Source organism: Sarcophilus harrisii, chromosome 1 (genome assembly GCF_902635505.1).
Source record: "Sarcophilus harrisii chromosome 1, mSarHar1.11, whole genome shotgun sequence".
NCBI lineage: Eukaryota > Metazoa > Chordata > Mammalia > Dasyuromorphia > Dasyuridae > Sarcophilus > Sarcophilus harrisii.
Window position 1 is genome coordinate 70,612,948 of NC_045426.1, and position 72,089 is coordinate 70,685,036.

A 72,089-nucleotide genomic window follows, 5' to 3' on the forward strand; every position below is an offset into this window, starting at 1 on the left:
TCATGCAAAAGGTCAAGTCTTCCTGAAATGATCCCAAATTCTATTACTTACTACTAGTGTGACCTTGAATATGTAAGGCATTTTGACATCATTGGCCCCCAATTCTTCCCTAAAAGAAAATGAAGGTTTTTCAACTAGACGACCTTAAAAGTGTTTTCCAGCTCTAAGTCCTATGTTCTCAATAAAATCGATGGTCCAATACCCCAAGCTCTGAGCTTACACAGACCAAATTCAGTTTTGATAAACTAGCTGTTCTCCCTTTTTGTTTCATATTTTTTAAATTGCATTCATTTTGTTCTGAACTTAAGAACTAAAACAAGCATTTCCATTGTAGAGTAGAAAGAAAAAAAATATGATTATACAGGAAGCTCCAAATTCATTATGTACAATTTGCTATTCCTTTTAAATATATAATAAAATTATCAAGTAACTTTTTTTCCTTCCCTAGAGATGGCTGCCATTAGACACATACACACATGCATACACATATAATACATATATATGTAAAATCATTTTATACATATTTCTATTTATCAGTTTTTTCTCTATCTAGCAGATAATATCTTCCTTTATATATCCTTTGTAGTTAATTTGGGTATTGATAACAGTCAAAATGATTTTAATTGTTCAAAGTTATTCTTAAGATAATATTACAGTTACTGTGCACAACACTAACCCAAAATGAGGAAAATCTTAGAATACAACTATGTCAAATTCTCCATAAATGTGAGTAAAAGCATTCCCTGAGATTATATAAGGATCAAACTAAAAATTCATATCAAATATAGAAGAACCCTTATTCCATCTCATAGAAAATGTAGAAAATGCATAAAACACTCACACCAATTTATAAAAAATGGATTCAGTGAATCCTACTTTTCCACAATGTCCTATAGCCCTCCTGACTCAGAGCACCACCCTAGCTTTTGGACTTCTCTCAGAAGTACATTTGTGAGTGAAGCAACACCTCTCCAACAGTCTATTGATTCCATTTTTACCCCAAAGATAAATACATACTTCTAGCTTTTTAATAAATAAAAAAGAATTTATTTACCTCTTACCAAGCAACTATGTTAAGTACCTGAAATATAAATTCAAATGGAAAGATAGTTCCTGTCCTTAAGGAATTTATATTCTAATAAAGCCAAAAAGAGTGATAGCCAGGGACATATAATTTGATTGGAAGTTTACAGAAAAAATGACTAGTCACCAAAGCATAGATTGACCTTCCCTTCTCAAGCAATAACAGACAAGATAAAGTCAAGGTAGAATGGTGGGTGACTAGACAAGTAGTGTGGTAAAGTGTAGCTAGAGCCAGGACTAAATGGAATGACTGAGGCAACTCAAGGGGTCCCATGGTGGGATTTTAAAGCACAAATAGGTTAAACCATCTGGGATTTTGTTTAAAGGTATTAGACTCAAACAGAGAGGAAGCCTTTTCAGCCCACTATCCATAGGCAACTCTCTGAAGTCTTAAGGATTCCCATTTTCACCCCAGGAAGTCAGAGTCCATAATGGTACTAGTCAAGACTTAAATTAGTCTCATAGCACCACCCTGTGGTTTAGATTCTCCTTTAAAGAGAAATAATATCTGAGTACTTTCCACTTTCACTCATAGATATGTCTGGTACTACTCTGGGGATATGGGGGGGAGAGAGAGAGAGAGAGAGAGAGAGAGAGAGAGAGAGAGAGAGAGAGAGAGAGATAGTGTGTGTGTGTGTGTGTGTATGTGTGTGAGTTGGGATACTAACATAAAGGTTAGTCCTGTCTTGACTCACATAATAGCACCAATTAGTCTCATAGCACTATCCTGAGGTTAAATTGGTTACTAACCAATTTAACACTTGGTTAAATTTCCCTTCAAGGGAAAAACATTTCAGTGAATCTCACTTTTATTCTTTTACTCCAGAAATGTACAGATATCCAGTCTTCTAATATTATGCTAAGATATTGTCCTAAGGCTTTGAACTCATATCATATGGGAAATTAATTTGGGATTGCTAGAAAGAATATCCCAGATATTCCAGTGAGCCTTAATTTGATTCCAGAAATGCATACATGCTTCTAGCATTATGATATTATCCAGAGAGTTTCAATTCTCCATGAAGGAAAATGAATCTGTTGCAAAAATAAACTGTTTTCTCATCAAACAGACCTGAACTGTCCAAATAACTCATAGAAGTGATGGAGATCAAAAATCCAGATGTTCTGATACTCCATATCACAACATTAGTCCCTTATGTTCTTTTAAATTTGTTACTCTGTAAGAAATTCTCAAGCCCTCAAGGGGTAGAAATGACCCAATAATTCCGACTCCTACTAGAAAGCTATATTTCAGGATTTCCTTCTCTTTCCAAGAACCTGGCAGTACACAAGGAACATTCTACCCTACCTCATCCTCAATAGCAGGTAGGAGTCTGGAACTGAAATTCAGAGTTTCAAGGAGTGCAAGTCCAAAGCAGGCACTAGTCAGGAATATCTTTTGTCTTTCTAGGAGACAACATAAAACACTTCTTCTCAGTCATGTTGTTCATGAAAGATTTTGTGCTTCTGTCACTGCTTCTCAAGAACTGGATTTAATGAGCAGGACCAGGAGATCATTATATACTTCAACAACAATACTATATCATGACAAGTTCTGATGGACCTGGCCATCCTCAGCAAGGAGATCAACTAAATCATTTCCAATGGAGCAGTAATGAACTGAACTAGCTACGCCCGGAGAAAGAACTCTGGGTGATGACTAAAAACCATTACATTGAATTCCCAATCCCTATATTTATGCCCACCTGCATTTTTGATTTCCTTCACAAGCTAATTGTACAATATTTCAGAGTCTGATTCTTTTTGTACAGCAAAATAACGGTTTGGTCATGTATACTTATTGTGTATCTAATTTATATTTTAATATATTTAACATCTACTGGTCATCCTGCCATCTGGGGAAGAGGGTGGGGGGTAAGAGGTGAAAAATTGGAACAAGAGGTTTGGCAATTGTTAATGCTGTAAAGTTACCCATGCATATAAAAGGCTATTAAATAAAAAAAAAAAAGAACTGGATTTAAGACCTCTTTTTTTGAGATAAGTGAGAATACCAAGGCCTAGTCCATAGAGAGGCAATAGTAAAAAGATAAGGGAGGAGGAAGAAGTCTAGAATAAGAAATCCCTTTTATAGCCCTATAGAAGTAGCTGGTTTCTTCTTCCACAATAGTGTAAGCCAACTAAAAAATTACCACTAACTCTACATTGGCTACATGGACTATTTTTGTCCAAATGCATATAGGCAATCCTATTATATACAATATAAAATTCTGAACAAGGGTTCAGAATTTATAAGATCCTTAGTTCATCAAGTGATGGAGAGAGAAGGGAAAAGGAGAGAGGTTTGGCAATCCCCTAATGTTAATTACTAATATACTATCAATACTATATTAATAATTGCATGTTTTGATTATAATTACAAATATTTTTAAAATAAAATTTTAAAATTAATGAACATGAGTCCTTCCAGTGCCCAGTCCCCTGTGCCATTTAGCTATGTGCCCCACAAAAAAATCATACTTCTCTATCTTAAATACAAAATTTTTACTCTAAAACTAATTTACTCTATGAAGTTTTATTTTTTTCTTCCCTCTTCCCACACTTGGTTAAATTTCAAAGTAGAAAATCAAATATGAAGTTATAGACATATTTAAGTTCAAAACTTCTGAAAAACTCATTTTCTTGTTTCCTTTCCAAATGTCAAATAAGACTGTGAAAGCCATCCAGAGGTTTTTTTCCTCCATTGTTTTGAGCAATATAGAATGCAGGCAAAGCAAGTTCAAAATATGCAATAATCCCTGCCTGAGGGTTTATCTTCCTGTTTGGACTTTGTGAGCTTTGGGTTAAATTGACTAAAGCTTAGAGAAAGATTTTCCCCTTCATATTAGACCAAAAAGAAGGGGGTGGGGGAAGTGACAAAGAGAAGAAACACAGGTTACTTTTTGAAGACATTTCTAGAGAATTTTCTTTATAAAAACTACTGCATTTGTCCCTTTTTTCTAAGGTTCATCTGTGAGGCAGAGAAGCTCTATTCTTTGCTTCAAAAACTTCAGAGATTTCTGTTTTCAGATTTCCTTCTCAAATATATATATATATATATATATATATATATATATATATATATATATATATATAAAATGCTTCCAGTTTCAACTGAATGTAACACTAAGAAATGATGGCTAGAGAGGTTACAAGAAAAACCCAGCTACCGTATCTGTGTTGTATATGCAAGAAGGATGCTAGCATCTGTGGAAAAATGTCTGTCTAATTCACTTCAGTTCAGTTCATTTCAATAATTCCACAAACATGCTCTAAGGTCTAAGAGTTCTTAATTGTATATATATATCATGAACCCTTTTTGGTAGTCTTGTGTAATCTATGGGCTTATTCTCAGAATAAAATTCATAAATGCATAAAATACCTGGAATTGCAAAGGAAATTGATCATGTTCAATATAATCATCACAATATATTTTTTTTAATTTACAGGCCAGTGTAAGAACCTCTCCTAACTCATTCTTATTCTCCCAGTTCATCTCCTCTCCTATATCTTCAACTGCTCCAACAACTATACTGTGGTACAACCTAAGAAGCCCTTGAATTCTCTGACTTTCTATAATTGTTTATATTTTAATATTAACCCCTGAGTGACCTCCAATATCTGATTTTCCTTTATCTGATCCAGCATTCTCTATACCTGATCCAGGACCAGGAAAATGCTGGAGAAAACAAGAAGAAATCAACAAACCAAAAAACTCCCCTACTCAAATAGAAATTCTTTGAAAAATTCTGAAGTCAACTGTCTTTTCAAACATACAAGAACAACAACAACAACAAAAAAAAAGCATTTGATTTTTCTCAAGAGCAAAGCCAGGCAGTAGAAAGCCAAAATTAGTTATAAGAAGTGAGTCCTCTCTTCTAAAAGGTCTTCTTGAATGATCTGAGTGAGTCTGCTAGCAAATCTCCCTGGAATACCCAAATTAAGAAAGCATATTCTTTCATTAGGCCAAAAAGGCAATTTGAACTGCCACCAGTTCTATATTCTTTGCTTGATAGAACCTTGCAATTTGTCTTCCTTCTTCAACATGTGATTAAATCCTGAGGCAAAAAAAAAAAAAAAAAAGCTATTTTCAACTACTCATATTGTTGAGTTCAATACTTTTTCCCCCCAGAATCCATTATCTTCACATTTTTCTGCCAATTATAAAGATTGTGAAGACATATTCTGTTATTGTTCAGAGCCATGCTGTTGGCAAGTATAGCTGGTATGACTATTATAAGTTAGTGGCAAGGACAGGACTCTTGACACTGGAAGATAGACAAAGTTGACTAGTCTAATGAAGGGCCCCGGGATCAAACCATGAAAGAATCAGATAAATAAATAGAGGAGGTTTAGCCTGGTGAAGGAAAGATATAAAAATGACATAATAACAGTTTTCAAGTATTTGAAGGGCTATCTATTCAGGGAAAAAATATAAGATTTGCTCTATTTGGCCCAGAAACCAGAAGTAGAAGTAACATATAAAAGTCAAAGAGAGTCAGATTCAATACTAAAGCAGATTCAAATATTAAACTTCCTAACAACTAGAGATATTGAAAAGTGCAATGAATTAAGAGATATTCAGTTCTCTGCCCCTAACCTTTTTAATAGAGATCTTCACTTCAGGGATCAGGTACAGCAGGAGAAAGCTTTTATTAAGTGCCCACTGCATGCCAGGAACTGTACTGTTTTACAAATATTGCCTCATTTGATCACAACAATCCTGTGAAATGAAGATTAGATGGTCACTTTGTCCAGGATTTTGTAGAAAGTATTCTTAGTCAAATAAGATGGCTTCTGAAGACCCTTCTAAACTCTGAGTTTATGTGACCACAACCCAAATCTCTTGACTTCTATTTTCTATTTTATTAATTTATTAATTTATCTATTTTATTATTTCTATTCTTAATTTATTTATTATATTATATTTCATTTCATTTAAATGCTATTTTCACTTCACCTTCAGGATTAAGTAAAAAAATCTTTTGAGTGACATTCAAATACTTTCATAACCTAGCCCTTCCTATACCTTATATCTTATTACCAGTCTTCTCATACCTTACTGCCCTCCATATATTCTGGGATCTATTGACATTAGCCTCCTTGCTTTTCTTCCCACAAGACATTCCAACATTTTCGCTGGTTCTCCTCCATGTCTGAAATTTTCTCCCTTTTCATCTCTATCTCCTACTCTTTTGCTTCCCCTAAATTCCAGTTAAAATCTCATTTTCTGCAAGACTCCTTTCCTTATCTTCTTTAATACTAGTGCCTTTCCTCAGTTGATTATTCCCAGTTTATGCTGTATCCTTGTTTGAACATAGTAGCTTCCCTGTGGTCTTCACATTATCCTCTGAGCTTATTGAGAATAGGGATTTCTTTTGACTTTCTGTCTCCAGAACTTAGTACCTGGCACATAGTGCATGATTAATAAAGAGAGAAAGGCCTCAGAATTGTTTTGATTTGTATTTCTCTAATCAATAGTGATTTAGAGAATTTTTTCCCATATATATAGGTAGGTTTGATTATCTGAAAAATTGATTGGATAATATGACAAAAAAGAAAATATTAAATGTTGGAGGATATGTTGGAGGATATAGTACCTTTGATAAAATTGTGAACTGATCCAACCATTCTGGAAAGCAATTTGGAACTATATCCAAAGGACTACAAGACTGTACATACCCTTTGATCCAGCAATACCTCAGCCAGACCTATATCCCAAAGAATGCAAAAAAGGGGAAAGATCCTATTTGTACAAAAATTCTTATAGCAGCTCTTTTTGTGGTAGCTAAGAATTAGAAATCAAGGGAATGCTCACCAATTGGAGAATGGCTGAATAAACTGGAGCATATAATTGTAATAGAATATTATTATACTAAAAGAAATGACAAGGAGGATGATGATTTCAAAAACATCTAGGAAGACTTATATGAACTGATGCAAAGTGAAGTGAGTAGAACCAGAAGAATGTGGTACTTAATTATAGCAATACTATGTGATGAAGAACTTAGCTATTCTCAGCAATACAATAATCCAAGACAATTCCAAAGGGCTTATGATGAAGCATGCTCTCTTCCTCCAGAAAAAGAATTGAGAATGTCTGAATTCAGACTGAAACATGCCATTTTTCATTTTCTTTCTTATTTTTGAGTCTTCTTGTACAAAATAACTAATATGGAAATGTTTTGCATGATTGTACATGTATAAACTATATTGTATAACTTACAATTTCAAAGAAGAGGAAGAGAAGGAGGGACGGAGAAACAGAATTTGGAATTCAAAACTTTAAAAATATGTTTTTAAATTATTTTTAACATATTATTGGAGAGAAATAAAATATAAAAATAAAGACAGATGGAGGAGAGAGGAAAAGGGAGAAGGGAAGGAGGAGGAGGAAAAAAAGAGGTATGGTATAAAATGTACAAAGAAGTCAGTATAGAAAAACACAGAAACTTTGACTCTGGAGTTAGAGGACCTGCATCCAAACCCTACTTCTCCTACTTCCTCCAACAATTTCAGCTAAGACATTTGTCTTCTTTGGGCCTCAATTTTCCCTGTAAAATGAGGGCGTTAGACCAGATGTTTTCTGTGGTCCACTCAAGATTGATTGATCTTATGATTCTTTACTTTATAAAATGTTGATACTTTTCATTCTTCTATGTGCAATTCTCTTTTTTGAGGTAGTTAAATCATTTTGAACCAAGTTTAAATCCATTGAGGAAAGTCAGTCCTCAAGTGTCTTTGTTAAATATAGAATGAAATCTCTCAGAAAGGCCTGGAGAGACTTACATGAACTGATGCTGAGTGAAATGAGCAGGACCAGGAGATCATTATATACTTCAACAACAATACTATATGATGACCAGTTCTGATGGACCTGGCCATCCTCAGCAACGAGATCAACCAAATCATTTCCAATGGAGCAGTAATGAACTGAACCAGCTACGCCCAGAGAAAGAACTCTGGGAGATGACTAAAAACCATTACATTGAATTCCCAATCCCTATATTTATGCCCACCTGCATTTTTTATTTCCTTTACAAGCTAAGTGTACAATATTTCAGAGTCTGATTCTTTTTATACAGCAAAATAATGTTTTGGTCATGTATAAAAAATAAATAAATAAATATAGAATGAAATCTCAACAAAAATCCCATTCTATTGTAGTGAGAGCCCATAGACTTGTTGGAGGGATTAGTCTTATTTCTATTATAAGTTTCTCTTTCTCATCTGATAAGATGACCTTTAGATAGAAGAAGAACCAGATTTCACTTTTCTGTATGGGAAAAAAAAATAACTCACAGGTGACAATAATACAAACTATATGATATTCTATATCATTCTCCTGACCTTACTTCAAAATTTATCTTTTTCATTCATGGGGTATATTTCTAGGGAACTTCAGAAGATTTTAAGTGTTTCTACCATGGGATGAATAAAGCAAAACATTTTAAAGTAACTACTCCATATCAGATATTATGTAGTAGAGAGATCACCATCATCAGAGATTAGGAAGACCAGAATTCAAATCCAGTCTCTGATATATACAGGTTGTGTGATGTTGGATGAATCGTAACCTCTCAGTGCCCCAAGTAATACAGGGGTTCTCAAACTTTTTAAATAGGGGGCCAGTTCACTGTCCCCTTGACTGTTGGAGGGCCGGACTATAGTAAAAACAAAAACTTTGTTTTGTGGGCCTTTAAATAAAGAAACTTCATAGCTCTGGGTGAGGGGGATAAACGTCTTCAGCAGCTGCATCTGGCCTGCGGGAGTAGTCTGAGGAGCCCTGCCTAAGATCTTACAGAACAGATGATGACCTACAGAAGTAAGAAAAAATCTCCTTATTGTGATTTCCCAGTGCCAGAGAAATCATAGATTTACTCAAAAGGACTTTTTTAAATGTGCGTGGTATTTTCCATGCAAATTAAGTTAAGCAGAGAAAGTATTGAATTCCATTTTTACAATTCAGAAATTTCAGCTCAGAGATTCAGGTATGGTCATACACCTTAAGCAAGCATGAGAGCTCATATTTGAAATCCAGAACTACAGATTCTGAATCCAGTATTACTTTCTCTACAGGTCATATAAGTCATATTTCTGGTAGATTAAACTTTTTCTTCTCCTTTAAAATCATTGAAGATTTGATTTATTTTTGAAGCAGATGACTCAATTCAATTCCTTTTGACAAACATTTATTAAGCAGAAATTTTATGCAAAATTTACACATATATCAAGGGTATGATGAAAATATGAGAAGGAAATAGGCAGGCTTTCACAAAGGATTATCTATAGTTTAGCAAGCCTTCATAGATGTGCAAGTGACTAACAGATGTAAAGAATTCAAGATTTTGCACTATTTATCATTTGTTGAACAAATATGAAAAAATTACCACTATAATTCATAAAACAAAAAGAAAAAACATGACACCAATCAATTGATAAAAATTTATTAAGCAGCTACAATATGCCAGGTATTGCACTAAGTGCCAAGGATACAAAAGAGGCAAAAGATAGTTCTTTTCTCGAAGGAGCTCACAGTCTACCGAGGGCCCCATAAGCAAGCAAATATGTGTGTGTGTGAACAAATAATTCACATTTAGAACAAATGTGAAATAATTAATAGAGGGAAGGCACTAGTGAATATATTCTATAAGATTCTTCAATAAACTTCATGTCAGAGATCACTTTATTGTATTATTCTCTGTACAACAATACAACAATATCCCTATTAAACTTCAGTTTACTTTATTTAGCCTAGTATTCTAGCCTGTTATGTTTTGGTTTGGGGTTTTTTTGTGTTACCGTTTTTCATTTCAGATACTGACATTATGTGTTAGAAATCCCTGTCAGCTTTGTGACTCTACATACATGATAGGCATGTCATCTGCCCTTTTATCTAAGTCATTTATAAAAATGTTAGATACTCTGGTCCAAGTAAAGGTTCCTCTGCATATCTTTTTTTAAATCTAATTAGGTTGTTGGGTTCCTTTTGCATCTATATTGATCCCTTGAGACAATTTCCCTTTTATTCATATCAAAATTAATCCCATTTTTGTCTTCAAATTTCATTCTTAAGATCTTTCTAATCTCCCTGGACTGACAAGGACTTTTCTAATAGAATTTTAAGTCATCGGTGTCTATTTTTTTTTCAAATCTTTTGAAATTCACTTTTCCAAACCTGAGGATTCATGTAAGAGACAGTGAGGTTTTTCATTTGGTTGTTTTTTTTTTTCTTTTTCTACCACACATTTAAAGATATAGCAATCATTTCCCTCAAGGAACAAATCATTTTTAGCTCAGCAATCCAGTTTCCCCTTTTTGGTCAAGATCAAGTCAAAAATAATAATTCACTCATCTCCAACTTTTGAGGGATAATATTTTCAAGACATGTTTTTGCTACTGAACTTTGATCAAAGAAATACTCCTAGCAAGTTGTCTGGATAATTAAAGTCCCCCATTGCCATTGTCATGCTTCTATATACCAGCCTTATGTTTGTTTTCGAAATTCCTCATCTATTTCCTACTTCTGTCCTCATGCTCTATAGCATATTGTACTGTACTAGACTTTCATCGCTATATCACTTTCTCTTTCCCCCTCCATCCATTTTCAGATGCCCTCCACCAATTTTCCCCTTTCTGGTGCCTGCATGAACAAATTATCTTAACACACAAAATTACTCTGCTGCCTTTATCTACTCTGTTTCTCTGGAATAAGATACAACCTTTCAAAACTATATTTTAGTCAATGGTCTCATCCTACCAAGTTTTAGTGGTATCTATGAAGTCACATTGCATTGGGATTTTTAAAGTTTCAATAATGTGTTTCATTTATATGTTACATTTACAGATCACCTCAATTCTGAGCAGTCTCTTGTTACAAAGTAAAACAATTAAGAAAAACTAAAAATACAGTGACTATCTGAAAGTACACACAACATTTCACCAAGACTGTAACTTAAACTACCAAGAGCAGTTACTCTCAGAACTCACAACACAAATTGTAGATAATCATACATAAAAGGCACCAGAATTAATATAGATAAGAAAAGGCTGCTTACTATAGAAAATGGTAAATTTCTGGGACTTGAAGGAAGGCAAAAGACAGATCGGGAAGGAGGAAATCTTAGGTATAGAGGATTAAAATTCTTAGTTAGGATTTAGAAGATGGGAGTTTGAGCCACAAGGAGGGAAGGGAAGAAAATCAACATTTATTAAGTACCAACTTTATGCCAGGCACTGTACTAAGTACATCTTACAAACATTATCTCATTTGATCCTCACAATAACCCTGGGAGGTAGGTGCCATTTATTATCCTCACTTTGCAGTTGAGGAAACTGAGGCAATGGGACATTAATCAATTTTCCCAGTATCACAGACCTAGGAAGTGGCCAAGACTGGATTTGAACTCAGAACTTTCTGACTCCAGACCTCATCCATCTATCCATGGAATCACTTGTCTGCCCCTCAGTTAGCCCTTAAGGGGCAAGTCACACTGGATTTCAGAGTATATGGTAAGGATAAGATGACTGGAAAGACCAGTTCTAGCCTCCAGGAGAGGGGCCAGATTATGAAAGACATAATTTGTATTTAATTTTGGATGATGACATTGATGATGACAGCTAGCATTTATATAGTGTTTTTGCAATGTACAAAATATTTTATAAATATTATCTCATTTTATCCTCACAATAATCTTGGGAGGCAGATGCTATTGTTATCTAAAGATATTCAGTTTCAAGTGTAATCCTCTCCTTTTCTAAAATGTATATGGAAATCCTCTAACAGATATTAGAGAATAGTTATGTATATGGAAAATATGTAATAGATGCTCAGTTTCATGTGTAATCCTCTCTTTTTTCTAAAATGTATGTGGAAATTTTCAATTTATTTAGTGTTTACTAATTTCAATTTTTTTTAAATGAACTGATAGGGTGAGAAGAGTACAAGAATGTCATTAAAACTTATTTGTACTGCTCCAGGGTTGCCTCAGTTATTCATGACCTTGCCAGGCTCAACCTAAGACTATTATTTTCTTTTCTCTATACAAGGGAGTTTTGGGATACATGTAGAAAATGACTAGAGAACTGGATCACACTGAGGAATAGATTCACATTAGAGCTGTCAAGGTACGTGCGTGAAATTCTAAATCTAGGGTAATGCAAGCTTCTGGCATGATTAATTGGGGCCAGAGATAGTGAAGTTCAGCAAAAAATAGGACCAGAGGAGAAATTTGCCAAATTCCTACCATGTTTTCTATAAATCTGAACCTCTTTTGACAATGCACAGACCCCAGGTAATCGCCACAAATTTAGATTTGAATGTGAGCCAGCAGGTTATGACATCCATATGAACAAAAAGTTAGAGGACAGTTCTATTGGAATTTCAAAACTAGAAGAGCTCTCCCGTATGTTGCAAGAATATGATTTTTATCTTGTAGTTCATCCATTTTTTTTTAATTTTTTTAAATGCACATTATTTTTTACAGGAACGAAGTAAAGATAATAGGGTAGTTAGGTGGTGAAATAGATAGGTGCCAGGAAGACTCTTCTTCCTGAGTTCAAATCTGGCTTCAAACACTTACTTACTAGCTGTGTGACTCTAGACAAGACATTTAACCCTGTTTGCTTCAATTCTTCATTCATAAAATGAGTTACAGAAAGAAATGGAAAACCATTCTAGTTATCTTTGCAAAGAAAACCCCAAATGGGTTCATGAAGAATAGGATATAACTGTACAATCAAAACTGTAGGTAGTGACACAATTTTTGTCTAGTTTACGAAAGTTTATGTGATTACAGTTCAATTAAATATTTTTGAATACCTACACCATCCAATGGGGGAGCATGGATCTAGGAGATGGAATAATAGGCTTAAGCAATTCCCAATAGACCAGTGTAATTGTTTCATAAGCCATGTGGAAGAGAACATAATACAAGAAATATAGAAAGGTAAGAAGGGAATTGATTATGAAGATCCTTAAATGTTAATGAGAGGGATTTCTAATTCTTCTAAAAAGAAGGTCATATGGTCAGACTTCCCTTTAGTAAGATCTATTTGACAGTTGAACAGAAGAAAGATTGCAGAGGGGAGAGATGAACTAGGGAGACCAACCAGTAGACTATTGTAGTATTGTTGGTGGAGTTGTGAACGAATCTAACCATTCTGGAGAGTAGTTTGGAACTATGCTCAAAAAGTTATCAAACTGTGCATACCCTTTGATCCAGCAGTGTTACTACTGGGCTTATATCCCAAAGAGATCATAAAGAAGGGAAAGGGGCCTGTATGTGCATGAATGTTTCTGGCAGCCCTCTTTGTAGTGGCTAGAAACTGGAAACTGAGCGGATGTCCATCAGTTGGAGAATGGCTGAATAAATTGTGGCATATGAATATTATGGAATATTATTGTTCTGTAAGAAATGACCAACAGGATGATTTCAGAAAGGCCTGGAGAGACTTACATGAACTGATGCTGAGTGAAATGAGCAGGACCAGGAGATCATTATATACTTCAACAACAATACTAGATGATGACCAGTTCTGATGGACCTGGCCATCCTCAGCAAGGAGATCAACCAAATCATTTCCAATGGAGCTGTAATGAACTGAACAGCTACGCCCAGCGAAAGAACTCTGGGAGATGACTAAGAACCATTACATTGAATTCCCAATCCCTATATTCATGCCACCTGCATTTTTTATTTCCTTCACAAGCTAATTGTACAATATTTCAGAGTCTGATTCTTTTTTGTACAGCAAAATAACAGTTTGGTCATGTATACTTATTGTGTATCTAATTTATATTTTAATATATTTAACATCTACTGGTCATATTGCCATCTGGGGGAGGGGGTGGGGGGTAAGAGGTGAAAAATTGAAACAAGAGGTTTGGCAATTGTTAATGCTGTAAAGTTACCCATACATATAACCTGTAAATAAAAAGCTATTAAATAACAAAAAAGACTATTGCAGTAACCAATCATGAAATGATGAATGACAATTCCAAGGTAGTTGCGGTATCAAAAAAGAGAAAAAGGCAGCTGTGAGAAATATTTTAAAGATAAAATAGCATTGTATATGGAGGTGAGAAAGTAAGAAGTCCAAGATGACACATTGGTTTCATGGATGCTTGGGAGCTTATTGAAAAGAGGGGTATGACATGATTAGAATTATGACCTAGAAAAAATTACTTTTATTCATTCCTATGGAAATCCTTTTCTTCAATATATTTAATATGAATGTACCTGTATAACCTGTAATAGATTGCTTGCTGACTTGGGAAGAGGAGGGAAGAAAAAATTAAAAATCAAAATCTTATAAAAGTAACTGTTGAAAACTATCTTTACGTGTAATTAGAAAAAATAAATGCTATTGGGGGAGGAGGGGAAGAGATCCTTTCCTTCCTCCAACTTTCAATTCAATTCAATACTTCTTGGAGGAGTCTTTCCCTTGCTAAAAATGTTCCATATCTCTTCAAATTTAAATTGAACATTCTGTTGACAAGTCTCCTTTACTACAGTACATTCTACCTAGCCTTATGCTTATGTGTATAAACATCCTATTCCATAGGTAGAATATTAGTTCCTTGAAGGTGGGGATTTTTTTGTTTCTTCATGTTTATATACATAGCAGACTGGACAGTGCTTTGCACATAGTAGGCCAACAAATGGGCATTTGCGGAATTTAATTAGTACTAAAATCCCTTCCAAATCCAATATTCCATGAAGTGAAAATTCCAAATGAAAATAAAAATTGACAATCCATTTCAAACGCTAGTTCTAAAACTAGACACTAGAGGGAGCTAGCAATGAAGTTGATTGGTTTATAGCAGCGGGAGCTTAAAAAGGCATTAAAAACCATCTTGTCTCAATCCCTTATTTTTACAGATAATGAACCAAGACACAAAGGAGTATCTGCTGTGCTTACATTCAAGTAACTAGGTAGGAACAAAGGTTAAATCAAAACATGAGTTGCTTTTTTAAAATTTGAAATCCAGTTACTTTTCATTCCATCAAATTCTAAAAACTCATTATAGTGCCAAGAATTAATCTACAGAAAGAATAATTCCAACAGAAGCATTAGCATTCCTCTCATTAGAATAGAACATGGGACTTTAAGTTACCAAATGTATTACATTTCCCTCTCGTATGCAGTAGTCAGCTGAAATTTTCAATGTTCCAATATGTGAACCATCAGAATTATAACTGGTCCATTTACAGGTATTTATTTAAAATATGACCTAGGGAGCTACATAGATGTAAAACAATAGAGTATCCAGGTTGGATTTGAACTCAGGTCTTAGCTCCACCTACCCAGCCCTCTACTAAGACATACCACTTTACCATTCTAAGTACTCTTTGAAGTCAGTATGGTATATTGACTAGAAAACTAGTCAGGAAGATCTGGGTTCAAGTCTTTATTCTAAAAGATACTAGCTCTGTGACCCTGGGAGAAAAAAATCACCTAACCTCTCAGTGCACTAGGCACTCTCTAAAATTACAAATCACAAAGGAGGTTTTCCCTTCATTGGTAGCAGCAGTTACATGTCCTAGTGAAATTACAGATCCAGCCTCTATCTTATAGGACCATAAATCAAAAGTTGAAAGGAATCATAGACACTGAATCAAATCCTCTCATTTTACAGATTAGGAAACAGCCCCAGAAAATAGAAGTGATTTCTTACTACTCCCAAAGACTTGTCAGAATAGAATGAGGGATGGTCTGGGAGTCAATCAATCTGAGCTCAATGTTTAACTCTTCCTCTTACTGTAATCAGATGGCCATGGGCACATGTCTTCAATTCCTTACCTATAAATTGAAAAGGCTGGATTCCATACCCCGAAAGCTTTCTTTGATTTATAAATCTAGATATTTTCAAGCAATAGAGATAAGCTATAGATATAGAAATTCTATTCCCAAAGCCAATGATTTTTCTATCACATAATATATTTTCTTTTTTTTTTTTGTTACAAATTTTTAAAAATGAACTTTTTATGAAATAGATTTAAATTGGTTGAAGTTAGTCAGGTCCTGTTGATTCTAGTCTATAGTTGTAAGGGAGATTGTCAAATTGCAATCAGAAGCAATATTAAAAAACAGCCAGTTACTGAGATTTCTAAAGGCAAACAGATAACCTGACAATTTGTTAAATGAAAAATTGGAGAAAACATTTTGTCTAAAAAGAAACATCCAACTACAAAGAAATTGGAAATGATTAGAATTGTCTCTTTAAAATTTTTAAGCCTTTTTTACTAAAATTCTTTGAATTTTTTGCCCCTTTTTCTGCTACTGTCTCTATGCAGAAGAAATCTGCATAGGATTGAGAGCCATTTGGCATTTCTATCCATTTCATAGGTTCCTGTAGCCACAAAGAAATTCACCTCCTGATAGCTCACAAGATTTTCATGATCTAGTCAAAGTTCACCCTAGGCAGGAGACACAGTATAGCACTATGCTGAAATTCTTTTCAACTTGGTAGGACCTGCTAGAGATTCTCATTTTATATTTCTTTCCAATTTAAGTTTGTCTATTCTAATAGACAGGTTTTATGCATAAAAAGAATGAAATTCAAGGAAATCACTGATGGAGGAGGCAGGAAACTCAAGAATCACCATCCTGAATCTCAAGAAGAGTATATACTATACACATCCTCACAACTGTGCTACCTAATGGCATTGTATTGAAACTTCCAGGAAAATTATTGAACATACACAAAATAAGGCATACATTATTTTGGACATGGCTACAGTGGAAATGTATTTTGATTGAATATACCTGTATGTATGTATGTATATATAATATATGTGTGTGTGCATGTATGTATGTATGTGTCAAATCCTCCCAATGCCTTCTTTTATAGAGAGCAAAAAATGGACTCTCAGTTCACTCCACTTTGCATTTCCTGGCTTACCTGGTTTCAAATCCAGGGAATAAGATACCTTCTGGCACCCTTCTCCCAATCCCCCAAAGCTACATCCTTCTCAGCTGTCCTTTCTCTTTCTGTATTTTTTTCTCCCACTTAAATTATAAGTTTTTGGAAATTTAGAACTGTCTTTCTTTTTATAAATTGTATCCCCAACACTTACTGTGTCTGGCACAATAGTTGCTTAATAAATTAGATTAGATTGGATTGGAATATATCTATTGTAAAGACTTTGTTTTTCTATATTTTTTTCAATAGTGGTGAAGATAGAATGGAGCGAAAAAAATTACTCATAATTTTTTAAAAAAATAATTAATTAAAAAGGTGCTGAACACAGGACATTGAACTTTTCAAGTTCAAGTTACCTGGTAGGATTGGTGATACCCTATGGGAAGGAATCCAATGAAATTATTAAAACTCAGATTTCAGAAATGAAGGTATGATTTTTTAAAATAAAAGACTAGAAGGATGTTTTAAAAAATCTATTAAAATTTGGAAATACAAGATATGTGTGTGTAGACAGATAGCTAGATATGTGCAGATATATATATTCTTTATTTCTCTATTTATATAGTATGTCCACCTGATAAAATATAAGTTCCCATGGATTATTTCTTTTTTTTTAACTTTGTAACCTTAGGACTAAAAACAGTATAAGGCATTTTGTATGAACTTTTAAATAATGCTATTATGCACCTAAGCAGGCCAATTTGTGTGCATTTATTTGTTCATTCATTCATTTAAAATGATGATCTTCAAGGTTTAAATGGGTTTATTTTCAAAAGAATTTAAAATCTTGGATATCAAGTCCACATGGCACAACTTTATCAAAAAAATTCTCAGGGAATTGAAGACAAAAATATGAATCCCACAGCTAACTCAGGAAGACGAAATTATTATGGTATGTTAGAGAAACAAAAGTTGAGCTGTGAACTCCAGGAAAGAGAAAAGGCAACAAAAAATAAACAAAGAACACATATTTCAAAAATTGAAAGCAAAGAGAAAGAAACCCTCTACCTTCCTATGTCTTATCCCCAATGAAGCTTTTAAAAACTCTAACAGAAACTGATATATTTGGTAGTTTTCAGTGTGATATTTATTATTCTATCTTATTTGATTTCTTGATGCTTAGAATGGGTTTTCACTGTTGCAAATGTGGTCATCTCATGTTTTCTATTTCTAACTACTGATCATATATAAAAGATAAAATGGGAATAGAAAGAAAATGGTTAGGCAATTTATTGAATATATTGGGTGAGTTTAAGTGAAGAGGTAAGAATATCACTGGGATTGTGAACCTGGATGAGGGGAAGAATTCTACTATCCTCCATAGAAATAGAGAAGTTTAGAAGAATAGGCTTATCAGTCAATAAGATTATTAAAAAAAAACAGTAACAAAGCACCTACTATGTGTCAGGGTCTGATATAGGAACAATCAAGATAGAAATAACAATTACGCTCATGGAAGCTATTGAAGTCACATAGAGAACATGGATAAAAGAGGTAGTAGGGTAGACTCCATAGTATACCCACAGGTAGTGAGTATGAACTAGATGGTGGTCCATCAAAGGAGAGTGAGGAATCAGATAGGTAAAAGAATCAGGAGAGAATATTTTCATGAAAATCTCCAGAAATGTGAGTTTTAGAAGAAAAGAGTCAATAGTATCATATGCTACAGAAAAACAAAAGACATTAAGGAAATGATGTCTCAGAAAGGCCATGAGACACTGAAATTAAAAGATAATTGATAGGTTTGGAGAGAGCAGCTTCAATAGAGTTCCCAAGTCAGAATGTAGAAGGCAATAAGCAGGAGGAAAGTGGAAGCAAACAACTTTTTTTCTATAAATATGGGGAGGAAATGGAGGATAAAAATATAGGAAGATAGTTTGAAAGGACAATTGAGTCTAGAAATGGATTTTCTTTGAGCATGCATTAGACATGTTTTAGTCCACAGAGAAGAGAAGTCTTGAAAGATCAGAAACTTGAAATGCTGAGAGATTAACTGGTTACTTGCCAAATTTCCCATGCCAGAGTAAAATCTAAAATTTAAATTTCCTGATTTCCTAGTGGGAGAGAGAAGATTTGGCTCTCTTCCTGCCAACCAAGCTCGATTTTTATCACTGGATATATATCTTTTTAACAGCTTAACAGCAAGGTATTAATACCTAATGATCCTTTTAAGAAGTTTGAACACATTTTTCTGATAAAATTAAAAGAAATCGTGTCAGTGGACAAGAAAAACTGTTCAAGAATTCCAAAGAGTCCAGACTCAGAAAAGTTGTGGAATTTGACCTCTGTATCTACAAAACAAGACAGAAAGATAGGGGAAGAGAGGTTTCTCTCTTCTCCCAACTCCAGAACCTGCAAAGTCTAGAAGCAACACCACTTGACCAATAAAAAAAAAAAAAAAAACTGATCAGTGGCACAGTGGATAGAGCACCAGGTCTAGAATCAGAAAGATCTGATTTTCAAATCTAATTTCAAACATTTACTAGCTGTGTGACCCTGGACAAGTCACTTAACCCCTGTTTCCTCATCTGTATGCTGGGGATAACATGTACATCTTCCTCTGAAAGGTGTTGTAAGGATCAAGTGAAATAATAATTATAAATATAATTAAATATTAACAGTCACATGAATTGTTAAATTGATATAATGATTTTAATTATGTTGATTAAATTAATGCATTAATATAAAATGGGATAATAATTATAAAGCACTTCACATAGTGCCTACCATAGAGTAAATGTTTAATAAATGGTTGGCTTACCACTATTTCTCCAAAAGAATGCAAGCTTAATAAAGGCAGGTACTAAAATAGTGGATCAGGCACTGAATCTGGGATCAAGAAGATCTAGTTCTAATCCCACCTCAGGCACAATAAGTGTTTGACCTTGAATGAGTCATTGAAAATCTTTGTTCTTCTTATCTATAAAATGAGCAGATTTGACTCTATGGGCCTCTAAGATCCCTTCTTGCTTGAAATATATGATTCTTTTACTTTTGTCTTTGTACCTCCAGTGCCCAGAGCATAGTAGGTGCTTGTTGATTAAGCAAAAACTTTGCAAATTTCAAATTTTAACATTTAATGAAACCAAATTGCAATGATACCTATTATGACAATATCTATATAATCAGGTAATATCTTTCCAACAAATTCTAAGTGCTCATTATATGTTTTTTAATGTCCATAAAACATCCCTCAAAAGGAGAATATGAATATGTTAAATGTACACAAACATGTAAAACCAATATAAGAAATAATAAGTAACATACTCAGTCAGGTTCAATCAGTGACTGACTAGAAATAAACCCAGATCTCCTGTGCTAAGCTTTAGTCATAATTATTATTTTCACCTGTGTTTTTGGTATAGCTCTTAAATCACATGCACTCATTCTCTAATAATGAAGAATCCTGGAAGCAAGTTTATATCTTGGTCTCCAAATTTATTCTGCTGCAGTAGTATTAAAATTATCCACAATATAAACCTCCAAATCTTTGCTTCCTAAGTACTTGCTTAAAATAGGCTTCTGATTAAGGCAGGAAGGAGGAGTCACCTCTCAGGAGAGGAAGGTTTCTTTAAGGAAAAGCTAAAGAAGATGAAAACAGGTGTCAGCATTCAGCAGGTTTCATTACTGGGTAAAGAAGATGATGTTATCGACCCACTGTCAAGAAGTCTTCTGCATGGAGTTTTTTTTTCCAATACTGAGGATTAAAAGGGACTTAATTAGAGGCTTAGGGACCCGGGGCAAGGGGGTGAGGACTAGAAAGCTCCCTTTCTTAAATCAGGTCAGACAGACAGGGATCAGTTGAAATGCAGCTTAGAAATTAGGAGGAAGACATTTATATTTCCAAACCAGAAGGGATTTGAGTTGAACTACCCCACAAGAACTGAAGGATAGCCAGGATAAGGCAGAGCATAAACCACATTCAGTTTTCTTCAGCGCTCTAGTTTTTTATTACTTCAAAACAAGCATTGATCAACTCATTGGAAAATATAGTTATACATATATTGGATTACTTGCTGTGTCAGGGAGAGGGAAGAAGAAGGGAGGAAGAAAAATTTGGAACGCAAGGTTTTGCAAATGAGAATATTGAAAAATATTTTGTATTTTGAAAATAAAAAAACAATTATTTTAAAAAATAAGAACACTAAATTTTAAAAAGAATAAAGAGATTATATATATATATATATATATATATATATATATATATATATATACAGTCCAAGAGGGCTGAGACATTTTTTTTTCTCTAAGGGTCTCCAATTCTAGGCTCATGCAGATAAGAATAAATCCTGAGATACCCTGGCCTCCAAAAAAAGAGACAGGTTCTCTTTGTTTCTGACTCTTTTTGACTCTACCCTAAAATAGAACTCTGAGGACAATTTCTCAAAGCTTAGCTTTGGTTCATGTCTAGGCTTTCCCAAAAAGGGAGTAGAAAGGTACTCTATATACAACATAAATCAGGTATAAAACAGTTATTTATTTCATGTGGAAAGAAATAATAAGTATGCATTTAAAAATCTTTAAATTGAAACTCATAATCCTTTTTATATTCTCCCAGGAGGGTGACATTTTATATTTAAACATGAACTATTTTTTGTGGATCTACTGAACAACCATTTCACCTTCATCTTGGCTCTGTACTCTCCAAATAATTTCCTCAAGATTCATATCTCCTAGCAAACTAGGGCATGACTTAAGTTCATCTTCCTGAAGTCAGCTTCCCATAATCTCTAATTTAAAAACCCAGGATGCCACAAACAAGCTATTATAGGAAAGTCCATTTTTCTTGATTGCTGTTTGGTTACTTTCTCTCAGGGAAAGAAACAGAAAGCAGAAGAGGCTGTTACATCAAGATCAGCCTCCTTTATTTCAGCACATATGCTATCACTGCCACTTAAGACCAACTTCCATAGCTTTTGGAAAAAAGGAAAGAATCCAGAAGACCAAAAGTGCCCCAGAGATCCAACATTCTCAGCAGACTGGAGGACTAAAAAAGCCAAAGAGTGGACCACTTTTCTTGGCCCAGTGGCCATTCCTCATTGACATATGTCACACAGAAGGCATACAGAGATACACATAGCCTTTATTTTTTTCTCATCCACAATGGGTCCAAAGAATGGGATTATTTAGGAACTAGGATTCCTAGAAAAATTAAAAACTTAGATTTCTAGTATTAAGGCCATTCCATCACTAAAGTCCTTCTTCAAGGCTCCATTATAGCAAGGCAGTGACCTTGAGTTCTCAAAGGTTATGTCATCAAAGCACAAACCCTCACTGTTCTTCCAAAAGAGTAAAGCTTCTGAGTACTGGCCCAACAACAGGCTGTGTGTCTGCTGAACAAGAGCATAACTAGCCAAGTTTAGAGAGACTCATTATCATAGGATTGCCATTAAGTGATAGATGTCTTGGACTGCAACAACTCATGAAACTATTCAAGTGTGGAGGAGATCACAACCTTTATTGGTGAATAGAGCATCCAAATGGATGAAATCATGGATCCTTGAAGAATAATAGGGACATTAGTCACTGAACCTTGATGGACTGCTGTTTATCTTTTGCAAGAATATCCATTAATATTTCATGTCAGCACATCCCTAGTGTATTAGTTTCTTCTATTTTGGGTGTTCAGGGCCATTCTTTTTTTTACTTCCATGTCTTTTTATATTTTAATAATAGCTTTATATTTTCAAAATATATACAAAGATAGTTTTCAACATTCACCCTTGCAAAACCTTGTCTTTCAAATTTTTCTCCCTTTCTTTCCCCATCCCCTAGAGAGCATGTTCTTTTCACATTTTTCATTTTCATATTCACATTCAATATTTATTAAATATATGTTATTTACATATAACATAATAATATGTTATATATGTGCAATTCTTCTGTACATATCTTTACATTTATCATGCTGCACAAGAAAAATCAGATCACAAAAGGAAAAAATGAGAAATTAAACAAAAAGCAAGCAAACAACAACAAAGGTGAAAATACTATGCTGTGACCTATTTTCAGGGTGCAGATGGCTCTCTTCATTACAAGTCTATTGGAAATGGCCATTCAGAGTCATTCTTGCTGAAGATAGTAGACCACTGTTGAGTGTCTTGGATCAAAGCTGTCCTCCAGAAAATGACTTATGCCAGAAGCATTAACCTTTGCGATCTATTTGTATCATATATGAATTATAATATCAACTAACACCCTTTGCTTTTATTCTGTGAATCTTAAGGGTCATAGAATTACATTTTGCCTAAGTTTTTCTTAGAAAGCAATTTTTGTCTCTGGCTTTATTTTACCTCTACTCCAGAATAGAACTCCAGGGGCAATTTCTCACAAAGATTAGATTTGTTTGTGTCTAGGATCTCCCCAAAAGGGATCAGAAAGATATTTGATATATAACATGGTTTAGGGCTGAGACAGTTATTTATTGCATATTAAAGAAACTGTTCAAACACGAAAGACTTATAAGCATGTATTTACAAAAACTTTAACTCTGAAATAGAAACATCTAACTCTTTGATACCTTATATCAGTAGCCTATTTTCTGATTAAGTTTAAAGAACTATTACTAATTTCCTTCCTCTTTTTTTTTTAATAAATGGGCAACCACCAAGGCAGAAATGCCTTTGAATTATGCTGACCACCACTGAGTTAGAATCATAGATTTACAACTGAAAAGTCAGCTAGTCCAACCCCCTCATTTTAAAGTTAAGAAAATGTTTTAAGTTTTAAGTGACTTGCCTAAGGTGATAGATTGGAAGTGGCAAAACTGAGAGGTGAACACAGGTCCTCTGATTCCCAAGCCTTTGCTTTATACAGAGTTTCTTATAAAATTGCCTGGGAAAATGAGAAGTTGAGTTACTTGCCTAAGTCATACAGTTAGTCTAATGCATTATAGGTTTCATTTAAATCCAGATCTTTTTGATTCCAAAAGAGACTCTCTACCCACTATCCATAACTGTTGCTGTTGTTCAGTCAGGTCTGACTCTTCATAACCCCATTTGGGGTTTCTTGGCAAAGATATTAGCTTGGTCCTTTCCTTTCCAGCTCATCTTATTTGAAATGAGGCAAAAAGGCTCAGACAACTAGGACCTAAGGCTGGCTTTGATGAGTCCTCCTGATCCCAGACTCAGCACTCTATATACACTATGGCAGTTTTCTAATACTGCAAAGTTTTCTAATTTACAATGACAACTTGTACTCATCCTGCTGCTCTTGATTAGAGAAGCTCTGGATTTTTCTCCGCCTGATGAAGCTGTCCTATTCCTGCCAAAACTTCAGAGCTAACCTTAAAAACACCTATGGCAAGAATGACAGCCTTGTTTCAAGCAGCTAATTAGATACTTGAGTTACCTAAGTGAGGGGTTCTCCAATCATTGCAGAGAGGATATTCACACTACAATCTGCTTCTGTCTTTGCAGAGATAGTTAACATCTTTTAAGTGACACTAAATCACAGTAAGAAAAAAAAATGCTTCTTTCATCCCTTAACTTTCTTTTCCAATGAATAGGAATTTGAATAGGAACCAGTTACCTGACTCGTATTATAAACAGTTCATTCTGTCTCAATTCACCATCTCTTCTCCCCCTTCTACCTCTATGTTTAGTTTTTCCATACAATGGAAGAAGTTAAATACTGACCTCTGCTGCCAGATAAAATCCACCACCTTTTTGAAGAGTTACACTATACAGTTTTCTTATCAAAATGTTAAATCTCTGATAAATTAGGAGGGCTTTTGTACCAATTCAAAAGCTATGCTGGCAAAGAACATGTCATAAGCAAATGAATATAATAGTAATAATAAAAGGTGCTTTTATATACATTATCTCATTTGATCCTAAGAATGCTGATTAAATTACTATAGCTTTTATTTTCTCCATTTTACAAATAAGAAAAATGAGGATAAGAGGGGAAATGACTTCCCTACACAGTTAAAGTGAGATGAAATTCAAATCCAAGTCTCTTAATACCTTCTCCACTGAGAACAATGGCAAGATAGATAAGGTCATTTCTATGAAGAAAATGGAAGGGTACAATGGTAGCCCTCTCTTTCTTTCAAAACCTGGTGAGACTGATAAGATTGACTACACCTGCCTGGACATAAAACACAGATAAGAAAACAAATCAACTAAATGCAGCAAACCAAGATTAATCTTTATGTAGCACAATGCTCTCTTGCTTGCTCAAGCCCTCCACGTTGACTTTCTCTAGCCAACTCCCAGATTTTGTTACAGGTCATCTTCTTGACCCTCCTCTTCAGACACTTCCTTTCCTACCAACACACACACACACACACACACACACACACACACACACACACACACACCTCTACCTTACCAGGACCCTTTTAGATCCATGTCTTGTTTGCCTGCATCTTGATTTTAGCAATTTGGCACATAATTCTGACTCCTATTTTAATGTTTGCATGTTTTGGAATTACTTGTTCTACTATCAGCTTGCTGAGGTCTCCTCCTGTAATCATTTCATCTCCCCTAGCCTCCTGGATTCATTGGTTACATCTTCCATTGGGTGTATACCAACTTTCTAGCTATTTGTGTACTTACCAATGTCTGGCACATAATGTTTGTCAATTAATTAAGGACTCTAGATAAACTCCTAATTGGTTCCATACTTCAACAATTCCAAATTACAAAAGGAAAGTGATCAATCTCTTTACGGAACTCATTACCCAAAGAAGTGATGTTGTCTAAAAGTATAAAATAGTTTGGAAAATAGTTGACATTCACTCATGGATCATCTATCCTTAATAGGTTATTAAAAAAGAAAACTGATATTTGGAGATAAATCCCTAATTTCATGACTTTGAACTAATGGATGATGTTCATGATCTCTGAGCAAACATCCTTTAGCAATAACATCAGAGATAGGATATGATACTGAATGACCACATCTCTAATAGCTTCATCATTTCTTGATGTCCACCATGGGAGATTCTTCCTCTAGAGATGGATGCCTGCAATTAGTCATGAGAGATTAGAGACATGACTCCATGTTAAACTTTAGAAAATACTCTCTCTCACCACCACCACCCCTTTTCATTGTTCCCAGTCTAGACTCAAAGGTAGCACAGATCCACATACAGACTTTCTAATAAAACATAAACACATCTCCTTACTTCCAGAACAATTCTCTATGAGAATCAGCAGTCAGAGTTGTTTGAAACAAATAGAAAGGATTTGGAAGCTACAGCCAACCCTCTTAAAGCTCCCTGGAATCTTTTCTGGTCATTTGCTCTCACATCGTGCTCTCAGAGAGCAATATGAATGTCAGAAAGTATAAAGCAGCCTAATATTTATATATCAGAAATAGAACTGGCCTTGGCTTGACTTAGGCCTAGGAACTCCTTTCTGGTAAATAGCCACAGCTATGTCCCCATGCTCTTGTTTCTAAAAGGTCTTTTTATGGGTTTTCCTTTTTTTTTTTTTTTTTTTTTTTTTTTTAAATTCAACATGACCAAATTTCTTGAGTCAGTTTGGAACAAAATATGGTGAACTAAGAAATATTGCACACACATACATACACACATCATCATCATCATAATAATGTTTGCTTGCACATTTGAGTTGAAAATAGAAGTAAATTTATTTGCAAAGAAGTAGAAAAGAAAGTGAGTTGAAAGAGTAATAAATATACTCCAAAAAAAGGTTGTCTTGAATTCTTTTTTTGTTATTCAGTTTTGCAAAAATGACAATGGTAACTGTAATGGGCTGAAACTGAGCAGATGCACTGAAGTTCAGACAAGCAAGCACTTAAGGACCAATTGGACAATACTCTATTAACATTTGCTTAGAAAATGGCCCACTCCACCATTCCGTGCAGGCTCCATCTGTTGGTGTATAGAGAGATTTGGAGGAGGAAAAAAAGGGTGGAGTAAGAAAGCCAGAGTGACTCCTGGCTGGATTCGTGTGGCCATTCCTCTGATGTCCACAAAGAATAAAGATCAAAGACTTTTGCTTATCCTGACTACAGCTTATTCTAAAGTATCCTGAGTGCTAACGCAGTAGCACTCAGGTAACCACAGGTAACACATTATAAAAAACATGTAGACGGTTCAATAAATACAACATATATACAAATAGAGAAACAATAGGGGGGCACCAGTACTTTTCCTCCCAAGAATGTGGGAATGTCCCTTTAAATTCTTTTTACCACTTCTTCATAACTTAAAAAACACCTCCTACTTCTTTTTTCCTCCTCTCAACTTCCCCTTTTTTCAACAACTTGAAACCTACCTTGTTTTCCCTTTTCTCTCTATTCTCATTTGTTTCACCAACTTATTTTGTTTGCTAATTTATTCAACCAATTTGTTTTCCTAACCTTCTTTTACTTGACAACAACTTTTGCCTTTTCCTTATCTTTGAAGCCTTCTCTACAAGTCCTTACTCTTCAATCCTTGACTTAGTTCAGGTTGAGTGTCCCTTCAGAGTGACTCTATCTTCAAATTTTGCATATCTCTTCCTTTTCTTTCAATTCAGCTTTAAATTCTCCTAAATTTTCTCCTCCTCAAATTCTCTTCTGGCATCCTCCATAAGTCCAAATCCCTCAAAGTTGCCTCCATAGAGTGATTTCAAGTATATTTTTCTTTTATTCTTTTTTTCCACAATCTTCCTTCACAATCAACTGATTGAGGATGTCTGCAATTTTTTAATGTAGCTCAAAGTATCCTTTTAGTTATAAACTGACCATTAATAATGCAATTCATTGGCTAATGCTCAGTCATCTCTTTTCCTACTACATGTGTAGATGTGCAGGCACATGTGCATACAAACACATTCTTTCTCACTCTCTCTCACCACTCATATCCAATATATTTCCAAGGTCTGTCAATTTTACTTTTAGAACTTTCACTTATATGTCCCCTTCTCTACTCTGATGCTGGTGCAGGCCCTTATCACTTCATACCCAAACTATTGCATTAAATTGCTAGGTTGGTTTTTCTATCTCAAGTTTCTCCTTATATTAACTCATCCTCTACTCAACTGTCAAAGTGTTTTTCCTAAAACACAATACTGGGTCACCCCTTTACCCATGAAACTCCCTCCCTACTTATAGGATCAAATAAAAAATTCTCAGCTTGTCATTCAAAGCCTTTCATAACCTAGGTCCTTCTTTTTATCTTTACAATGTTCTTATACTTTATACACACATACTCTGAGATCCAGTGACAATGGCTTCCTTTTGGTTCCTTCCATGAGTCATTCCATTTTCTCAGTAAGGGATTTTTCACTGGCTGTCCTTCATCTATGGAATGCTCATCTCTACCTCCTGGCTTCTCTGATTTCCTTCAAGTCCCAGTGAAAATCCCACCTTCTACTAAAAGCATTCCTCTATGCTTTAATTATACTGCTTTCCCTTGGTTGATTATTTCCAGTTTATCCTCTCTATAGATTTTTATATAGTTGTATATAGATTATTTCCTCCATTGCAGTATAAACTCCTTGAGAATAACAGTTGTCTTTTATGGGTTTTTTAAAAAATATTCCTGGAGCTTAGCATTAGAACTGGCGTATATCCACTGCCCTTTTCCTACCTATGACCTGACCTACCTTTCCAGCACTAATTGTTCCCTTGACCACACTACTATCTTACTGGCTTTTTAATTGTTCTTCATACACATATGGCATCTCATCTCCTGACTATTCTCCTGTGTCTAGAAGGTCCTCCCTCCTCACCTCTGCCTCTTAGTATTACTCTCCTTGAACACACAGGCTAAATGGTACCTTATATGTGAAGCCTTTCCAAGGTGGATGTGCTTTCCTCCCCAAATCACATAAGTATGGGAGACATAGATTATTTCAGTTTTGTTTGTACCCTTGGGGACTGAACATTACCTGGGATTTCATATCCACTTGTCAATTGATTGATTTAGTAGTTGTTGTTTTAAAATCTTAGTTACGTGTTAGTGTTTTATTTGTTTTGTTTAGTTTTTGGAAGGTAGACAAAACTTTATTAGCAGATATTGATCTAGAGAAGTAATAATACTCAATTATAGATTGAGAATGAGCATAAATGAAAGGACTGCCCACTATGGGAAAAGTGTTCCTTCATAAAGTCTGTTGATTTGGGGAATAAAGAATCAGATTAAAATACAATTCCCTTATCCTGGGTCCATTGACACCACATTAAGGCTAACTGACTAGGTCATGGCTAGTGTAATGAGCCTCATCCATAGTTTTGGCTTTTTGAAGGGAGAACAGACACTAGTCCATGCTTGAGAGATGTAGATAAATACATGTACATACAGAAAGTGGACTAGAAGGCTTGGGAAGGCAGGAGAATGTGGCTTATCCACATAGCCCTTACTCCATGAAATCCTTTGCTCCTAGAGATAGAAGTTCTGGAGTGGTTGTGACCAAACTATGAAGGAATTCCTAGAAGAGGAACACCCAAGGAAGGAATTTCTGAAGCAAGCTTCCTAGGAAAAAAAAAAAAAAAAAAAAGAGAGAGAGAGAGGAGGAGTTTCTAGACTATTTTGACTTCCTCAACAAATTCAAGAGCCAAAATCAAGGGTTTGGAAGATACAGGGTCATTATGGGGAGAAGAAAATCTGATTATGATTCAAGTACTAGAGCTAACTATTTTACAGCCTTCCTATTAATTAGGTGGGGACAAAAGTCCATGAGAGTAGAACATCTCATTTTTGTTATTACAACATAATCTGAATAGAGGTTTATGACTTCCAAAAAGCTTTCATATTCATTATCAAAATAATCCCTTCTAGTTATATAAACTTACATATTCATTATCAAAATAATCCCTACAAAATATCCCAACTTGTTTGCCTTCAATTATTTCACATGTAATCACTGATTCACCTGCTTTGTTTCCCTAGTAGAATGTAAGCGCCTTGAAGTCAATAACTATTTTCCTTTCGTTTTTGTCTTTCTATCCCTGAGCACCTAGCATAGTATCTGACATATAATTGGAATGCTTCTTGAATTATATCTATGCACGTTAGAGAATTTTATTATATCAATTTTTTCAGTTTTGGGTGGGAGTTGGAGGTCTTGTGAATTCATTGGTAAATAAAACACCTTCTAAAATAAATTACCTCTACCAGTGTAGATTGGCACCTGTTCTACAGCTAATAATCTTAGGGAGTGGTTTGGAGCATTGAGAAGAGGAATGAGTTGCTAAGAGACATGTAACCTATATATTCAGGGGTGAATTTTCAAGGCAGATCTTCCTGAGCCCTACTCCATTTTTCTTCAAATATTCTTCAATGGCTCCCTAACTAACATAAAACTAAAAAAATTAAAAATATATACATATAAAAAATCAAACCAGTTAGTAGTGGAAATCTAAAAGAACAAAGAAAGGAGGAGAGATGGAGAAGAGATTTGAAGAAGAGGAGAAATAATAACAATAACAGGATGAGGAGGAACAGAGGGGAGAGTAAGGAAAGAAAGAAAGTTCTTGAATTGAATCTTTTAAAACAGCAATTCAGGCTGATATAATGAATTTCCAGCATTTCCACTTAATATATCCATTAATAGTTTAATTGCATGTTAGAATCACTAGAGGGTGCTATAGACTAATTTTTGTTACTCAAAAAAAATTTCAATATTAATAACACAGGACTTCTCGAATTATTTGCTATATATATTTTAGAATGTTAAATATTTACACTTATCCTTCACCAAGATTCTATTACAGTGTATTTCCATGTTTCTGAGGTGACTTCAGGTTCTCGAAGACCATACCATTTGAGGATAAGCAATTTAGAAAGAAAAAAAAAAAGGTAAAGAATTTGTGAAACTTAAAATTACCATGTATGATTTACATTGTAGAAAACAGCCTAAATTTGGTTGCATTTATCAAATATTATATCTTATTTCCAAATGGCTTCTAGGTAAATAAAACAATAAAGTAGAAATGATCCATGTAAACAAAGCCTCTTTCTCAGGGCTTCATCTTTGTGAAATGACTAGACTTGGTCTGAGGTTATTAAGTCATGGTCCATCATTTATCTGTGGAATGACACTCATCCAATTACCAAAATTCTGGGCAGGACAGAATGTGGATTTGTGACATATTTTCATGAAAAAGTTATTTTCTACTAGTTCCCAGGAAGGAAATGAACAACCAGATAGACCACATGAGTGGAACTCAAGGGAAAAAAACAAAATTTTTGGGAGGTGTGGTGGAGTAAGGAGGGTAGCAATTATTCTAGTTCTATTTGCTCAAGAGAAAATGAGGTTGATTGTAAAAGATCCAGGGCTGGCTACAGTAGTTTTCTGAGAGGAGAACAACTGTCAGATCACTACTTCTACCATAACCACAAAGTATTTTGTACCAAGCAGGGCACACCCTACTCATCTATTTTACTGTGTGTGTGTGCCCATTAGTTTAAAAAAATCTATTTATCTAAATATGAAACAGAAAGTAGGAAAGGAATGTGGGGAAACTCTTATAAGTTAAAACTCATTTTTCTAATTTGAAGAAAATCATGAAAACTTGCCATAAAGAACAAATAATTGCCAAACCCAATCTGTCAGACTAGACATTTGAAATTAATTTCTTTTCATTCTTAGCAATAGGATAATTTGTTTTCTTCCTAAGAGTTTCTGAAGAATGAAAGATTCATTTATCTAATTTATTTTATTTTCTTTCAATATCTTAATGTTCCTGAAATACAGATAGGCTAGCAATGAAGCCAAAGGATGCTGGATGGACACAATTTTAAGAGACCCAGAGGAAGTCTCCCAGTTAACTGGATAGACATCCTATGCAGGATATTCAGAGGTATTGACAAGGAATAAACAAGATGGGAAAACATTGAATGGGTTACAATCTGCATCTCTGGAGAGAGCAGCTACTGCGTTATACTTCTCCTTCTCCTATTACTACTACTACATGTACTAGCAACACAGTAACAATAATAATAGTGATAATAATTGGAATTTTAAACAGGATGTCCCCAAAATCTTAGTGAAATTTAAACTTTAATAAGTTTTAACATATATATCCCAAAGAGATACTAAAGAAGGGAAAAGGACCTGCTTGTGCAAAATGTTTATGGCAGCCCTTTTTGTGGTGGCTGGAAACTGGAAAATGAATGAATGCCCATCAGTTGAGAATGGTTGCGTAAATTGTGGTATATGAATGTTATGGAATATTATTGTTTTGTAAGAAATGACCAGCAGGATGAATACAAAGAAGCTTGGAAAGACTCACATGAACTGATGCTGAGTGAAATGAGCAGAACCAGGAGATCATTATATACTTCAACAACACTGTATGAGGATATATTTTGATGGAAGTGGATATTTTCAACAAAGAGAAAATCAATGTTCAATTGATCAATGATGAACAGAATCAGCTACACCCAGAGAAGGAACACTGGGAAATGAATGTAAACTGTTTGCATTTTTGTTTTTTTCCCCAGGTTATTTTTACCTTCTGAATCCAATTCTTCCTGTGCAAGAAGAGAACTGTTTGGTTCTGCACACATATATTGTATCTAGGATATAATATAACATATTTATGTTCTATATACATAACATGTTATGTATATAGAACATAACATGTATAAGACTGCCTGCCATCTAGGGGAGAGGGTGAAGGAAGGGAAGGGAAAAATCTGAACAGAAGTGAGTGCAAGGGATAATGTAAAAAAAAAAATTACCCATGCATATGTACTGTCAATAAAAAGTTATAATATAAAAAAAGTTTTAACATATTGGGTGTTGTGTTAAGGTTTGCAAAATAGTTTTGTGTGAACCATATAACAACTCTGTTTAGGAAGTTTTGCAGGCATCATTATTCTTATTTTACACACAAGAAGTCTGATGCTCAGAAAGATAGGTGTCAAAAGTGGGATTTAAAGTCATCCTAATTCCACATCCTGTGGTTCAACCCATAGAAGTAGGAAAGACAAAGAAATGGAGGAAAAGATCCAAAGGGATGAAACACAAAGCCAGAATAAAACTTTATTTCCTGACTGCTAAATCTGTGCTTGAGCTGTTGCTGGTTATTGGAGATGCTTACTGACTATTTTTTAAAAAAATAGAAAACCTTGTTCTGAAAGTTCAAATGTAATAGGAAAATAGTGCATGGTTCCCAGACCTACCCAAAATTTAATTTATAATATAGTATAAAAATTAGTAAGATAGCCTATTTCCAACATGTATTCATTGTGATTCAAACCCAATTGCTATACTGCAATCTGAGCAAGAAAGAAAAAAAAAAAAAATCAGAAGATTCATTAGTGAAAAGACATATTATAATTTTGTTGTCAAATTTAATTAATTCTTTTAAAATTAAAATGATTCCCCTATGTTAAAAAACAAAAATGAACAATGTCAATAAAGACACTGATAACTATGGACATAAAGGCAGAGCCAAGATGCTGAAGTAAAGTCAGACTTGCCCAAGTTCTCCCCCAAATACCTCCAAATTCCTTTTAATAAGGATTGTAAAAATTGTAAACAAATTTTAGATTGTTGGAATCCATAAAAAGATGGAGTGGAACAATTTTTCAGCCCAAGACTACTTGGAAAGTCAGAAGGAAAGGTTTTTCTCACTAAGGAGAAAGAGCCTTGGAAAACCAGCAAACCAGGGTCTCTTCAGAGGTGGTGACTAAAGCAGGTTTTGGAGCCCTTAGTTCACAGGTAGAAATAGGTGGAACTGGTTAGAAGGAAGCCTCTTTACCAGCTTTAGCACACTTGTACTTGCTGCCACAGTGGAGATAACTTCTCCTCACAGTTCCAGACCAGAAAAGAGTGTTTGTGGTCAAATCCCTAGAAGGATCTCTGAAAACATCTACACAAAACTCTTGAAGCTTAGGAAATTACACCCTCCACCTTAGAAACAGAGCCCTACTTTAATAAAGGGTTAAAAGTCAAGTAATAAGCTGAGAAAATGAACAAACAACATGGGGGAAAAAAAGATTCTGACCATAGAAAGTTACTATGGTGACAAGAAAGATCAAAACACACACTCAGAAGATTAACAAAGTCAAAGCTCCTACATCTGAAGCCTCTAAGAAATCAGAATTGTTCTCAGCCCATAGAAAAGCTCAAAAAGGATTTTGAAAAATCAAGTAAGAGAGGTAGAGGAAAAATTGAGAAGAGAAATGAGAGTGATGCAAAAGGAAGTACAAAAATCCAATGAGAAGAATGCTTTTAAAACCAAAATTGGCCAAATGGGAATGGAGGTACAAAAGCTCATACACAGGAAAATAATTCCTTAAAATTTATAATTGAGCAAATGAAAGCTAATGACCTTATAACAAGTCAAGAAACAAGAAGAGAGAGAGAGAGAGAGAGAGAGAGAGAGAGAGAGAGAGAGAGAGAGAGAGAGAGAAGAGAGAGAGAACATAAGTGTGAATTGAATATGAAGAGATAATACCTTTAAAAAATAAAATTAAAGAGAGAGGAATTTTCTAGGAGAAAGAGAGAGAGGTGCATTTGGGATCATTTCTCTGCCTTAAAAAAGAAGAGGAAGAAAGGGGAAATAAGTGAACTTTAATCTCATCAGAATTGACTTAAAGAGGAAATAACATTCATACTCAATATGGGTATATAAATCAATCTTATCCTGCCAGGAAGTATAAGGGGAAGGGGACAGAAGGAGGAAGGTGAAAAATTACATGGCATATTGGGAAGGGGGTAGTAGAAGGAAAAAAACTTTTGAGGAGTAACAGTGTGAAAAGAGAGAGAGAATAGAATAAATGGGAAGAAATATAATTATCAAAAGTAATTGAAAAAATAATTTTGAAGCAGTTTCTCTGATGAAGGCCTTGCTTCCAGATGTACAGGGAACTGAGTCAGATTTCTGAAACAATAAGAGCTTTTACCAAAATGACAAATTATCAAGACATGAACTATGCCCAGAGGATTATAAAATTATGCATGTCCTTTGACCTAATAATAGCACTACTAAATATGAATCCCAAAAGAGATTTTTTAAAAAGAAAAAGAACCTCTACATAAAAAAATATTTGTAGCTGCTCTTTTCTCAGGACAAAGAATTGGAAATTGAGGGATGTCCTTCAATTGGGAAATGGCTAAATAAATTATGGTGATTATTATGGAATATTATTCTTCTATAAGAAATAAGGAGCAGGATGCTCTCAGAAAAACCTGGAAAGTCCTCCATTAATGCAAACAAAATGAAAGGTACTATGTGCAAAATAATATCAATGTTGTGGGATGATCAGCTATGAATGACTTTACTATTCTCATCTATAAAATGATCCAAGATTATTCTGAAGAACTTATCATGAAAAATGCTATCCATAACCAGAGAAAGAACTAATTATATCTGAATACAAATTGAAATATTCTTTTTAACTTTATTTTTCTTATTTTTGTTGGAGGGAGATGAATGTTTTCTTTCTCAACATAACTTTTATGGAAATGATCTCAACGGGGAAGGAGGAAGGGAGAAAGTCTAGAAGCCATTGTTTAAAAAAAATTATAAAACATATTTTACATTTAACTGGGAAAATATTAATGTGTTTAAAAAGATAATCATGGGCATAACTGGAAAATAGGTGGCTTTGTCTTTGAGAAAGGATAAGAGATAATACAGTACAAGTAGTTCATTGATATTTCCAGAGATCATATAAATGAATTATATATACATATATATATGAATATATATATGAAATATACATATATACCTATGTGTGTATATATATATATGTTTATGTATTTATATATACAAGCGGTTGATCATCCAGCAAAGATCATCCAACAAAAACATGGACAAGAAAAATACAGCAGGAATAAGGAGAGAAGGAAGAAAAGGAAGAGGTATTTTCATCTGTGGAGGTAGTACTCCCAATAGAATCAAAGTATTACTTTTAAATCTATCATTTTCTTAGGTACAGTCTCTAAATATTAGAATCTTTTTTTAACTTCATCTTTTTCTTCCCCGTCCTCCTGCCATATCCAAGTTCTCTCAATCCTCTCTTCCTCACAACTCCCACATCTATGATTGCTTTTCTATTTTCCTTCCATCAATCTGCTCAGCTTTTTATTTTCAAAATATATACATAGATAATTTTTCAACATTGACCCTTACAAAACCTTGTGTTCCAATTTTTCCTTCTCTTCCCCTAACCCCCTTCCCTAGATGGCAAGTAATCCAATATATCTTAACATGGAAAAATATATGTTAAATCCAATATATGCATACATATTTATACAATTATCTTGCTGCACAAGAAAAATAAGATCAAAAAGGGAAAACAATGAGAAAGAAAATAAAATGCAATCAAACAACTACAAAAAGTGTGAAAATGCTATGTTGTGATCCATATTCAGTTCCCACAATCCTGTCTGGGTGTAGACAGCTTTCTTTATCACAAGATCATTGGAACTGGCCTGAATCATCTGCTCATCTTTCTTCTGGTTTTTCACCACACCTTTGTGAATGCAGTTTCTGGTTTTATTACTTAAAATGCTGCTTTCAACAAATCATTTCCTGCCAGGGTTCCTTACCACTTCCTTCTTTGGGTTTTCTTCTACCATCAGAAGGATAATAATACATTAATGAGTACCCCAAGGAGGGGAACCTAAAAACCTTGCATCTTTTCTAAAGACAATCTACCTTTAAACCCAAATAACTTTTGGGAATAGGCATCTGCAGGACAGCTTATTGGATAGGAAATTAACAGATTTGGGTTTAAATCCTGGTTCTATCACTAAATTAAGTTGTAACCTTGACCTCTCTGGACTTCAGTTCCCTCATCTGTTTAATGATGGAGCTGTTACAAGGTAATCTCAGAGTCACATTTGCATTCCAGTTCTTAATCCTGAAATATTGCCCCAGCAAAACCTGACTCTCTTAAGCAAGTAGGTTCCCTCTGAGGCCGACAGATTGCCCATGCCCAGGGATCTTGGAACCAGCCCCCAGAAGCTGAATATTAGTCACGCTTTCCTGAGGGATGTTATCAATTCAGCTTGACCACTTCACAGAGCCTTGCTTCCAACTCTGATACGACATTGCCTTATCATGTTTCTGACTTATCTAATTCTGACCCAGCTTGTGACCATGCCCTTATCTGATCTCTCTCTTGTCACTTTTCCCACTTATCTGATCTTGACCCAGCTGACTAACTGTCACACTGGTTCTTTTCTGCTCCCACTTCCCAAGCTTGTTTGATCCATTTCACTACACTGGGTTCAAAACCTTGTCTTCAAGGAATCCCTATCCCAGCCTTTTTCAAAACTTACCTACATATTTCAAGAGGCTTCTCCCAATTCACCTTATTATTACAAATTGTCCAAATTGCTTTGTATTTCTTTGTATATAATTTGTACTTACTTCTTAGTGTCCAATGTACTTATCAACTCCTTCAAAAAAGTTAGTCAGTCAATCCACTTCATACCTGAGAGGTACTTGGGGATACAAAAAATGAGAAAACAGATTACAACTGACCTTTAGTCTACAACTATGTACAAGTTGTACATACATAGTACATAGATGTACTATGTACAACTATGTACTATGTACTATGTATGTACTATGTATGTACTATGTACTATCTATGTATGTACTATAGTACATACATACATACAAGACATACACAGAGTATAGAAGTAATTTCAAAAAAAAAAAAAAAAGAATTTGCATCTGGAGAACTAGGAAAGAGTTCTTGAAGAACTTTGAGCTGAACCTTGAGAAAATCAAGAGGAAAAGATAAAGAGGAAAAAGCATCCCAGGGATGACTATCAATGAAAATGAAGAATCTGGAAAGGGAGCATTGTATGGCAGAAACAAAAGGAGACTGATTCACTAGAGTGGAATTCCCTGTACCTGGTGCCCTGCCAGATCTGAGCAGCAGTTTAGTAAATGCTTGTTGAATTTAATTTCCAGGTTTGCCCCACCCTTCCTGTCTCAAAGCATCTCAGTTCCAAAATTGTCAATACATTCTTAATCTTTAATCCATAAACATTTTTTTTAAATACAGGTAGAACTGGATTTCATTATAATTAGTTTCTTTTGTAATCCCATGCATTTTGTATTATGTACATTCTGATAAGACCAGGGATTTAACCAAATTGCTAAAGGGATGCATCTCCCAACAAAAAAAAAGATAAAGGATAAGTAACTCCTGCTTTAATGGATCTCCACTATCTATATAATAAATACCAAACTCCTTCAGTGGTAAGCAAAGTTATCTATAATCACATATCTACAATCACTCTACTTTATCTATTCAATTTTATATTTTTGCAACTCAGGCAAAATTCCATTCTCAAACCCAGAATGCTGACTCACATCCAACAGAATACCACTAGAGTTTATGATCTAAGTGCCATTAGGATTTATGAGATAACCTATCCATCCTTCCAAAGAACTTTCATTGACTTCCAGGTGATATTAAAATCCTAATTAGGAAGGACTATGGGGCAAATATTTTATTCCTAAATCTCCATCCCTAAACTTTAAGGAGGAACTGAGTATTTGTGAAGTTGCTGAAGTCTATCAGAGAATGAATGGCCTGTTTAAGTGACTCTAGCTACAATGGAAAGGACTCCCATTAAAGCCGTGAAGAGCTATAACTAGGTTAGGGGAAGAAAATGACTTTGTCCTAGGGTACCAAAATTTGAAAAACACAAAAAAATTTAAATGATTTTTTAAAGACTTGTTCATCGTTTCAGTCAACTCTTCATGACCCCTTTTAAAGACTATGCAACTTTAAAATTGGTTAGATTTACACTTTGACAGCACTTTTATTACTTCAATAGAGTAGATATAATTAAGCTTAGTTTCTAATATTATTAAGAACAATTAGAGCAAGTAGAAAACTATAAAAAAGCACACTCACTTCCCTATCCCCCTAACTGTGCCTGGTGAGCTTTTCTCCAATTGAGCCCCTCCCTTCTTTCCCCAGGTAGCAGCCTCTCCAAGTTGTGCTATATATATAAAATCAGCAATTTGATCAACTATATATGTTGATTCTCTCTGTCTCTCTGTGTGTGTCTCTCTTTGTCGCTGTCTCTGTTTCTCTCTGTCTCTCTCTCTGCTCCTTCTCCCTCTTCCTGCCCTTTTTTCCCTGTCTCTCTCTCTCTTCTTTCTCTCTCCTTCTCTCCCTCTCCTTCTCCCTCTTCCTTTTTTTTTTTTTTTTTTTTTTTGCTGAGGCAATTGGGGTTAAGTGACTTGCCTAGGGTCACACAGCCAGGAAATGTTAAGTGTTTGAGGCCAGATTTGAACTAAGGTCTTCCTGACTCTCTTCTTCCTTTTTCTTCTTTTCAGATCCCAGTTCTATCATCCAGTGTTTTAGGTTGTGTCATCTATGATTGTAATGAGTACACCTTCTCCGCTTTCTTCATATAATATCCCAGTTAAAGTTGAAAAGAATATGGTTAAGCACAGGACCTTATGATCCTGCATTACATTTTTCATTCTACATCAGGATTCCTACATTGACTTGATTTACCACTTTTGGGGTCCAATCTTTTATTTTAATCAGTTCTGAATCTACCCAAACATTTGTACATCTGTACATCTCATTCACAATAAGAGTATGAGACTTTGCCAAATAACATGTTGAAATACAGAGATTCTATGTCTATGATATTACTTGGATTGACCTCTAAATGAGAAAATAAGACTCCCATTATCTATAGAGCTGTCTGTCCTAAGCAGATTTTTGTTTTCACCTTTTCCCTTTAGGAAGTCCAGTCACAGTCCTTTCTATTGCCATCAACTCTTCTACTGATCACCTCAGGTTCTTACTCAGATTCCTCACTACCTCCACCCCACCTCATTTCATTTCTTGCCTGAACTAAGCACAACTCGAACCCCTAGGATTTTCATACATTAAAATTTCCTCATCTGTCAACAAGTACTTCTGCCAATGAGTACAACCTATTCCAAGAACATCATTTTGCCCATATTCCTTCTCAAGTGGGTCTCAGCAGCTCTACAAAAACTAGGCATTTTCTCTGACTATCTCTTTTTAATCCCTCTGCTCTAGTTAAATTAAACTATAATAATAATAAAAGCTATTACTTGGAGATAATCCGATAGTTCTCAAATTGCTCTCCTTAAAAAAGCCTTCTGAGTAGATTATGTGAATATTATCTCCATTTAACTAATGAGGAAACTGGTTTGGGAAGTTGAATTCATTTGACCACAAGCACATCAGTGTCCTGGCAGAATTGAGTTGTATAGTTCAGTTCTTTTCACCACCTGTACAAATAGCTCCCAATATGCCCCTTTTACTCTCACGCCTCTGTGATTCTTGTTTATGTCAAGTCTACTACTCTTTGTCAAGATACCCTTTGTTTCTCTTTCATGAGCCAGTTCAAATCCCACTTTCTCTAAAAAAATCAGTGCTGATTATCCCAACTAAAATGACCTTACATTCCTTTGAACTCCCATGATACATAGTGTTGAGATGTTTCTTTAATAGTAAATCATAAGATTTTACTGTATTTGGCTTTAGAGAAAGCTGGAACAATTCGACCTTTGAGCCAGGAAGACCTGAATTCAAATCCAACCTCAGAAACTTTACTAGTTGTATGTTTCTTCATTAGATATTTCAATCTGTCTGCCTCAATTTCCTAAACTGTAAAATGGGAATAATAAAAACACCTTTCTTACAGAGTTGCCATGAGGATCATATGAGATAATAGTTGTTTTAAAAAAAAAAAGTGTGTAGCACACAATAGGTGCTAAATAAATGTTTATTCTCTTCCTTTCCCACCTTTTCTTCCCTTGCTTTAAACTGTTACCTAAATCTTGAATTCTTCATAGGATCTTTGATTTGGAGAAATAACATACTGTGGAAATTATTTATTCCAACTGCTTCATTTTATAGAGTAGGAAATTGAAATCTAAAGAAGTACCTTTATATAGGGTCATAGTCTCTTGGATTAAGAGCTCCAACTCCTTCTCCCCAGAAGGGTTGAATGCCTGCCATATAACATAGGCAGAAAATGGCAGTGCTGGGATTGGAGTCCTCTGACTGAAAATCTAGTGCTATTTTGATGAATTTCAGCCTGGTTAATAGATGTCTTTTTAAAATTCGCGTTTTAAAGAGGTCTCCCTCTTTTACTGATGCTTGCTTATGATCCTCCTACAAAATTTATGACCATCCAGACCACACTCATACTTTCCTCAGAAAGCCATACTTTCAAATATACTTTCTTATATTAGTAATAGTTTGTCCTCCTTTCAGTCAGATGTTGTTTTCACTTCTACTATGTGAATCAAGTTATTTGATTTACTTTGCTGAGTCCAAATCAATTAGAAACTCTTTGAGGACAATATTTTTTGCTCATCCTTCATTTTTTGAAGAGGATCAGTCACACAATGTGATGTCTTGATTGCTTGTGAATTGCATTTGAAAGAGGCAGTTGTACAAAGTTGTCAGTATTACTCTCTTTTCCTGAGTCCTCAAAGTCCAGTGGCAAACTAAAGATCAAGGTGACCAACAGTGGCCAGGGATGCTACTGGATGACCGTGGTGTCTTCAGTGTCTGACCTGTCTCTAAAAGCCCCAAAGCACCTGACTCCTTTTTGGCTTTTGGAATAAATTGTTCTTATCTGTCCATTCTTCACAAGTTTGGGGTAGACATTCCCTTAATTCATCAATGGATTTAAGTTCTATCAATTATTTACCCTAAGCTTAGTTCCTCTCCTTCCAACATAGTTTTACTGGGGCGTGACCACTGAGCATGCTACAGCAATTTATTTTTAGTCTTCCTAATACTTAATACATCTTTGGAGAGAGCCCACCAGAACTTGGGTTAGGGAAGGAGGTGGGAACCCAAGGTATAACTCTCACATGAATATAATAAGGAGCCTTTTTTAACTTGACTTCTTATAAATGCACATATTTTAATGCCAAAAATATCCACTCTCAGTGGCTCAGAAAGATTTGGTTTGTTACAAGTTAAATCACTTAAGTTGAAAACTTATAGTGGATTATAATAAAAGAAACACAATTTTTCATTCAGCTCCAGGGACACACCCACCTTATCATGACTCTGGTGATCAACAAATATTTGTGCATTTGCTTTGATTTTGACTTCAGAATAGAGGCTGGACCTGTGATTTTGTTCAAATAGGAAACTTCCTCCATCAATTGTAAATTAGTGTCTTCAATACAACTTAAAGTCTTAGAGAGTTGCATAAAGCACTGAGAGGTTAATGATTTGTTCAGGGTCACATAGCTAGCATGTGTCAGAGATTGAACTTGAACCCAGGTCTCCCAGGCCAACTCTTTATCCACTATGCCAAACAACTCATTTTGATTTGACAAGAGTACCTGGGATCTCTGCCAAGCCTCTATTCATAAAGCTGCTCAAATGTTCCATGAATATGTCAAAAAAGAACAAAATCCTCTAATAGTCATTTTTAAAACTTTTCCATCAATCCATTCATCTATTCATTCATTCTATTTGTTCATTCAACAAATATCTATTGAGTGCCCACTTGGTAAAAGGCACTGTGCTGAGCATTTCATCTTAAATTTCTAATAGAGATTTCATTCTGTTTCCAGAGGAGAAATTGTTTCAAACACTCCACTGAAGAATTGAGCAGCATTCTTCCGCAGCAAGGCAATAACATAGCAGAGCTGGCAAGGCTGCTACCAAAGGGGACAAGCATTACAATGTTCAAAAGAAATCTATAGGTCAGTAGAAGCTGTCCTTGCCTTGGTATAAAAAAAAAAAAAAAAAAGCCTGAGCCCATAAATCTGGGCCAGGGGGCTCTTAACTTAGGGATTATAAACTAGATTTATACATCTACTCATATAGGGATAACTACATCTCAACACAGTTGGTATCTACATATTACATATGATGATATCATATATGATAATCCAATATGTTTTATTTTTGCATCTAAAATATTATTCTAAAAAGGAATCCATAACTTTCACCATAATGCCAGCAGAACACACACACACACACACACACAAACACACACATATGCCCCTGCTGTTATTGAGGAGTAGAATAGAATCATAGACTTTTAGAGATGGAGGCGATCTTAGAGATGTTTTAGCTTATTTCTTGCAGGTCATTTGTCTATTCAAAGACATGGTTTTAAATCAATCATCTAATGATAATTATAGTCATTTACATACAATAAACATTATTTTTATGTAGTGCTTTAAGGTTTGCAAAGCACTTTACAAATATGATCTCATTTGATCCTCACAACAATCCTGAGAGATAGGTCCTAATATTAGTCCCATTTTTCAGAAAACGAAAAAAGCAGACACAAGTCAAGTGGCTTGTACAAAATCAAAGAGTTAGGAAGTATCTGAAGCAGAATTTGAACTCATTCTGAAAATACTCACCTCTTTGGCTATGCCATTATAATAAATTAAAACTGGATAGAGTAAAAAGCTAATTACACATGCACAACTTTCTCCCATAGTAGATAGATATCCAAAATTCTGACAAGAAGAAAAATGTGTCTTTCATTATCTGTTCTCTGGCACTATTAGTGATTTTTCAATAAGAATGTTTTTTTTCAATAACTTTTTTAGTGATCTTTTTTAATTATATTCTCATAGTTAGTGTATATTTAAGATCACACTTCAGATTCTAGAAGGAACCTCAGAAACCTTAAATATAATACCTTCATTTTACAAATAAGGAAACTAAGACCTGGGGAAATCAAATAGCTCACTTGAGACCATAGTTGGGATTTTCTTAGCAGAGCTACTAGAATGGTTTCTCATTTCCTTCTCCAGCCTATTTTACAGATGAGTTCAGCAAACAGGTGACTTGCTCAGGTTCATTCAGCTGGTAACTGTCAGAGGCCTCCTTTGAACTCAGAAAGATAAGTCTTTCTGGCTTTAGGCCCAATAGTCTATCCACTACATAACCTAGCTGTCCAATAAGACCCAGCTCTCCTAAAGCCATATAGATAGTATCAGAGACAGAATCTAACACCAGCCTTCTGACTCCAGAGCCCATCTTTCTTTCACATAACATTCACTTTTCATTGTTTCACACAAAGTTCCCCTGTTCCCTTTTTGACAACAGGAATTGCTTCATTCTTTGTATTTATATCTCCAGTGCCTGGCAATAATAGATTGTTTGTAGATGCGTTTTAACAGACTGATTGGTTATCATCACATTTCTCCAAGTTTCTCATATTCTGACTTTCCAGGGTGTGCTTTTCATTTTACAGAGGAATAATCTGAGTCTCAGAAAAAAATTACTGAATAGTTTTCTTTATTAGATATTATTTTTGTATATTAAATTTATGAATCCTATAAAATTATATATGTATATATATATATATATAATTAAAGTTGTATGTTTTCCTTCATTTTCTCTGTTCCTCATTTTCTTCTCAGTTCATGTAAAAGAATAAGCATTTTTCTCTCAGATAACGTCAATGTTCCTCATCTGTAAAATGGACTGGAGAAGGAAATGGCAAACCATTCCAGTATCTCTCCCAAAAAAAATCCCAAATGAGGTCTGAGACCTCATAAATAACAAATATAGGTTCAAGCAAACTATTTGATTTCCCTAAGTCTTAGTTTCCTTATTTGTAAAATGAGGATATTGTATTTAGGTTTTCTGAGATAGCTTTCAGAAGCAGATGTATGATCTTAAGTTTAAACTAACTACAAAAATATATATTTAAAAAATTCACTAAAAAAAAGTATTGAGAAAACATTCTGATTGAAAAATCACTAAGGGTGCTAGACAATAGATAATGAAACAAAAGGGATGCAAACACTTTAACAGAAATATCAAGGGACTTGAAGAGGACTTAAGAGATGAGTAAGTTAGGACATGCTCAAAGTTGAAAAACTAATAAATGGCAAAGCAAGGATCAAAACCCACAACCTTTAATTCCAAATTATTTTTCATTCTCTTGTTTCACAGACCCCATTCAGGAAACCTAGGGAAATGTACACAGTTATTATCTGGCATACTGAGATGGATTTACTCCTTACAAGAATATAGTCCACAAAATTACAGGAAGGAAAAGGCTTAATAAAAAAAGGAAGACACCTTTTTGTTGTTGTTGTAGTTAGATTGTTTTCTCTCTCATTTTTTCCCCTTTTTGGTCTGTTTTTTTTTTTTTTTTTTAATGCAGCATGATAATTGTGGAAATATAGAGAGAGAAGAATTGTATATGTTTAACATATATTGTTTTACTTGTTATCTAGAAAAGGGGTAGAGGGGAAGGAGAAAAAAGTTGGAACACAAGGTTTTGCAAGTGTGAATGCTGAAAAGCATCTTTGGATATATTTTTAAAACAAAAAGGCATTTTGTTAAAAAGAAGAAAGAAATAACAGAGACTCTTGATTGAGTTACATATGAAGCCTAAAGTTGCAAAATCCCAGGTCCCAAAGTCCTAATTTGGTGTTCTTTGTAATATTCTTGATCCACAGGATGCTTGAGTAAAAAAGTATGAGTCTCAAAAATTGTTAAGTAAAATTCTTTCAATAAAATATATGAACAAGGGATAGCTAGATGGCACAGTGGATAGAACACCAGCCCTGAAGTCAGGAGGACCTGAATCAGTTGGACCTCAGTTTGACCTGAGTTCAAAATCTGGTCTCGGACACTTAACACTTCCTGGCTGTGTGACCCTGGGCAAGTCACTTAACACCAATTGCCTCAGCAAATAAGTAAATAAATGAAAATATATGAATAAACATATAGATTGGGGTTCTTAACTATATTTATTTCATGGATTCTTTTGTCTAATAATTGAAACCAACTGAACCATTCTCAGATTTTTAAATGCATAAAAATAAAATACATAGGATTACAAAGAAAACAATTACATTGAAACAGTTATTAAAACATGAAATTTAAGTTAAAATTTCCTTTTGGGAAAATAAAACAAAAGTGTGAAGACCGCGTATTTTAAAATCAGCCAGAGTCAGGAATTCAGGTTAGGGGAAAATCGTCAGTCTTTATTCTCAGCGAAGAAAGATCGGAGGTGGAAGAGAATGGGCAATAGCAATATGTGTAGCTGAGTCAAGAAGCTAGCTAGACCAGAAGCCACATGACTAGCAGCTGCTAGCCTGGAACCCAGGCTCAATCTCTCCCAGCTTCTCTTCCTGTCTCTCTCTGCCTCCACCCACCAAAATCGTCATTTCCTATACAACACATCAGGACTTGCACAGAGAGTGGGCGGGGGCCATTCTTTATTCAATCATGTATATTAATAGAGTATAGTCCAATTACTATTTAGCCTCACGTACTTGGGACCTCAGTGCATCAACTTAAGCCTCAGCCCATTACAATACACTTTTCATCATTTGTGTCTCTGTAACTTTCTCTTATTTTAGAATAATGGAATGAAAGATACTAACCAATACAATTGACTTTTGGCAGTATTAACCTATCTGTAATCAGCAAAAGACCTGAAAGAATCATTGTCTTTCAGACAATGAATTTGTCTGAATTTAATGTCTTAAAGTTCAGTTCAAGCCCTTCCAGTGAGATACAGTGGAAAGAGTATTGGACTTGTAGTAAAGGGATCCAGGTTTAAATCCTATCACAGATGTTTACTACTGTCAGAACTTGATTAAAGCACTTAACTTTTCTGAGTTTCAAGTTCCTTTTCTATAAAATGAGGGTATTCAGCAAGAAGCCTCTAGAATTCTTCCTAGCTCCAGACTTTGATCTTGCATGAAAAGTTTCTTCACGATATCAATTCACATTGAACTCTCTCATCCTTGAATTCTGAATGTATCAAGTTGAATCCAAAGTTGTTCCCCACTTATTTCATATTTATGTCTCTCCAGCTAGTCTTTTTGAGGACAGACGTCATATCTTATACCTCTTTTTTAATCTTCTATATCCCCTATTCCATAATGTATGTCATTAGTGCCTATTTATAAACAGGGAACATCCAGAGTAGAATAAACAGGATAATGAAGGGCCTTAATATCATGACATATGAGGATCGGTTAAAAGATTTTGGATGATGTGACCTGGAGGAGGAAAAAAGATCTAAGGAAAACAGGATAGCTGTCTTTAATCATTTGAAAATTTGTCCTAAGGAAATGCTAAACCTCTTTTACAACAATCTAGATAGTATAATCAGTAACAAATAAGTCAGAGAGAGAAGCAAATATTGGTTTAATATTATAGATAGAATAGAAAGAAAAATTCTTTCTAACAATTTGAGTTATTCAAAGTGCAATGAGCTGTCTAAGTAGGTTATGGGTTTTCCCTCATTAAAGGTCTTTAAGCATGTTCCAGAGAGGATTCATGTTCAAGCATGGATGGCCAAACTACCTCTGACATTCTGGGAGTCTATGAAATTATCCTATTTGTCATGAGAATTGATTTCCTTTTTAATGTACTTGACTTTCCATTTTTCTTTCTTCCCTTCCTTAGGTTTTTCTGATGTTTTCTTTATATAAAAATATATTTTAAAATTTTTCAATATGTTTCACATAAATATTTTTATAATTAAGGAGGGTGAATAGTTAGTTTACCACAATTTATCACTCTTAGCATTTAAGTTCCTTCCAGTTGTATTTCATAGTTTGTTTAATTTTCAATTTTCAGTAAAACAATTTTCAAAAATACAAGCTTAGAACATCTATTCACTATAGATCACAACACAGTATTTTCACCTTTTTGTTATTGTTTGTTTGCTTTTTTCTTTCTCATTTTTTCTTTTTTGATCGAATTTTTCTAGTGTGTCATGATAAATATGGAAATATGTATAGAATAATTGCACATGTTTAACATATTGGTTTACTTTCTGTCTAGGGAAGGAGGGGAGGGAAAAAGGAGGGAGAAAAATTTGGAACACAAGGTTTTGCAAGGGTGAATATTGAAAACTATCTTTGCATACATTTTGAAAATAAAAAAAACTATTTTTAAAAAAGTGCTGCTATAAAAAAGAACATCTATTCACAATTCTTCTTGTATGCAGAGCCAATACGGAGATACCAAAATATTCCATCAAATAAGTTTGTATTCTAATAATCTAGTTGGGAAGATAGACATACAAGCAGTAAGCAACCAGAAAATATAGTCACGTACAAGACAATACACTAATTCAACTCAGTTCAACAAAGACTTATTAAACACCAGCACCATGTTAGGGGCAAGGTTACAAAGCAATAGAGACTTTCTACCCTCAAGATGCTTACATCTCTTTGGGAGTAACCACAACTGGTCTGCCCTGAAGATAAAAGGCAAGGGAATGTTCAGATGATGGTAATTAGGGTAGCATTCAGAGAGTAGGTAAGTATACAAAGGATTTGGGATTGATTTAGATCTGTATTTACAATGTAATGTACTAATTCCCTTACCAAACTGCATTTCAGGGCAAATTGCTGGTCTGTAACTTTAGACACATATTAGTAGTCTTGTTCAGAAAAGTTTTCAACAGATAGTTCTTCAGTGGTTGAAGCAAAGCAGAAAATTGAATGATGTTTTCCTTCTACTTTTGAAAACAAACTATATTTCTTGTCTACAAATCAGTGGCTAAATCAAGCATTGGATGGAGATGTTAGATTTGGAACTATAGAGTTAGAAATTATCAGCATAGAGGCTATGAAAATAGGTCTAAAAAAGAGTAACTATAGGGGTGGAGGAGCAAAAATGAGACACAGAGAAAATATTTGCAGGTAGAAATCAGGGGAAGGATAAAATACCAGCATTAGAAATAAAGGAATAACCAAAGAGCAGTATAGGGGAACCAAGAATGATGTCAAGTTTTCCCAAAAGCCAAAGAGGAATCAAAGATGGATAGTTTAATAGTGCCAAATTTTAAGGGCTCTTGAGGACTGAAAATTTTTTCAAAAGACAACTGGATTTGACTAGAAGGGAATAACTGGTGACTACTCAGCTTCTTTAACTGTATGTCTCAACCCTTTATGGGGTCTCATAACTGAATGTAGGGATGACAAAATTACGATTTATTATCAGTAAATTTTTATTTGTATACCTACTTTATATTCCTATATACCCAAAGTCACATAAAAATTTATAATCTTGATAGAGTAGTGGGGGAAGAATCCAGATTGGAGTCAGTAAAGAGAATAACAGGTAGATATAAACTGAGACTGTAGGTAGTCTATATACCTAAATTCTTTCCTGCTGTTCTACATGAAATTTAACAGTGAAAGTAAAGGGGCAGTTTCCATGATGGCTATCAAAAATAATAATTCATTCAAAGAACCTATAATATTTACAAAATGCTTTCCTATGAAACAAATAGGTAGTATAAATATTATTAATCCTATTCAGAAGAATGAGGAAATTGAGACAAAAAAGTTGAACAAATCATTTGAGATTAGCAATTATTAAATACAAGAGATGGGACTTGGAAACCCAACTTCTCCAATTCCAAATCCTGTGCTTTCTGATAATATTTCAGGATGAAGTGATTTTTTAAAGATATGACAAATTTATTGAGGTTTAAAAGTAGAAATATAAGAGTCAGTAGAATGGAAGGTTGAAAATATTTGGAAGGAAGAATATGATTATAGGAATATAGTCTTCAAGAACACACAGTATAACAATAATCTGGTCTCCATGTATAAAGATGTCATTTATGCTGCCATGAAAAGAACCACAGAGTCATCATTGGAATTAAAATTGAAGGAACTGATTTTGAATGCCGTCCTAGCCCCTTACAAACTATTTGATCAAAACAGACAAGTTATTCAGCCTTGCTGAGCTCAGTTTCCCCATTTATAAAATGGAGAAAATAGTATTGTCACTATCTACCTTACTGGGTAATGTGAGGATTTTATAAAGCTGTATAAGTCCTACAGAAAAGAAAGATTACTATTAAAACAGTAGCAAAATAAATGTTTGCAATTTTTTCAGTTGTTTTTTGCATTTTTATTAAGAAGATTTTATGACTGGCCAATTCCTTCATTAAGCAATGACTACTACTTTCATTTAAATGGCCTCCAAAGAAAAATTATTTGAATTTTAACAGATATGATATTCAGGTGAAAAAAATTAAAACGAGTAAGTCATATTTTAATTTAATTTTTGTAAATGTGAACTCTTGCCAAGATTGGTGATCCCAAAATGAACCATAGTAAAATGAAGCTATTGTAGGTGACAGACAAAAGCTGTCTTTGTCAGATATTTCTAACATACTAAAACCTGTTTAACAGGTTAAGTGTGGAAACTTGGAAAGAAAATTCTTCAGAGTTGCCAGTTTCTGTCAGCTGTAGAAAATGAGCATTTGTCCATCTTCCTAAGCCTGGAATGAAATCCAAACTCAAATTCCCCAGATGTTGGTTTGTGTAGAAACAAATTCTTAAAACATGTTTTAGACTATGGTGTGAAAAAAGAATTGATAAATAAATGTACTGAACGTTCAAATTTTGCTATTTTAAGTCATGGCATTTATTCAATATTATCAAGTTCACTAAGAACTGGTATTTTGGTCATCACTCAACCACCTAGACTGTGAGTTTCAGTCTCATGGGGCCAATGTTACCTACTGCTCCTGGTCATGATAGTACTACCTACAAAAGGTCTTCTGTTCTTAAACTTGACAGTGACAATATTATTTTAAATCACTGTTAATAAGTTGCCTTTACTTTATTTCATTAGTTAAATTACTTTCAACTTTATGAAGAAGTGAGATTGTATTTCCCCTTTGTTTTCTTTTGATTAACAGAAATGAAGTTTTTCATACCTGGTATAATGTCATTTCTACAGCTCTGGAAAAAAGATTGTAAGTCACTTGCTGAAGATCACAGGATCTTACATTTGGAGCTGGAAGGGTACTTGGAGATCTCTTCTTTTAGAGATGAAGCTAAGAGAGATTAAGGGGCTTGCCTGAAGTTGCATAAATAGTAAGGCATAGTTTGTGTCTCTGAAGCCAGCATTCTGCAAATCTCTAATATATAGTTCATGGGACAACGGTGGACTCAGATTTGATTATTCTTTCCTTCCTTCCTTCCTTCCTTCCTTCCTTCCTTCCTTCCTTCCTTCCTTCCTTCCTTCCTTCCTTCCTTCTTTCTTTCCTTTCTTGCTTCCTTCCTCTTTCCTCCTCGACTTTCTCTCCTTCTGGCCCTTTCTTTCTCTCTCTCTACCTCCCACCCACCCTTCCTTCCTTTTTTCTTGTCCTTTCATCCTTCTCCCTTCTTTTTTCCCTTTCTTCTTCCCTCCCTTGCTTTCATCCTTCCTAACTCCCTCCCTTAATCCTTTCTTCCTCCTGTTCTCTCACATTTCTCTCCCTTCTTTTATCCTTCCCTTTCACCCTTCCTTCCTTCTTTTCTGTTCTTTACCTCCCTTCTTCCTTCTTCCATCCCTCTTCCTACCCTCTCTTCTTTTTCTTCTTCTTCCTTTCTAACTCCTTCCTCCCTTTCTTCTTCCCTCCTTTGCTTTCTCCATTCCTTCCTCCATCTCTAATTCCCTTCCTTTCTCCCTCTTTAACTCCCTTCCTTTCTTTCTTCTCTCCTTCCCTCCTTCCTTTCTCTCTTCCTGAAAAATTTAATATCTAAAATGTACAAAACTATGTGCCATGTCCTTTGAATAAGACACAATGTCTGATGTCACAGAAATTGCAATGAAGTCAAGGAAATAAGAGCATACAAATAATTTTGTTATACAGTAGAGGCCCAGATTTTTGATTTCTAATTTTGTCTTGACCTAGAGCCCTGAATTAAAACTATATCTTTTCTTCATAGACTTTTCTAAGAAATCATTTGGTTGGCTTTTTTGTAGAAATATAGAGATGTAACATTTTACTTGTCTGCCCAAAAAAATGCAGAAGCATATCTGCCTTGATACATATACATATTTGCTTTATCTTAAAAACCCAAATATCTTGTAAAAAATGTACTTATGTGTGTCTGTTGTACCATGTAGCAGTGATACTATAATATTTTCTTAAACAGTATCCTAATGGCCTAAAGAATTAATGTACTTCCCTAACCATCTTAAGCTGAAGGAAAGGGAAAGATGCCAAAATAAACTTGAAACCAGGGATCCCATAGGTTCTCCCTCACTGGCTGAAACTCAATGCTCATCTTTACTGTCCTCCCTGGTCGGATCCTTTTCCTTGTTTGGAAGACACTATCACAACTTGGTAAGCAATTGGAGCTGCCTTACTTCTGTTCAGTCAGTCTTATGTAACAGGGGAACATCAGATTCAGGGATGTTTTGAGGACTCACAAATTCATTTCTCTTTAAGGCATCTTTCTAGCATATAGAGTATAATGTGTTTTTTTTGTTTTTTTTTTGTTTTTTTTGCAAAGGACGGACCCACTCTGGAAAAAAATAAAACTAGAACAGGAAATGAGTCAGTTAGAAATTTATAGGACATTCAAGAAGCATTTCAAAGACTCATCCTTTCTCTCCTTCTTATCCTGTCAAACCCATAGGTAAATTAATAACTGAGTTTTCATAAGTGGAATTTATTCCATCCTTTGGAGAGGGATGCCTCCTTGACATGTCTCAGTGATTTGTTCTATTGGTTTAATAAGCACATAAAAGGTTTCAGGCTGTTTTCTCAGGGTGGACAGACTATTGACTTTATATTAAAAATAGCTTTACTTTTTATTTGGCAAACAAAAAAGTCTATACCTTAATTTGTATCTTGTCAGCGTAGATGTTTTTATAAAAGTAATGTCAAATTTTGACATTATCTGAAATTATCTAACAGTAATTTCATGGATGAGAACAATCTGGAAGATGGCCATACAAATTCAACATGAGCTTTGGGGAGGAACCATGAAAACGGCCCTAGGATTGGATCTTGGTTCTGCTGGGTTATGCTAGCTGCATAACATGGTACAAGTACACTTCTCCTCAATGGGTTTCATTTTCCAAATAACTGAAATGAGAAGAATGGACATGATTTAATATCATAACCTTTTTTTCTCATACTATAAAGGATATGGGATTTCATTAGCATGGAGAATAATAATATTTGAAAATATCAGGGCCAGTATTCTTATTGACTACCTATCACCTAGCTGCTTAGGAACTACAAATGTGAGAATTTGCTCCATTAACACTTTAGCAGCTTGTCCAGGTTCAAACAGCTAGTAAGCATCTGAGGCAGGATTTGAACATATGACTCTTTCTGAGACAAAATCCAATACTATCCATGCTGCCATACTATCTGGGTCATTTTATATCTGACTTTAAATACTCTGCAGTCTTATACTCTAAGGACCTTCTCAATAATACTGACATATGTAATCATTTTAAACATCAAAACATCAGTTTTTAATCACCAAGGATATGTTCATTTACTTTTTAAAAAAACTATCTGTATATTTGGTGTAGTCCCTCAGTAAATTATAACTCTCTTAAGAACAAGGAGTGTTCACTGTTGCCTTTCTAATCCAGGCACAACAATAAGTCAGATGCTTAATAAATACTACTGATTGAATGAATATTAAAAATAAGTCAGGGTGTATATATTGAAGAAGAAAGGATGATTGGATATTCTCTTCAGATAGAACGATATTTTATAAATGAGCTCACTGTCTTCTTAAAAGCAAAAGAAACTCAAGAATCATAAAGGAAATAAGAATCAATTTTTAAAAACTAATGAAAATTAAAAGGAAATTGAATCAGTAACACGAACCTCTCTTTTCTAGTTCCTCAGTATTTTATTGTTTTCAAAAGTAAATCTCTGTTAAGATGTTCCATGCTATTTTCTCCTTTATAGTGATTTATTAATTTCATAGAAGATAATTTTTTTTAGAGTCAAAAAGATAGAAAGGAGGAAAGGCAGGTTAGCATTTGCAAATTTGGGCCAATAAATGAAAATAGAATAAACTTGTCAGTCTGGTGACTTTAAAATACTTTGTTTGCAGGTCTGGTTTAATATAATAGTAAATATTGAATGATCTCATTGGTAGGTCTATACTCCATAATTGTCATTCCAAGGATTCCACCTATTCCTCTAGGTAGCCAGTCCAGGAATGGTTATTTGGTGGTGCCCCACCACACCCACTCCTTTTACTCCTTTGAAGGGTGAGAAACTATAATCTCCTAGTGAATCATAAACCACATTTATTCCATTATTCTATTGGGCTATATGCAGAAGCATCTGTCATCTTTAGACAGTGCCTGAAAACAAAGTCTTTTGTAAATTGGCTGGCACCATCTGTAAAGCATTATCAGCAGCTGTACCCTGCATCCGATTTTCCTTTCTCCCTTTTGCCTTCAGTTCCCCATAGAAAGAGGAAGAGATGGGGGCACTCAACTGCAAATAATTCTAAGCAAATTGCTTTCTTTCTTTTTTTTCTCTAGGTGTGTGTGTGTGGGGGGGGGGGGAATCAGAACAGTATGCCAGCTGTCAATAGTGGAATGGCCAAAGAGAGCATGCCAAATGCTCCTTTTGCCCCCCACTCTGGTTTGCTACTACTTGAATGCATCTCACTTCTTACTCTTTTGGCAAGAAAATATACATATTTAGCAGAGCACCACATTGAACCATCTGGTTTGGTATGAGAGCTGAACAAAATAAAACCACAAATGATGAGTAGCAGAAGCAAAGGAGAAAAAAATTCAGATTTGGCTAATCACACACACACAAAAAAAATTCAATAATTTACATTTACATATCAATAATAAATGGAACTATTTAAGCAGTTAGATTATATAGTGAATAGAATGTTGAACTGGAAGTCAGAAAGACATTAAATCCTATCAAAGACACTTGCTAGCTGTGTGACTCTGTACAAGCTGCTAAATTTCTGTCTGCCTCAGTTTTCTTATGTGTAAAATGAAGGTATTAATAGCTTCCTTGCATGTTGTAAGCCTTAAGGTTCTACAAAATATCATTTTATTTGTTTATTCATTCATTTTTAATCATTTATTGGTTTATTTTTGTGTATATTTATTTGTTTATTTTTCCTTCAGTGCTAAGATTTAAAATGTTGCAAGGCTGAGAGAAGGGGAGACGTATTACAATCACTTAACATTCCATGGAATGACTTCCTTTCTCCTATAATAACAGGCATGACTGCACAAAGAAGCAATTCAATTCAATTTAGTTCAGATAAATTCAACATGCCCTTTTAAAGTACCCAGTATGTGTTAGGCATTATACTAGGTGTGATGAATGCACAGACAAAATTGTACAATCCCTGCCCTCTAGAATCCTATAATCTAAGCCAAAGGATACAATGTACAATATGTATTTACACACACATGTATACAAAATATTCAGGGTGTCCCAAATGTCCTAGTGTTTTTAGATCCCTGAAAGCTTAAAACTGAAGTAAGACTTTGGGAACATCTAATATATGCAAAATAGATATAAAATAATTTGGGAGATCATGTTCTAACAATTCAGGGAATCAGAACTCAGAAAAGAAAGGAGGGATGTTGGGGATTATTCTGATTCCTGTAAAAGGGAAATAATATGAAAAGAGGGGCAATACTTGTGGTAAGACTTTTGTTAGCTTACAGAGAGGGGTAGAGAATGGTTGAGATTGGAGCTTGACACCAAGATAAGGTCAAAATGGGTTCATGACCTAGGCATAAAGAATGAAATTATTAATAAATTAGAGGAACATAGGATAGTTTACCTCTCAGACCTGTGGAAGGGGAAGGTCTTTATGACCAAAGCAGTACTAGAGATCATTACTGATCACAAAATAGAAAATTTCGATTATACCAAACTGAAAAGTTTTTGTACAAACAAAACTAATGCAGACAAGAATAGAAGGGAAGCAATAAACTGGGAAAATATTTTTACAGTCAAAGGTTCTGATAAAGGCCTCATTTCCAAAATATATAGAGAATTAACTCTAATTTATAAAATCAAGCCATTCTCCAATTGAAAAATGGTCAAAGGATATGAACAGACAATTCTCAGATGAAGAAATTGAAACTATTTCTAGTCATATGAAAAGATGCTCCAAGTCATTATTAATCAGAGAAATGCAAATTAAGACAACTCTAAGATACCACTACACACCTGTCAGATTGGCTAAGATGACAGGAAAAAATAATGATGATTGTTGGAGGGGATGCGGGAAAACTGGGACATTGATGCATTGTTGGTGGAGTTGTGAACGAATCCAACCATTTTGGAGAGTAGTTTGGAACTATGCTCAAAAAGTTATCAAACTGTGCATACCCTTTGATCCAGCAGTGTTACTACTGGGATTATATCCCAAAGAGATTATAAAGAAGGGAAAGGGACCTGTATGTGCACGAATGTTTGTGGCAGCCCTTTTTGTAGTGGCTAGAAACTGGAAACTGAATGGATGTCCATCAGTTGGAGAATGGCTGAATAAATTGTGGTATATGAAAATTATGGAATATTACTGTTCTGTAAGAAATGACCAACAGGATGATTTCAGAAAGGCCTGGAGAGACTTACACGAACTGATGCTGAGTGAAATGAGCAGGACCAGGAGATCATTATATACTTCAACAACAATACTAGATGATGACCAGTTCTGATGGATCAGGCCATCCTCAGCAACGAGATCAACCAAATCATTTCTAATGGAGCAGTAATGAACTGAACTAGCTATACCCAGAAAAAGAACTCTGGGAGATGACTAAAAACCATTACATTGAATTCCCAGTCCCTATATTTATGCACACCTGCATCTTTGATTTCCTTCACAAGCTAATTGTACAATAATTCAGAGTCTGATTCTTTTTGTACAGCAAAATAATGTTTTGGTCATGTATACTTATTGTGTATCTAAGTTATATTTTAATATATTTAACATCTACTGGTCATCCTGCCATCTAGGGGAGGGGGGGGGGGGGTAAGAGGTGAAAAATTGGAACAAGAGGTTTGGCAATTGTTAATGCTGTAAAGTTACCCATGTATATATCCTGTAAATAAAAGGCTATTAAATAAAAAAGTTATCAAACTGTGCATACCCTTTGATCCAGCAGTGTTACTACTGGGATTATATCCCAAAGAGATTATAAAGAAGGGAAAGGGACCTGTATGTGCACGAATGTTTGTGGCAGCCCTTTTTGTAGTGGCTAGAAACTGGAAACTGAATGGATGTCCATCAGTTGGAGAATGGCTGAATAAATTGTGGTATATGAATATTATGGAATATTACTGTTCTGTAAGAAATGACCAACAGGATGATTTCAGAAAGGCCTGGAGAGACTTACACGAACTGATGCTGAGTGAAATGAGCAGGACCAGGAGATCATTATATACTTCAACAACAATACTAGATGATGACCAGTTCTGATGGATCAGGCCATCCTCAGCAACGAGATCAACCAAATCATTTCTAATGGAGCAGTAATGAACTGAACTAGCTATGCCCAGAAAAAGAACTGTGGGAGATGACTAAAAACCATTACATTGAATTCCCAATCCCTATATTTGTGCACACCTGCATTTTTGATTTCCTTCACAAGCTAATTGTACAATAATTCAGAGTCTGATTCTTTTTGTACAGCAAAATAATGTTTTGGTCATGTATACTTATTGTGTATCTAAGTTATATTTTAATATATTTAACATCTACTGGTCATCCTGCCATCTAGGGGAGGGGGGGGGGGGGTAAGAGGTGAAAAATTGGAACAAGAGGTTTGGCAATTGTTAATGCTGTAAAGTTACCCATGTATATATCCTGTAAATAAAAGGCTATTAAATAAAAAAAAAAATTGCACATTTTGAACCCAAGTCTAAAAGGGTCACAATAGGAGACCAATAGGCTATTTGCATAGATGATCTACCTCATTTCTGAATTGCAAGCAAAATTCCAACAGTGGCAAAAAGTTGGTGAATTATTTGGTACATAGTTTGAGAACATTTTAGTGGGAAATCTGGGAGATGAATTAAGAATGAGACTCTAAAAGCTTTTTCAAAAGAGAAAGTTCTGAGGATCTTCCTTAAAATGAAGGGAATAATTTTGTTCTTGGATTTTGAAAAGGTCATCATAGAAAAGACTTAAAGGGATTTCAGGGTCCATCTAGTTCAAGTTCTTCATTTTGCATATGAAAAAATATAAGCCAAAAGAGCTTATATGTCAATACAAAGTCATGCAAGTAGTGCTAGAACCTGTATTTGACTGTAGGTTCTCTGAAATAAGATTATTTGTACATAGCATGTTAGGGTCATTGTATGATCAAAAGCATGATAATGGAGCATTGGCATGACCAGAAATAAATGAGGTAACATAATTCTTAACCAATTAAGAAATAGGCATTAATGTAGAGAAAGGAGGATGGGAAATTTTTTACTGTTTTGCAAGGATGAAATCAAGACTGAGTGCTAAAGTTCACCAAATTTGAGCTAGAATATCATTCATATTTTATCCAGTTTTGAACTAAGATTAAAAGCTTATTTGTAATTTAAGTACTTTGGGCTATAGAAAGGTATCTTTTGTGACCAGCACAGAAAAAGGGTGATGATGTATGCTTTTGAAATTCCTTAATTGCTCATTTAGGAACACCTCATCTAATTCACTGTATTTCTTGTGAGAAATGTTCAAAAATAAAATTAAAGAGATGTTTTCACTGGCATAAATTAGTCATCTAAATGTTAGAAATTGTGTTTAAAACTTTAAGAGTTAAATGTAATGCTCTTAAAAAACAGATTTTGAAAAAAAAATCTCTCCTAATGTTGGAATTTAGTCTTCTAAAATTTGGGGTACTTTGAGATATGGAATGAAAATACATCATCCTTTACTTACTTTGATGCCTACGATCTTATTTGTCATATATCTGCATGCATTCTAGTTTATGTACTTTTCTTAGATTCATCATATTAAAATACCTAAGATTCTACAAAAAAAAAAAAAAAAAAAAGAGATTGGAGCTTGAATATACCGCTATTGCAGGTGTGCATCAGGGTGGCCTGAAAGAACAATTAACCAAGTCAATCAACTAGCATTTATTAATTACTTATCATGAGCCAGACACTGAGCTAGGCACTGATCTACAAAAAAAAAAAAAAAAAAAATAGATCAGTCAAAGAGCTTACATTTTTATTAGCAGTTAGATGGTGAAGATGGATAAAGTGCTGAACCTGAGTCTGAAATATCTGAGTTCAAATCCACCCTCAGATAATTAGAAGCTGTAGGATTCTGAGCATGTCACTCAACCTCTATCTGCCTCATCTGTAAAATGGGATAGTCATTGACTATATTATGGACTTTTATAGAGTAGATCACAACAAAATGTGACAAGTCTTGCAAGAGATCGGAGTACCAGATCTTATTATTTGTCTCCTGAGGAACCTGTATGTGGGCCAAGAAGCAACAGTTTGAACCAAATGTTAAACAACTTTATTGTTTTAATATTGGAAAAGGAATATTTCTTATTTATTCAGTTTATATGCAGAGTATATCATAAGAACTGCCACAATGGATGAATCAAAAGCTGGAATCAAGGCTGCTGAGAGAAATATCGACCATCTCAGATAAATGAACAATATCACTCTGCAGAAAGTGAAATGAAATTAAGGGACCTCTTGATGAAGGTTAAAAAAGGAAAGCATAGAAGCTGGCTTGAAGCTTATCATCAAAAACTAAGATCTTGGCAACTGATCCCATCAATTCCTAACAAATAAAGGGAGAAGAAATGGATGCCATATATGATTTTACATTCTCAAAGACCACTGCTGATGGTAACTGCATTCATGAAATTAAAAGATGTTTGTACCTCAGAAGGTCAGTTATGATAAACCTGGATAGCATACTAAAAAGCAGAAACATCACCTTGCTGACAAAATTCCAGATAATCAAAGTTGTGGTTTTATATATGTACCAATGTATGGCTATGACAGGTGGACTATAAAGAATCCAGAGCAACACAGAATCAACACTTTCAAATTGTGGTGCTGGAAAAGACTTTTGAGAGTCCTTTGGACAGCAAGATCAAATCAGTCAATACTTAAATTCATACTATTCACTGGAAGGCCAAATACTGAAGTTGAAAATTAAGTACTTTGGCCACATGATGAGAATATAGGACTCATTAGAAAAGACCCATTAGAAAAAAAAAATTTGTATTGGAAAAAAATTGAAGGCAAAAGGAAAAGGGGATGGCAGTGAAAGAGATGGATATATAATATCATGAAAACAATAAACATGAACTTGGACAGATTCTGAGAGATAGTGAAGATAAAAGGTCCTAAGGTGGTATTGTTCAGGGGGTTACAAAGAGTCAGACATGACTGAACAATAACAAAAAAAAAAAATGATGAGCATGATGGTTTTGGAAAAACCTAGGACAATTTATATGAACTGATGCAAAGTTAAGTAAGCAGAACCAAAAGAACATTACACACAGTAATAGCAGTATTATAACAATGATGAATTATAAAAGACTTAGCTACTCTGATCAATACAATGACCCAAGATAGATCCAAAGGACTCATAATGAAAAATATTATTCACTTTGAGAGAGAATTGATGAACTCTAAGTTTGAAGAATTTTGTTTTTTACTTTGTGACTAATGTTGAAAAAAATATTTATATGACTTCCTATATATAATGGATATCATATTACTTGCCTTCCCATTGTGTGGTGAAAGGGGATGGAAGAAGGGAAAGGATTTGGAACTCAAAATTAAAATAATGTTTTTAAAATGTGGAGTTTTTTAATTTAAAGAAAAAATTGGAAAGGCATTTCCAGACTGTGTTGTAAAGGGCTTTGAAAGACAAACAGAGGAGTTTATGGTTTATGATAAAGGTAATAGGGAACCCCTAGAATCTGACCTTATTGAAAGATGACAGTAGGAGTGGTTTGAGTACAAACGTTACTACCATAGCAATACATTTCAAGAGCAACCTGAAAAGTTAAAAAAAAAAAATGTCAAGCAGAGTGTATGAGTTATGAAAAGTGACCAGGCAATAAAAACTAAAAGCAGGTACAGTGCTACAGGGCTTGCTGTGAAGTTCCTTCCACCATGAAGCCAAACTGCTAGTGTCCCTCTGCAACCTCCAACAGAGAAAGGCAATCAGTGATGAAAAGTTCAAAGACTCCATCTCATCTAGTTTTGCTTATCTAAATGGTGAGCAGCTGATAGTGGGTTGTGAATTTTTACTTCTAAAGATTGCCTGAGGTTTACAAGTAGGAGAGAGGTGCAGTTTAGGGACTGAACACGTAGCATTTTTCTGGAATGTTTGTGTGTATTTTTCCTATGGCAAGCAAATTTCAGATGGAGAACAGAATCAATAGTACAAAGGTTAACTTGGAACATTCTTGGACAAGCCACACCTAAACCACCTTGGTCAGATGACATTCAAATTACAAAATTTCAGAGGTGAAAATGAGCAGAACGGTCATTTAGTTTAACCCATTCATTTTATAGATAAGCAAAAGGAAACTTGCAGAAAGGAATACATTTCTCAGTCACATAGGATCAGCGCTGGATCCCAGATCTCCCTTTTCCTGGTCCAAGGTTCTTTCTATTATTTCTCTGTTTCCCTATTCTGTTTTTAATGAATATTTCTGAAGAATCATCTACCAATCAGTATAGTCTAATATAAAGTCTTCGTTGCATTCTGAGAACATAGAGACTGATAACCATTCCTGGATAAAAAAGCTCTTCCCAAATCATAGCTGAAGAATGACAGAATCACAAAAGTTCAGAGTTGGAAGGGAACACTGAGTCAAAACTATATATGAATAAAAGAATCCTCCCTAGGACCGAATCACCAAGAAATCAGTAAGTTTTCACTTCAAGCAAATTTCAGATGGATAATACAATAGAATATATTAGCAAGGGAGCCCTGCTTCCTCTTGGGGTAGGCATAATACTTTTGGATAGCTTTAACTATTAGGAAATTTTCCTCATATCAAGTCTCAATTTGATATTTTTCTTAATCAAATCCATTGCTCCTAGTTGAGCTCTCTGGTACCCTACCAAAATCCAATCCATCTTCCATGTGATATCCTTCTATGTATCAAAAGGCAGTAATCCTGGGCCCAGTTAGCCATCTCTCATTCAAGCCACACACATTTCCTTCAAGTGATCCTCATATGGCCTGATTTTGAGACCCTTCATCATCCTGATTGCCTTCCTCAAGATTATCACTGACCTGAAAGTGTCCCCTTAACCAAGTGCCATACTTTGATGTAGTCTGATCAGGGCAGAGTAGAGAAGGACTATCACTTTCTTATTCCTGGGCAGTGTGCTTGTCCTAGTGCAATCTAAAAACATATCTTGGTTATCATAGCATGCTGTTGACTCATATCAAATAATCTTTTTTGTTCCTGTGGCTTTTTACTGCACCATTTTCAAGTTCTTCACACTACTTTTTAGTCTAAAGAATAGAAAACATGAAAGGTTCCTTTCTAATCTATGCATTTCCTTTCTGAGTTCAAAGTAATCAGCAAACAAAAGATCTCACAATATCTAAAAATCTTTTTTTTTCACCCTAGTATCATGCTCTTGGATTTAACTATGTCATCATGATCAGCTTATTATGTACCATGAGTCTTACATTTTTCTACTTTGTTTATATCTTGTTTTAGCATTGTTTGCATTCCTATGGCTTATCTTTCTTTCTCAGATGCCTTTCTCTACCCTTGTCCTTAATGTATGTCATTCTATTCGGTCCTACCACTACCTTACTCTTAGCACACTCTTTTCTTTCCTTTTGTTAAAATGACCTTCTGTACTTTACACATGTTGTCCCAAAGTCTTAGAATTGTTTGAAGCTATTAAAACTTTAGGTTTCACACTCACCTTTACTAAATTTTACTGAAATACTTTCTAAAGCTTCATTTATCCCAGTTACCCCAACAATTCTGTAATATTTGAGCTACATTTTCATCTGAATTCCATAATTTACTACGTACCTACTTTGTACAGGAACTTCTCTAAATGTTTCTGTAATGAATGGAATATTCAACATGGTATGAAGAAAACCTGAATTTAAACTCCATCCAGCATATTTAGTAATTAGATGATTATGGACAAGTTATTTAATATCCCCAAATGTCAAAAAATATAAGATTCAGATGAGTCCCAATCTGCCTTTGTATGCAATAATCATATTACAGGCCATTCTTTGTGTATGTAGGTAGCTTGGTCACTTTTATTGCCATAGTTCTTATTTGTTTGTTCCTTTTTATCCCCAATTAGAGTCTAAGATGCCCAAGGTAAGGATTCTTTCTACTCTCTTTGTAATAATTATATACATTTCTACAGTACTTCAAAAATTTAGACTTTTCACTATTAAAAGCAACAATAACCAAACCTTGGGAATCAAGAAGTATAAATATCACTGTCTTCATTTTACAGGTAAAGAAAGGGAGGATTAGAAAAATGAATTAATTTAATTTCCCCCTAGTTGCTCAACTAGTAAGTGTGAAAATATTTAGAACACTAGTCTTCCTTCCAATCCTCATACTTTATTCATTCTATCATCCTGCCTTTCTAGTCCCACACCCCTTAGTGGTTGTTCAAGAAAAATTAGTGACTGACTTATCTGTCATTTACCAAGGTCTCTTTGAATTATGAGCTGTTCTGCCAAAGTTTTGATCACCCCCAACCCCTACTCAGCTGTGTATCAGCTGCAGACTTATTAAGCATGCTCACTATTCCATCACCCAGGCCATTGATAAAGATGTTAAACAATACTGGGCTCAGGACCAACCCCTGCAGAACACCTGTTATGTTACTGAAGGTAACACTGATCCTTTGATAACCAGGGAGTACTCTTGAGCTACTTGTACAATTACAAGGTTAACGATGTGTTTTTCTCAAGGCCAGCTATCTGTCTGAAAAGAATTGCTTTTTGAAAAGTCTTTAGTAATGGAGGTACTTGTAAAATCACTTATACATCAATGTTATACAAGAATTCTCAATCATTTGGTGTATATTTCTAATGAAAGAAGCTTAATGGGTCATTAATGGCATCTTGCTTGCAAAAGAGAAGGGGCAATTTATTTAGTGCATGATGGAGCAACATTGAATTGCCCATTCATTGTGCAATACATTCAAGAACTTATTAATACAATATTTGCAGCATACATATTATGATTAACTTCTAAGGATAATCTAAATCTAATAGCAACTTCTACCTTGCATTACTAGTGCCTTTATATTTTCCTAAACTGCCATTTTTCTTCTTGTGGCATTTTTCAGAGTTCCTTATAACTCAGTAAATCAAGACTTGTGTCAACTTTTTTTCTAGCTAACAATTCCTGCTATAAAACAAAGCTAGCTACAGTGGAATGCAGAGTGAAATTGGACAGAAAGAGAAAGTCTTAGTCCAGTTCTCAGAAGAAATAAAGCCTAACTAGTGCCATCTTTAGCTTCATCTTTGTTGTAGCTATTTCTGAAGCTGCTTGTGACTCAAAACTGTATACCACAAATTGCTCACCATAATGCTGGAAACAGGAAGAGATATAGAATGGAATAGAACTGTGTTTAAAGATGATAAAGTTTTTGTTGTTGTTGCTGTTGTTTAATGTGGTGATAGAAGAATTTTAAGGCAAACTTGGTCCAATTTTTTTGCATATTGAGAGGGAAGATTATCATTTTAAATGATAATCTAAGGAGCAATTTGGATGGAGAAAAGGGAGACAACTCTTACATGTTTCCTTAATTAAATTCTTTTTCTGATGAATCTGTTGAAAGGAAGCTGTGAAAGGCAGATCCAAAACCAGGAAAGTAAAAGATATGTTAATGTCATTGCAAGGAGCTTATCACTTCTGATCCTAGGTACTCCCTTATAGCATGTATCTATAGATCTAACAGGATGATACATAGTTCCCATGACCAAGTACTGCATTTTGGTGCACAGTGGTGGGAAGATACATGGCTCAGGAGAAGAGGATGATAGCACTGTGATCCTCAATAGGTGGGAGAGAACAGCATCACTAGAAGCTTGGGGCTGGACAATGGGAGAAGGCAATTACATCCATGAGAACAGTGGAAGATCATGATGGTAAGGAACCCCATGACTCCCTATGTCAGTGCCCTAAGAAAAAGCTCCAGCTGTCCCCATCCTACTTATAATTCTAATGATAAGGAAGGAGAAATCCAGCTGCTAATATGTCTTTCAAAAAAGTAAAATGACTACAATGAATTATACAACCAATACACCACAGAATCTAAATACCACTTACAATAATATTTTTGTGATAAAACGTGTTCAGCATTTCAACTTGGAATGCCAAGAATATCATATATCTTCACTCACAGTAGCCTTTGGCTTTGGAAATGTACACTCCACCATGGATTAGGACTCAAGGAGAATACAGCAGTAGAAGGAAGAAATAAGACTTTCATAGATGGTTAAAAACAGGATTAAAACAGGGCTCGAGAATTTGAGAATGAATGGATAAGAGCTGAGAACAGCAGAGGTGGATTAAAATAATGTTAAATTAAAGAGGGTCAGTGACCTAAATTTTTGAGAGCCTTTAATATTCTATCATTTATTCTTTAGTTATTCTTCATACAAAAAGAAATGTTATTCTTAATTTGGGTATGATTGCTAAATAATAGCTTATTATTTTATATGTTAATATATTAAAATATTGGAGGGTGACCCTTATAAACATGTTGCCTTAGAGGTCTACCTGATCTTAATTAATTAGTATTAGTATTAATTAGTATTAATTAAATTCTGATTCCTCTTATTGTGTGATATAGTATTAGACTCAGTACAAAGCCAGGAGACCTTAGTCTGATTCTGTCTTTGACATATATTCACTAAATGAAAAAAGGAAAGTCATAAACTAGCTCTATGTCTCAATTTCCTCACCTGAGAAATGGAATTATATTACTACCTCCATCACAAAGTCTCTGTGAAGAAAGTATTGTGTATACCTTCAAGCACTACAGAGAAATATCTTGGTAGCCTAGTAGATAGAGTAATGAATGGGCTTGGAGAAAAGAGTCCAACTTCAGACACACTAACTGTATAAACTGATGCAAGTCACCACTTTTCAGCCTCACTTTCCCCTCTGTAAAACAAAATATTATATTCAGTGGCCTATAAGGCTCCCTCTAGTTCTAAATCTTTGATCTTAATATATTAACAAGCTAGAATTAATATGATTTACTCATAGGTGGAGAAAGCATAAATCCTATAGGATACGTCCTGGAATTTCTCTGAAGAAAGGATCTAGAACTCTGGACATTTCCCAAAACAGTATTTAGAGTCTGGAGTGAGATCTCCAGAGGCATTATTACAGGAGGGAAATACACAATTTGTACATGAAGGATTAGGGTTTAAAACTTCACTTACTCTCTCTAAACTTCATCCTGTCCTCATCTGTAAAACACATAGCTTGGATAATATGATCCTTAACATCTCTTCCAAATTTGTCTGTTATCTAGGTATGAAATATGGCTAGAAAGTAGAGTTAGAGCTGATTCAACAATTGAATCTAAAGAGTATTGATGAATGGACTGATATAATCCTAGAGGGATTACCTCGAGTATAATACCTTAGGAATCCATCCTTAATTCTTATCAGTAACTTAGATTTTTGGATGACACAAAACTAAGAGAAAGATTAATATGTTGGGCCACAGAAACAGGATCAGGACACATCTATTCAAAATTAACTTAATATACATAAATATCACTTCTTATATTTGCATTAAGAAATAAAATACATAAACTCTGAATGGGAAGCATAACTAGCCCTGTCAACCTTTAAAAAAAAATTTATATATGTATTGTTAGTGTAAACAATGTCTCTTGGATCTGCTTACTTAGCTCTGCATTAATTTATATATGTCTTTCCAGATTTTTCTGAAACTCTTCTGCTATTATTTCTTTTTTTATTTATTTATTTAATAGCCTTTTATTTACAGGTTATATGCATGGGTAACTTTACAGCATTAACAATTGCCGAACCTCTTGTTCCAATTTTTCACCTCTTACTCCCCACCCCCTCCCCCAGATGGCAGGATGACCAGTAGATGTTAAATATATTAAAATATAAATTAGATACACAATAAGTATACATGACCAAAACGTTATTTTGCTGTACAAAAAGAATCAGACTCTGAAATATTGTACAATTAGCTTGTGAAGGAAATCAAAAATGCAGGTGTGCATAAATATAGGGATTGGGAATTCAATGTAATGGTTTTTAGTCATCTCCCAGAGTTCTTTCTCTGGGCGTAGCTGGTTCAGTTCATTACTGCTCCATTGGAAATGAATTGGTTGATCTCGTTGCTGAGGATGGCTAGGTCCATCAGAACTGGTCATCATAAGTATTGTTGTTGAAGTATATAATGATCTCCTGGTCCTGCTCATTTCACTCAGCATCAGTTCGTGTAAGTCTCTCCAGGCCTTTCTGAAATCATCCTGTTGGTCATTGCTTACAGAACAGTAATATTCCATAATCATTTCACTCAGCATCAGTTCGTGTAAGTCTCTCCAGGCCTTTCTGAAATCATCCTGTTGGTCATTGCTTACAGAACAATAATATTCCATAATATTCATATACCACAATTTATTCAGCCATTCTCCAACTGATGGGCATCCATTCAGTTTCCAGTTTCTAGCCACTACAAAGAGGGCTGCCACAAACATTCGTGCATCTGCTATTATTATTATATTATTATTCGTGCATCTTAAAGCTTAATGGTATTTCATCACAAACCTATACCACACCTTGTTCAGTCATTCCCCAATTGATGAGCATTCCCTCAATTTTCAATTCTTGGTCATTACAAAAAGAGTTGCTATAAATATTTTTGTATGTAGAGGTTCTTTTCCTTTTTCTCTGATCTCTTACATAATTAAGGTAATTAAGCCCTTCATTCCAGGGCTAATAATCTGAGAAATATCCTGGTGGGGACTCAGTTCCAGAGCCATTGTTAGCAGAAGATGGAATCTGCCTGACATAGTTTGCAACTTTTCCTGGTGATAATAGAGATTGAGTAGTGGCATTTCTGGGTCAAAGGGTATGCACAGCTTTACAGCCCTTGGGACATATTTCCAAACTACTCTTCACAACAGTTGGATCAATTCACAGCTTCACCAACAGTGCATTAGGGAGCCAATTTTCCCCACATTTTTTCTAACACTTGTCATTTTCCTTTTCTGTTATTTTAGCCAATATGATAAGTGTAAGATGGTACTTCAGAGATGTTTTAATTTGGATTTCTCAAATCAAGTGAGATTCAGATCATTTTTTTTTCATTTGACTATAGATAACTTAGATTTCATCTTTTGAGAACAGCCTGTTTACATCCTTTGATCATTTATGAACTCGGAAATGACTTGTATTCTTATAAATTTGACTCAATTCTCTATATATTTAAAATATGAGGGCTCTATCAGAGAAACTTGCTGTAGTTTATCCCTTAGTTTTTTATATTCTTTTAAATTTTGACTGCAGTGGTTTTCTTTGTGCAAAACCTTTTTAATTTAATGTAATCAAAATTATCCATTTAATATTCTTAATGTTCTGTATTTCCTTTTTATTCATAAATTTTTCCATTATTTATAGATCTTACAGCTAAACTATACCCCTAATTTGCTTGTGGTATCACCCTTTCTATCTAAATCAGTTGTGTATTTTGAACTTATCTTGACATACAGTGTGAAATGTGGGTCTATACCTACTCTCCGCCAAACTGTTTTCAAATTTTTCCAAGAGTTTTTGTCAAATAGTAAGTTCTTGTTCCAAAAGTTTGGATCTTTGGATTTATCAAACATTAGATTTCTATGGTCATTTATTGATGTGTATTGTGTATATAAACAATTCCAGTGATCCACCACTCTATTACTTAACTAGAACCAGATTGTTTCAATGATTACCAATTTGTAATACAATTTCATGTGTTATTGGCCAGAACACCTTCCTTCACATTTTTCCCATTTATGCCCTTGATATTCTTGACCTTTTGTTCTTTCAGATGAATTCTGTTGTTTTTTTCTAGCTCTATAAAATAATTTTGATAGTTTGATTGATATGGTGTACAAATTATTTTCGCAGAAATTTTATGTTAATGGAAAAGAAAAAGGATCAGTGATTACGGATACATTTTTGATCATCTTTAATTTTGATAATAATAAGGTCTGACAACATTTTGGGATCTATGGTAACCTTATTTTTTTTGTTTAATTTGAGAATTTATTTTCTATTCTCAAATCAGTATCACCATTTTTTGGGAGTTTTTTGTGAGTTATGCCAGTTTCTATTGTCAGTTTCTTCCCAGTGCTAATTTCACTTCTTCTATGTCCTTGGTCTAGTCTATCTGTTTTTTCTATATTCATTTTCTTTAGGGCTACTTATACTTCCTCAAGAAACACATCTGGGATTGTGATATTAGGGTATAAAGGTCCTAGAGGATAAAAATTAATTTGCAAATATCACCAATTATTTTTCATCTTTCATCCATTTGTTTTGCAGCTTGAAAGTACTCAATAAACTACATGACAGGGCATCCAATTTCTGGAGATTTAATAGTCTTCATTGACATGATCATTTTATTGAAGGACTCCCTGAAAGTCAGGAAGAAGGGAGTATCCTCTGAACTTGAAAAAAATATATTTAGTTATCAGAGCAATAAGTGAGAGTAAACATACACATCAAAAGTGCATTCACAGACTGAGATGTCTAAGGGGTGAGAGTACCTGAACTCACCCACAGAGCTGCCAGTGTAGAATTCTCTGTTAATCAATGAAGTAGTATCAGTGGTCCAGGGAAAGGCCATAAAAGGAAACCTTTAGGAAGGAGGGACTTTCTAACCTCTTAGAAGTGAAGCTAATCAAAGACTTCAGTTTCCCAAACTATTGTTCTCCAGGGGCAATGTTTCCAGTTCATGGGCCCTAATCAATGTTTTTTTGTGATGTAGACAGCAACCACTTATAGAGAGGAGGCTGGCCGCTGTCATAGAAAGAATATTTACAGATATATCATAGGTTTCTCATATACTATTCCTAAAACAATGTTTGCCTGTGAGTTGGGGCTATCTAAGAACTGATGGCTGGAAGCCCAAACTGATCCCATGGCCTTAGGAAATTGTTTTGACTGTATGTTGGCATAACAATAATAACATAATAATAATAACATATTACCTAACAGGTGATATGTGCTTCTCTGATAGAAAACTCTGAAGGTGGAATTAGTTAGACTGTTTACAAAACAATAAGAGTGTGCTTACCAGTTGCCAGTGATTGACTTAGACTATAATTAAGGTCCCTTTAAGAAATTTTCATTGTTTGTAGACCAAGAATCTGGGACTCAGCAAGAATAAGATGAGCCACATTATTTGGTGATCTTAGAAAGTCTCTTTCTTCATACACTAGAAAGGGTCATTAGGAAGGTAGTCAGCTAGAGTGGGATGTGTCTGTGTGTCCCTTCCTGGGCATCTTTTGTCCTGTGGCAGTGCTTGGTATTTCCACTGGATACAGGACAGTTTCCCTAATAAAAGTGCTTATTCATATACAGACTAGGCTCAGTCTTCAATGGAGTGATCATTTTAATATTGCACCTCACCCCTCTAAGAGAAAATTATCATTCCCAGATATAACAATGTGAAAGTGATGGCAAAAATATTTATGATAGATATAAATATGAGTAAACAGGCAGCATGACAATGTAGATAAAGAATTGTTTTTGAAATAAGAAAGATCTGATTTCAATGCCAGCTTCTGACATAAACCAGCTGCATGATAGCAGGGAAATTAAGGAACCTCTTCAGGTCTTGAGACTTCTCTCTAATATTCTAAGGCATAAATAAACTGCAGATTTGCATCTGTGGAGAGTTTTTCCAAATTGGGAAGTTCCTGATGAGATCATAATCTTTCACTCCCTCAAAACTGACAACTATTATTTTCTATCTATATCTGTCTCCAACTAATCCATCTTACACACTGGCTCCAAAATTAAATTTCCTAAACTTCCCTAGGCAGTTCACTTAACCTTGTTTACCTTAGTTTCCTCATCTAGAAAATGATCTGGAGAAGGAAATGTCAACCATCCTACTATCTTTGCCAAAAACATCCTAAATGAAGTCGTGATGAATCAACACAACAACATAACTAAACAACAATAATCACCACAAAAAATCATAAATCATGGAGCTCTTTTGTTCAAAATTCTTTAATATCTTAGTTCCTTAATGGGTAAAGATCAAAATTTTTAAATTTTATATTTTGGCTTCTAGGTATACCTTTTAGGACCTGAAGCCAATCCGCCTTTCAGGCCCTATTTCCCACTGCTCCCCTAAACATAACCTATACTCTGGTCAAACCAGGTCATTCCTTGTTCCCTAGACATGTCCCACCACTTGTCTCTTGATGTTCTCTCTGTCAAGGGTTTTTCCATGCCCTTCTCTGCTAAATGAAAATCTACCCATTATTCAAAACTCAACTCAAAGTTAACCTCCTTCATAAAACCTTCCATAATCCCAACTGGATACAATCTCTCCCTCCTATGGAGCACCCCTCCTCCAACCACTCCCATACACACTTTATATCTCACAGCACTTTTATTTTTTTATTATAATTAGTTGTGAATTATAGTGATTTTTGTTGAATTATGAACAATTTCAGCACATGTAGTGGGCCCAATTAATCTTTGCAATTTCTAGAGCATACTATAGTACCATATTTTTAATGTTTGCTCAATAGCCTGTTATATGAATGGTAAGAGAAATGCTAGTTGATATTTGAATAGTTCCTTAAGTTTTATAAACATTGGGTCATTTGAACCTCACAAATCTATGAGATACGTTCTGCAAATACAATTATGCCTTCCACATTGATTTTTCCCATCATAATTTTAGTATGTTATAAGTTGGCCTGAGAAATTAAATGGAAATTTGGAGGGGGGTTTGTAGAAGCTGCAGACAATATGTGAAAGCCAGCAATAGACACAGAAAAAGCTTAGAAACTCAAAAATTCATAAAATATATATATATTGTGTTGTGAAATATCAACATATTTTATGTTTTAATATCGTAATAATTCAGATTTCTTCTCTGGTATGAGGAGAGGGCCAAAAAACTTTCATGCAGATTTTCCAGATCACCGGGGTACTACTGCCTGCTGTGGAATTCTGTAGTCTTATCTTCCTTCTGAAAATAAGGAAACTAAGCCTCAGAGGGGATAAGTGATTTGCCTTTTATCATTGTTGTTTGTCCTTTATTCTCAAGGGAGATGTCATCAGGGAGATGATGCCATGAGATGCAAATAAATTGGATTTAAGTGAGGGAGGACTGTCCAAAGGCACCTGCCTCACTTTCCTCTCCAGAACCATCTGAGTCCAGGGACTGGATATA